The sequence below is a fragment of the Rhinoraja longicauda genome, chromosome 14, assembly GCF_053455715.1.
Source record: "Rhinoraja longicauda isolate Sanriku21f chromosome 14, sRhiLon1.1, whole genome shotgun sequence".
Classification (NCBI taxonomy): Eukaryota; Metazoa; Chordata; class Chondrichthyes; order Rajiformes; family Arhynchobatidae; genus Rhinoraja; species Rhinoraja longicauda.
The window spans coordinates 16,182,002-16,254,090 of NC_135966.1; the positions used below are offsets into that span (position 1 = coordinate 16,182,002).

The 72,089-nt window shown below is 42.2% G+C and overlaps 1 protein-coding gene across 4 annotated transcripts; it reads right to left on the reverse strand.

The window, feature by feature from the left end:
• Positions 1–12,156: 12,156 nt before the first annotated feature.
• Positions 12,157–37,180, reverse strand: LOC144600096 (CXXC-type zinc finger protein 5-like). 4 transcript variants are annotated; one of them, XR_013548079.1, is made up of 5 exons: positions 35,475–35,564; positions 35,305–35,366; positions 22,074–23,042; positions 19,340–19,470; positions 16,348–16,399 (listed from the first exon to the last, which is right to left on the reverse strand). XR_013548079.1 is itself a non-coding variant. In XM_078411511.1 (3 exons), the coding sequence occupies exons 2-3, from the start codon at positions 22,857–22,859 to the stop codon at positions 16,355–16,357; spliced, it is 831 nt and encodes a 276-aa protein (XP_078267637.1). In that variant the 5' UTR covers positions 22,860–23,042; positions 35,475–35,716; the 3' UTR covers positions 12,157–16,354. The 4 variants fall into 4 exon arrangements, 1 of the variants encoding a protein (XP_078267637.1); XR_013548080.1 differs by lacking the exons at positions 35,305–35,366; positions 35,475–35,564 and adding an exon at positions 37,081–37,180; XR_013548078.1 differs by lacking the exon at positions 35,305–35,366 and having other exon boundaries at positions 35,475–35,716.
• Positions 37,181–72,089: the final 34,909 nt, after the last annotated feature.

Consider the following 72,089-nt stretch of genomic DNA (forward strand, 5'->3'; position numbering starts at 1 on the left):
CACGCCAAACCGGAGGCGACAATGATGCGAGTTGTCTTCAGTTGTCGCATGGCTCGTCGCGGGTGGACGTAGGTTGACTTCAGTTGTCGCCTGTGTGGTCGTAGGTGTGGTCGTAGGTGGACGTCCAACTTGCGAAGGTTGGGTCGCCGGTTGTCGGTAGCTTGCCATAGGTTGACGTCGACTAGGTGGTAGGTTGGTGTAGCTTGTCGTAGACATTGTCGTAGGGGGGGGTCCAGTCGCCGGTTTTCCGGCGACCTGCTAAGACTATGACAGTCGCCGGCAGTCACCTAAACAATCGCCTAAGTGGGACAGGCCCTTTATTAGTGAGGGTGAGGGAGATAAGAATCGATGGACAGTTGGACAACCACTTTATCTAGTATTTTACTGCCACTAATCATAATTGAAAGCAGCAATGCGAAGGACAATCTAGCCTATGTCGTATAACCTCATGAAGTCTTATTTTAATAAAGCCACATTATTTTGAAGAATACCAATATTAAATGCTGAAAATTAACCTGTGTGCTTTGAGCTGAGAAAGGATATTATAAATTGCTGCATGCATTTCTAAGATAGACATAAAGTGCTGGAGTAACTCAGCGGGTTAGGCAGTATCTCTGGAGAAAAAGGATGGTTCATGTTTCGGTTCGGAACTGTTCTTCACATAGTTCTGACCTGAAACGTTACCCATCCTTTTTCTCCAGAGATGTTGCCTGACCTGTTGAGTTACTCCAGCACTTTATTTCTATCTTCAGTACAAACCAGCAAATACAGTTCAGGTCAATTTGAAATTGCTTTTGATTTCATCCTGGTTGAGTCAAGGAAACTTTAATTGTTTACTAGGTGAGGAAAAAATGTTGCTTCTCTTTCATTTCCATCTGGAGACACCAGCTAAAAATGTTTGAGATCTGTCTCTCATGGTTGCCAAACTCTATTGAATTGTACTGCAGTTCTAATAATGTTAAATGTCAACTGACCACTGGATGAAAGTATTGATCGGTTAGCACCTGCTATGTCAGTCTTGGCAATTAAATCTTGACAATCTTATGCTGTGTCCCTTTCCCTTTGTGCCAGCACCCATCTCCAAGCTCATTCCTTCTTGTTCTTACCTTCATTTTTCGAAAGCATTTTGTCATCACAAAATAGCTATTGCATGCAAGGATGCTTTGCAGTTCATCCAATCTCTACTGTCTCTACTCAAGAGTCTCCAATGCCCTGCAAATTGTTTCCTTTCACACGCTCCACCTTTCCTTTAGCAGTGCACTCTAAGCTCAAACCACTCAGTGTGTCAAAGAACACTCCACATGACACTTTAGGTCCTGGGTCTCCCAGGTCTTGACCATTAATGGGACAGTCCTTCTATGTCAGCTTCTGTGCATTCCATGACCTTTAGGTACCTTGTCTGGTCCTCCTTGCTACCTCTTCTGTTCCAAGGAGAACCAGCTTCTCCAGCCTATCCAGATAACTAAAGAAGTCCGTCATCCCATCAATCAGTTCAATAAATCTTTCCTGCACTGACATTATTCCCAACGTTCCCAAACCCAGAAATCTATAAAGGTTCTTTGCTCTGCTATTTCATTCTGATTTTGGATGATCAGCCATGATCATATTGAATGGCGGTGCTGGCTCGAGGGGCCAAATGGCCTACTCTTGCGCTTATTTTCTGTTTCAATGTTTCTGTGCCCCTGTTTATAAAACCCAGGATACTTTGTGCTTTCACCACCTTTCTGAGTCAGTTCTATCACTCTCAACAAATTCTGTTGAGAATAATGGCCATTATAGTGGGGATATTATAACCATTACAGAAACAGGTAGTTTGGGTGGTCAAGGCTTTTGCTACATTGGCCTTCATCAGTCTGGGTATCTCAATATAGAGGTTGAGACGTTATATTACAGTTGAACAGGATGTTGGCGAGGCCTTACTATAACAGCAGACACTGGTAGGTGCTACAACAGCATTTAAAAGACACTTGGGCGGGTACATGGCTAGAAAAGGTTTAGAGGATTATGGGCCAAACGCAGGCAAATGCGACGAGCTTAGATGGGGATCTTGGTTGGTATGGATGAGTTGAGCAGAAAGGCTTGTTTCTGTGCTGCATGACTCTGAATTATGCACGTTCACCCAGATCTCTTGTTCTTGCACTCCTTTTAAATTGTTCTCTACATTTTATATTACTTCTTCTCATTCTTCCTACCAAACAGTATACTTAATATTCTTCACTATTAATTTAATTTGCCATACTTCCACCCGTTTTACCATCCTGAATATATTTCCTTGAAGTCCATTACTATTTTTCTTATTGGTCACTATGCACCCAGGTTTTGCCTCACCTGCCCTCCACACACTTGTCCAATACAGTGATATTGGTTTATTATTGTCAGTAGTGACATGGAGTGAAAATCATTGTTTAGCTTGTTATCCAGGCAAATCATACCATAAATGAATGCAATCATTCCATACATGAGTACAACAGGTAGCAAGGAAAAGAAAGGGCATAGAGTGCAAAATGTGGTGTTACAGCTACTGAGAAAGTGCAGATAATAAATGTGTAAAGGCCACAACGAGATAGATTGAAAAATCGGCAATATATGTTTAGCCTTTAGTAACAGTGGTGAAGAAACTATTCTTGAATCTGGTAGTATATCAAGATTTTATATCTTCTGACCAACAAAAGGGGATTAAAAAAATGACCAGAGTGTTCTTGATTATGTTGCTGCTTTTCTGCGGCAGTGTAAAATGTAGATGAAATTGATTGTGGGGTGAAGTTGGTTTGCGTGATGTACTGGGCACGGTCAGGGCCGTCTTAACGCATGGACCTGATGGGCACTTGCCCGGGGCCCCACGAGCATAGGGCCCCCATGCTGATCTGTGTATGTTAAGTGACTTGCAATAAATAAATACTACTTTAAAAATGTAGGTTCAATAAGTGCTTTTTTCGCAACATTTTCGGTCCCTAAGTGCTTCTCACAGCGATCTGTAAGTGCTTTTCGCAACAATGTAGCACCCCAAGTCCATCGCCAAGTGCTTTTCGGTAAGTGCTTTTTGCCGGCACGACAGGGGGGGGCTGGTAGGGAAAGGGGGGTGGGGGAGAGTAACGGTAGGGGCCCCAGTACACTGCTTTGCCCGGGGGCCCATAATGCTGTAAAAACGGCCCTGGGCATGGTGGTAGAGTTGCTGCCTTACAGCGCTTTCAGCGCCAGAGACGTGGGTTGTCTGTATGGAGTTTGCACATTCTCCTCATGGCCGTGTGGGTTTTCTCCGAGATCTTCGGTTACCTCCCAGACTCCAAAGACCTACAGGTTTGTAGGTTAATTGACTTGGTGTAAATGAACATTTTCTCTAGTGTGTGTAGGGTAGTGCTGATGTGCAGGGATCGCTGGTCGGCACAGACTCGGTGGGCCGAAGGGCCTGTTTCCACGCAGTATCTCCAAACTAAAAAAACTAAACAACTCTCTGTAGTACTTACGGTCTTGGCAGCAGATGCCTTACAAAGCTGTGATGCTTTTGGATAGGATGCTCTCTCTGGTGCATCTATGGAAATTGGTTAGAGTTCTTGGAGACGTGCTGAGTTTTCCTCATTCACTGGGAAAAGCTGTAGTCATAGCAATGGCTCCTGGAAAATTCCAATGTATACTTATTTACACTCCAAATAACAACCTATCACTTAGTTCAGTTTAGTTTATTATTGTCACATGTACCAAGGTACAGCAAAAAGCTTTTGTTTATGTGCTATCCAGTCAAATAAAAGACTACATGAATACAATCAAATCTTCAGCAGTGCACAGATAAAGGTTTAAGGTGCAACATTTAATGCAAAGATGTAACTTTAATGCAAAGATGTAACACTGAAGTCCGATAAAGGTTGATTAAGGATAGTTCAAAGGTCTCTAATGAGATAGTTGGGAGGTCACGGCCACACACTTAGCGGATGAGAGGACGGTAAAGCTGCCTGATAACAGCTGGGAAAAAACTGTTCCTGAATCTGGAGGTACGTGTTTTCAAACTTCTGTACCTCTTACCCGATGGGAGAGGGGAGAAGAGGGAGTGACTGGGGTGAGTGAGACTGGTCCTTGATTATGCTGGCGTCCTTAGTGAGGCAGCGTGAAGTGTAGATGGAGTCAATGGACGTTGACTCTCCATTTACCATAATTTTGATCATTGGTTAATTCATTAATGAACACCTTTTGCAAGTTCATAAATACATTAACTGGATTTCCCTTGTTAGCCCTTTTTGTTACTTTATTGAAAAACTCTATCAAGCTAGTTACAAGCAATTGGCTTTTATGAATTCCAAGTTGGCTTTCTCTAATCATTCTGCACTTGCCCAAATAGAGTAATTGTGTCGTACCATAGGAAAACAAGACCCTTCAGCCCTACTTAACCATGCAGACCAAGATGCCCCTTCTAAGCTCGTCCCATTTGCCCGCATTTGGCTCATATCCCTCTAAAACTTTCCTATCCTTGTATCTGTCCAAGTGTCTTTAAATGTTATTGTACCGGCCTCAACTACCTCCTCTAACAGTTCATTCCATATACCCACCACTCTTTGATTGAAAAAGTTGCCTCTCATGTTTTTATTACCTCTTTCACCTGAAACCTATGGTTCCTGATTCCACTATTCTGGGTAACCAGAAACATCACCTACTCCTATTCTCCAGAGATGCTGCCTAATCTGATGAGTTACTCCAGCACCCGGTTCTGGTCGGAACCCTTCTTCAGACCCTTCTTCAGTTGTAACATGTACAGGGTAGTTGCTGAGAATTCATGCAACGTAGAAGTATTAGCAAATTGTGCTGGGGTACTGGAACATGAGCTGAACATAAGCTGGGCACATCTGTACATGTAAAACATAGTGCTGTGCAGGTAAGGGAGAGATCTATCTCCGGCATAAACTAGCATCGGCAGTTCCTTCCTACACATGTCACAACTCTGTCTGGTCAAATTTTAGCAAGACCAATGGCATTGTCTGCATTGACTCTATGCTCTTTCGACCAATTCCATCCTTGTATTGGCCACCTACTCAGGCTGAAGTTGAAAAATTATTCCCATTAACTATCCATCACAAATGCTGTCCATCTCCATGACTGTGGTATCACCTGGTTCGGCCGATTCAACCCTTATTCAAGCCTTTCTCAACTGTGGAGTGGTTGTGGTTGTAACTAGCCACAACCACTCCACAACTTTCCTGTCCACCCTTCCATTCTCAACCTTCCACATAAATATTAAATCTCATTGTTTGCAGCCATTTTCTTATCTACCCACGCATTATTCTATGCTCGCCAACCTCCACGGTTTCTAGTCTCTCAATACCCCACGTACAACATCCTCAACCCTCTCCTTATCTCTTTACAACCTTGTCCTCGTCTGCTCTGTGAGCACATCTCACCTTATAAGACCAACAAGCACAGATGTTCTATATCTCTACAATTCCAACTACTTTACCTTGTTTCCTACTAATAATTTACTTGATTCATCTTCTTCAGGACTAATTCTCACTTTGCTAACTTTTCTTTCTTAACGATCCATACAAATTTATTATCTCTTTTCATACTTTTGGCTTTCTTTACCTCATTCTAGTTTCTCCTTCCTTATTATTCTTTTCGTCATTCTTTGTGTTTAAAAAAAATATTTTGTCCAATCTTCTGACCAGCTGCTTGCCTTTGTGTCGGTTTAGGATGGGGGGTCTTTCCCTTGGAAATGTTTCTTTCCTCTTTGTAAGGTATCTGTCTGTGTTTTCTTTAACGCCTGCCACTGCATTTCGACTGACTCTTTCTACATTTTGGGTAGTTTACGCTAACGGGTCAAAGAACTACAAATGCTGGTTTATACCAAAGATATGGGAAGGGTCTCAGGAAAGGTCCCAACTCGAAACGTCACCTATCCTTTTCCTCCAGAGGTGCTGCTTGACCCGCTGAGTTACTCCAGCACTAATCGTAATCTGCCCATTGACTTTTGCCAGCTCTGCTTTCATGTCCTCATAATTGCATATGAATTAATCATCTTTGGCCCGTTCTTCTCTCCGTCAGACTAATGATGTTGAATTCATCAGCACAAACTTGCCCAAATATTCAACCACAAACCAGAGGGGCAGCCTGGAACTGTCTTGATTTGTATGGCACAGGTATTGGCACTGGAATCCTATTGTGGCCTGTGCCTGTTTCTGGGGACCTCCTTAGATAATGCAGTGTGTTTAATTAGATCTAATTCTTTACCACCATTAAACTGTGTCTTTGCTGTTTAAGATTCATTTATCCAAGTTTGTTTGTTCCGAGAGAAGTCTGTACTCATACCAAATGCACTCAGGGAAAATCCTCTACTGAGATTGCCTGCAATTAAGTAAATTAGATCAAATGTTGGAGCTAGGAGAGTTCCACCTGGCCTCATATTAAATGGCATAACCACTACATACAATGGCCCAACACACAGCTACCGTCCGCCTGAAATTTAATCTCCAATACTTACTTACTCCTAACCCAACTTGTTTTCCCAATTTCTGCTTCGTTAACCCTAACCCTGAGTCCTAACATCATCTACCTGAATCATAAGAATTCTCTTCACTGACAGCACGCGATAAGTTGCATTGGCAACAGTGACTTTGAGTTTGTGATTAAATATCTGGGCACACCTATGCTGAAGAAATCATCGTGGAACAATTTGGGAGATGGTGGACAAATTAGATTCAAAATCTATTCTAGAAATAATTAACAGATTTATTAGTTTAGTTACAGAGTGGAAACAGGCACTTCGGCCCACCGAGTCTGCACCAACTAGCGAACCCCACACACTAACATTATCCAATACACACTTGGGACAATTTACAATGTTACCAAGCCAAATTAGCCTACGTGTTTGGAGTGTGGGAGGAAACCGGAGTAGCTGGAGAAAACCCACGCAGGTCTTGGGGAGAACATCCAAACTCCGTAAAGACAGCACCCGTAGTCAGGATCAGACCCAGGTCAACTGGTGCAGTAAGGCAGCAACTCTACCACTGCGCCATATTTTCTAGAAAATCATTGAATGCGTTATATCTCAAAAGGTGAAACTTCTTGAAAGTTTTAGGCCACAGCTGCCTTTTGGAACCAATTTCAATATATTCAGTACCAACTTATACACTTCCTTCAATTTAACAACAGAAAGGCAATCAATTTAGCCTATTCTGAATGCCCATCATTAATTTAAAAAATCTCACTTCAGGTGTAACTTGAAAATATTTCGTGTTCCGTTTAAACCCCCAAGGTTCATGTGCTCGATCACTAAAACTGCTGTGTCACTTCCTCATATCTTAGCTCATCTCCCGTTAAAACCCTTATCTGTGCCTTTGTTATTTCTAAAGCTGAATATTCACTGAATGAACCTCCAATTACTGAACCCAAAAAATCTGAGCCCATCCAAGAGTGCACTGCCGGTATTCCGGAAAATACAAAATCCAATTTAGATTAGACACTCAGCTCTGGGTTTGACACTGAACCATGGATGCAAATGGGCAGATCATACTCAGACAGTAGACATAGGGGCAATGTCGACTACAAGGGCACAATGGTCGTGGAGGAGACTGAAGCTCGTTTCTTTGGTAAAGGCCATGGCTCTTTTCTTTGCAGTATTTAGTTTAGTTGAGTTTAGAGATACAACACAGGAAACAGGCCCTTCGGCCCAACGAGTGGGCATTGACCACCAATCCCCATACATCAATACTATCCTACATGCTGGCGACAATTTACCTCATTTACCAAGCCAATTAGGCTACAAACCTGTACACCTTTGGAGTGTGGGAGGAAACCGAAGATCTTGGAGAAAACCCACACAGGTCACGGGGCGAACGTACAAACTCCATTCCGACAGCACCTATAGTCAAGATCAAACCCATCTCTGGCACTGTAAAGCAGCAACTCTATCACTGCGCCACCATTTTGCTGGAGGAAATTCCTGCTTGTGCAGTGGTGAATGTCGGACAACAGCCACAAGAAATTCATAACAGTGGAGTGTACAAGAGCACTGGGAGTGAGGAGGCATTAGTATACTAGTGAAATTTACCAGGTGTTGAAATAATTAATGAGTGTTTCCAAGGATTTAGGATTTACATTAAACAATTTATACAAATTACACTGCAGGCAAGAGGGCATTCATTTTCCCTCGGTAGATTTGATAGTCAGCGATAGAGTTTGTACGATATATCCGTGACCGCATGGGTTTTCTCCGGTTTCCTCCCACACTCCAAAGGCGCACAAGTTTGTAGGTTAATTGGGTCCGGTAAAAATTGTAAATTGTTCCTCGTTTGTAGGATAGTGCTAGTGTACGGGGATCGCTGGTCGGTGCGGACTCGGTGGGCTGAAGAGCCTGTTTCCGCGATGTATCTCTAAACCAAACTAATTGATTCTATGCCAATGATGATCTTTGTCATATTATTTTCAACACTGTACCCCATTCAAACACATTTCAGATTTTACCCAAATCGAGATTTGAATTTTTGGCAGTCCATTTTTTCTCCCCAGTGTAAAGAGCTTCATAAATGTGGAAAAATTACGTTCCATAAAGAAAATCGACAAAGATTATCATGAGGTAATGGGAATCAAAGCAGTGTACACACAAATATACTAACCTGCACCATTCACCTTTATTTCCCATCAAATGGAGAGCTACAACACAGAACAAAGAGAAACACAATACATGCCAACTGTACATACTATCAAAGAAAAAAAATCTTGAAAAAAATTACATTTTCAACTTGATTATCTTTCAGGTAGGCACAGATAATGACATTGTTCATTCTAAGAAAAACAAATTGGGAAATATTTAATTAAATCTTCAGCCATAATCACACGGATTGGAAATCTTTGCATATTGGTTTAGTAAATTAGTTACATTAGATACTGTTCAGAAATAAAATGTAGTTAATGTGAATAAACATAGTGAAAATACATAAAAGATAACAGTCTTAGGAATGAACTGTTGTACACCTATTTTTAAACTCTTTGACATCCCAAAGCAGTTTATTACTTCTGAAGTGCAGTCATTGTTGCAATGTATTTATTTAGCACTTATTTATCTTGCATTTATTTAGCACTTTTAAATTAGAAATAAAAACATCCCAAGGCAAATGTGCCTCTTTTCAAGAAGGGCTGCAGGGAAATGCTGGGAACTCTAGGCCGGTGAGCTTAACATCTGTAGTTGGAAAATTACTAGAGAGTATTCTGAGGGATAGGTTACACAGGCATTTGGATGGGCGAGGTCTGATTAGGGATAGTCAGCATGGTTTTGTACATGGGAGGTCGTGTCTCACAAATCTGATTGATTTTTTTGAAGACGTGATCAAAAACGTCGATGAGGGCAGAGCTGTAAATGTTGTGTGCATAGATTTCAGTAAGGCATTCGACAAGGTTCTGCATGGTAGGCTGCTCTGGAAGGTTAGATCGCATGGGACCGAAGGAGAGAGAGCCGAATGGATAGCAAATTGGCTCCATGGAAGGAAGCAAAGGGTGATGGTGGAAGGTTGCTTCTTGGACTGGAGGCCTGTGACTAGCTGGGTGCCTCAGGATTCGATGCTGGGCCCGTTGCGATTTGTCATCTACATCAAATGATTTGGGTGAGAACATACAGGGCAAGATTAGCAAGTTTGCTCATGATAAAAAAAGGTGAGTGGTTTTGCAGATAGTGAAGATGGTTGTGAAAGATTGCTGCAGGATCTGGATCGATAAACCAGGTGGGCGGAGAAATGGTTGATGGAATTTAATACAGAGAAGTGTGAGGTGTTGCATTTTGGGACGTCGAACAAGGGCAGGACCTACACAGTAAATGGTAGGCTCTGGGTAGTGTTGTAGAGCAGAGGGATCTAGGAGTACAGGTGCATGGTTCTTTGAAGGTCGAGTCACAAATACATAAGGTGGTCAAAAAGGCTTTTAGCATTTTGGCCTTCATCAGTCAGAGTATTGAGTATAGAAGTTGGGAGGTCATGTTGCAGTTGTATAAGACATTTGTGAGACCGATTTAGAATATTGTGTTCAGTTCTGGGCACCGTGTTGTAGGAAAGATTTTAGCAAACTTGAAAGGGTTCAGAAAAGATTTGCGAGGATGTTGCGAGGACTAGAGGGAGTGAGCTATAGGGAGAGGCTGAGTAGGCTGGGTCTCTACTCCATGGAGCGCAGGAGGATGAGGGGAGTACAAAATCATGAGTGGAATAGATTGGGTAGATGCACAGAGTCTCTTGCCCAGAGTAGGGGAATCGAGGAACAGAGGACATTGGTTAAAGGTGAAGGGGAAAAGATTTAATAGGAATCTGAGGGATAACTTTTTCACACAAAGGGTGGTGGGTATATGGAACAAGCTGCCAGAGGAGGTAGTTGAGGCTGGGACTATCCCATAGTTTAAGAGACCGTTAGACAGGTACATGGATAGGACAGGTTTGGAGGGATATGGACCAAATGCAGGCAAGTGGGACTAATGTAGCTGGGACATTGTTGATCAGTGTGGGCAAAATGGACTGAAGGGCCTGTTTCCTCACTGTATCACTATGACTCTAAAGCACTTCACAAAAGCACCATCTAACGAGGTTTAGTACCAAGCAAATTAAGGAGGCACAACAGGTGATTTAGGTCAAAGTGAGCAATCTGAAGGAAGGTTGAGGAAGACAGGTTGAAAGATAGACAGCATGAGAATTGCAGTGTTGAGACCCAGACAGCTGAAGACAGCTACCAGGAGTAACACAATTATGAAGATAGACACAAAAAGCTGGAGTAACTCAGTGGGTTTGGCAGCATCTCAGGAGAAAAGGAATAGGTGACTTTTCGGGTCGAGACCCTTCTTTTTTTGAACCGATCACCTATTCCTTTTCTCCTGGGATGCTGCCTGACCTGCTGAGTTACTCCAGCTTTTTGTGTCTATCTTTGGTACAAACCAGCATCTGCAGTTCCTCGTGACACTATTCAAATTGGGGAGGAATCAGACTTTCTTGGATTGGAGGAGGTTATAACGATGGAGTGGGTCACAACCAGAAAGGATTTGCAAATCACGGAACTCTAAAATGAGGGTGTTGGCAGACCAAGTGCCAATACAGATCAGCATGCATGGGGTGATGAGTGAACAGGACTTGGTGCAAATTTAGATGTGCACAGAACCTTTTGATTGTGTTCATTTTTTGGAGATTAGAAAATGGATATCAGCCAGAAATTCATTGCAATTTACAAATGCAAGAATATAGATTTAGGTTGCTCAGACTGGAGCAGGGATGGACCTGGAGGGAAGATGTGGTTGTAACAATTTTCTCAGGCTCATGTATCACTCAAAAATTATGATCAGGTACTGATTTGGAAATCAGGCAACTTGAGTTGTTCCTGACAAAGGTGTAAGGGGTTTTCTACATTTTATCAACATTTCTTCTTTTATTGAAATTCACTAAGTTAATAAGGTGGGATAGGTAAAATTTTAATTTAAATAATAGCTGATAACATTTATCAAACAAATTGCCCCTGATAATTACTGGGAAGGACCAGGACTGCAGATGTGTGTGGTTTTGGAAGTGATCTTAGAACGTGAAAGTAATGGAAACGCAGAGATTCTGTTGGCTTTAATGAAAAGGCACGTCATTTTTTCCCTTGGAATAGTGTTTCCCTGTTTTAAATGGCAACATGTGCGACAATAACCAGCAGCCAGGACACTGCTCTAGAGGTTATTGGTAGGGCTGAACCTGAATTGGAAAGGGGAAGGGAGGTGGAAGGGGTGGTTAGGACAAGTTGCAGTTTAGTTGAGGGTCACATAGTCAACGGGGCAAGGGAAACCTGAGATACTGCAGAATTAACCAAAAATTGGGGAGGGGGCCACTAAAAGAGAAGGCGGGACAGGTGGGAGGATTGGAAGGGATAGCTGATCATGATACAAGAGAGGTTTAGGGAGATGGTTTCTGCTCCTCTTCCCTCATAAGGAGTGCTATAGCAAGCACTTGCCTTCTCTTCCCTGCTGCCACCCACTTCCCTTTAGCTGTGTTCTGCTAATGTCCTTTAACCAACACAGAACATTATTTTTGTTGCAATAAAATGACAGAGACTAATGTCAACATGCACAGCCTTCACCCGTTGAAATTAGAACAGCTTGTTACAAATTTGCAGATTTTTGTTTAATAATAAAGCTTTAATGGAAGATTCACGGAATTGCAAATAATAATGTGTGCCTTATGAAGGACAAACCCTCAATCATCATCGTCCTGCTAATGTTGTTCCCCTGAGTTCTGATAACCTTAACAAGATCACTAATAGGCAGAAATGAGAGCTTATTTTACAGACACATCAGCTCAAAGTGAACTCACCAGTCGCTTGCATTTATTGTTAGCATTGGACTTGTTATGACTCCTGATATTCCACTCAAGTATTTTGACCACTGAATTCAACCTTACAACTTTAAATGATCAGATATGAGAAGCTTACTAAATTTTACAGTACTTATTTTATTTGTATACAGAATCGCTACAGACAAGACACCATATTGCTGATGCATATATTTTGTTCCATTTTCTTTTGCTGTTTTCGCTTTGAACATACCAAATCTTAAGACCAGTTTACAACCCTGAAATGAATTACATAACGAGAAAAATGATATCCATATATTTTATGTGTTTCATGGCAAATCATATACATTGCTCTTTCACAAGATCAGGAAAGCATTAACAGAGAGAAAAAAAACATCAGTGCTCATGCTGAGAAAGAGAACCAAAAGGCTTTAAATATAATTTCAAAGTAGCATGAACCCAGTTTATAACAGAAAATTCCTATATATTATCATATGATTGACCTTGAACCAACATTTACTCAGAAGAATATTCCCCAAGAAATCATGAATTGTCACAGCCATTACTTTTCCTCTAATTTATCAAGGTCTCTAAAACGTATGCTTCAGGGGAAAGAAACAGGTTTCACCATTATTTTTATTCAAAACGCATAACTAATTAAAACACAGCAGTTATTTTGGATAAGGCAGATCAACAATAATTGTGATTATCATTGGTTAACAGTGACCACGACACCTTGGTTCTTGCCCAAACTAATTTCCACGTTCAAATTAGCAGCTATTTGGGATGACTATCAGCCAGCAATCTTTCTTTGCTTCAAACATACTGAACAATGGTGAATTCTACAGAGGTTGTAGATTTTTCCTGTGTGGTAGCACTAAACAAATGATAACAAGCAGCCAACTGGCTGCCCACCCCACCATTTTCTTTCTCATTCTATTTGCTTCTGCCTGATGTGACCTACTTCCCAAGATTTCCATTCCCATTATTCAACCCCCCATCCCCTCCACCCCAAAAACCACGTGTGTTAAACACAAGATACTGACATCAGTGCTTTCTCAAAGAAATTGGCTCTTTAAATATAGGAAATGCATGCTCTAAAAAGAGGTGCTTACATCATATATGCTGCTGTTTCATACTTCCTGTTGACATTGTTTAGCTTCATCCTGCTTGTAAATTCAACTGCTCTATCCAAACCAGAGCTCAGTGTCTGCCTGAATACATTCAGATCTGATGCTCTGTGACAATGGCTGGTAACTTAAGTGTCAGGAAAGTGGAGAGGGGAGCAGGCTTTCGTCTAAATGTTTACACTGTGGTAGAGCGTGTGTATAAAGCACCCTTCGTGGAGTTCAGTTCATGTGATATCAAGAGAAGCAGTGCGAGATTACACAATCTTTATATGGCCTCTTGTTCCATTTTCTGCTGGTGTCGGGTGGGAAGCTGACTCTGAATTTACCCCGGAAGGAGCATTGGCAACAGCAGTTTAAGTCATGCTGAATATAACACAATAATGTGGAACACAGCTTCAATCTGTTTTAAGATTCATTCTTATGCCAATTATTTAATGACCCACTTTTATGTGGATAGCATTATTAATACATTAGGACCTCAGTGCTTAATTTGGTGAGGTGCAATTAAGTTGTTGATACTCAGCGCATTAAAATGTGTATTAATTGTTTTAAAGTACTGGAAATCAAAAATTTAAATGCTGTTCTCCTCTCCAAACAGTTATATAACTATAAATGCTATTACTTGCTGTTTTAATCATCAAAATACTATTCACTTGGCTGTAAAATTACTTGTTTACTGAAGACTGCCTGCTCTTCTTTTTCCAAGTACAGGCACTCTATGGCTAGGTTAGGGTTCTGTTCCCGAAAACTCTCCGCCAACCAATTTATCTGCAAATCGGAATGGAACTAATTCTCAGTAAGGGAAAACGAGCGGGTGACAAAAATAACAGCAGAAGTTCACTCCTTTGTAGCCGGTCAAAAAGGAGCAAAAAGTGCCAGCAGAGGCTATCAAATCCCAACAATGCATTTCCCGTGAATCAAACCAGTTTAAACACTTGGACTTTTGCATTTACAGATATTTTCAGCATAAATTATTCAATGTTATTTTGAACTTTGTAGAATCTACAACCAACATCCGCGATTGAATGCAATTGGCAAGCTTGTTTTCACAGAGACATTGTTTGTCGGTAGGTATTGAAAGTTCTCTGGGGGGAATTTGGTGTAGAGTTGCATTTCTGTAAGTCAGATCTTCTATAAGATGGGGTGCACCTGCATCTCAGCTTCCTAGTCATCCTTGAGGAACGTCTGTGGTATGCATCACCAATGAAGTTACATGCTTTTTTGATTCTCATATTTTTCCTATTACACACGTTTCCTTCTGATATCGAAAGGAACCATTCAGCCCATGCCAGCCCACCGAGCAATCCCTTCAATCTAATTATCCCACTTATTACACTGTACCACAATCTCTCACTCATTAACAGGCCCAATTCCCCCAACCATTCACCTCTACTGCAAATAATGAATAATACAGGAAACCCTCACAATAACGGACCGCGATGTAGCGGATTTCGGTTACAGCAGATTGAGCCTCCCGCTGCTCCGCCCCCTACACTTCCGCCAGTTACCTAACAAGCTGGAGCCACGTGGCACGAGCTTCCAGTTGTGGGAGCGGGGAGAGCGAGCAGCATGAAGGTGGCGTGAGTACCGAGCCCATCCCTGGTGCATCAGGTGTGGGGCTGGGGTCTCCTCAACCTGCGAATTCCCACTTGTTTAAACCCCCCCACCCCGCATACCATATTTCTTCCCGTACGTCCTTGGGTTAAATTTTACCCCCTCACTTGGTTATAGCGGACAATCGGCAATAACAGACACCATCTTCCCACCCCCGTGGTCTGTTATTGCGAGGGTATACTATAACCAATTATCCAAGACATTTTTAGGGTTTGGGGGGGAAAATGGAGTACCAGGTGGAAACCTGTGCAATTAAAAATAGATTGTGCAAACTCCACACATCCAGCACCCGAGGTCAGGATCAAACCCAGGTCACTGGCGTGGTCAGACAACAGCACTGCCTGCACTACACTGCCCTAATGAGGAGATTATAGAAACAAAAGATTACTGTTATCAACCAAGGAAAGCCAATTGGGACACTGACTCTTTCTTGTGACCAACTAGAAGAACTATGTTGTGAACTTTTGTAGAAGAAGCAATGAAACATTTGCTGGAGTGTAAAAAGCTAACCTCCCTGGACACCATTTCCAGAAATCAGTCCTCTCATCATAAAGGTCAGCAAGTGCCACATGCAAGGCTATCAGCCCCAGAAAATGAAATTTAACACACAAAAGAAACACTGATTTTCTACACAAAACAGCCCAAGAACAGCCAAATCATTACAAAATGCACCATGCAATTGGTGTGAAGCTGGTGATTTTACATGAAAACTAGTGGTGGAGGACCACCACATGTTAATTCAGTGATGTTAATTCAGAAATTTACAAAAACGTTTACAAACAAAATAATAAAAATTATATTCTAGTGCCTACTTATGTATTCAATTTTCCAATGTCAAGAGGTGTCATTATTCAATGACTAACCCAATGACTATTGTGGAAATATGCATTAAAATATAGAAGAAAGGTAGATTGGAAAAAGGCATGTAATTGAACCGTTGTGCTATGTCTAGAACAGTGTGTTCAGTCAACTAGTCTTAAAAGATATCTGTAAAATTAACTTCCTAAACACTCCTAGCATCTTCCAACATACATAACAGACATCAACATCAAATACAAATAAAATCTGATTGTCCATACTCTGCCCAATTCGTCTTGGTACTGTATTTTACAGATTTGTTGTAATAGCACTGACACATTGTACAATGACTAAAGATATTTATTCTTACAACATAAAATTCACCTCCATAAAAATTGGAATGAAAGTTGCAGAAAAAGTTTTGGTTCTAAGAAAACACAGGGTGCGTCCATTTACTTCAGCCGACAATGTTTGCCTGAGACAATACAAGCAAGCAGACACATTGCACTTAATGACACAACTCTGGGAATTGTGTGCTCACATCTACTGGAACCATCGAAATGCTGCTCCTGAAGGAAGAATCACTTTCTGCAATCAGAAAAGAGGGAAATAATTATCTACCATGAGAAATAAACTGTCATAAATCTACATGCACAGTGCGAAGGTATTTATTCACAAAATGCTGGAGTAACTCAGCAGGCCAGGCAGCATCTCAGGAGAGAAGGAATGGGCGACGTTTCAGGTCGAGACGTTCAGAAGAAGGGTCTCGACCCGAAACGTCGCCCATTCCTTCTCTCCTGAAATGCTGCGTTACTCCAGCATTTTGTGAATAAATACCTTCGATTTGTACCAGCATCTGCAGTTATTTTCTTACACTACATGCACAGTGCTGCACAGCAAAGCACTGCAGTAAACCTGCAATTGATTAACTCAAATAAACTACAGGCTGCACAGCGAGACCATGCTACTTCCCCCAATAGCTACCCGATTTTATAAAATAAAAACAAATCAATACAGAAGATGCACTCACTCCAGTTTAGGCAAAAAAAACTCATTTTTCACAGAACATATTTGGTATCACTTCACTTTTCCAACTTGCATTCTAAAGTCAGACTACACAAAAAGGTTCTTTGGCCTCCATCATTAGCTGATTCAGAAAGGATTCACTTTATAATGATCATCTCTTAAATACATTCAGATGTAATGTTTGGTGATGCTAACCTTGCCTCCTTCACAATTACAGTTTAAAACTATCGTATCTACTTGGTCATCATTTGTTTAAAGTGGGCAGCTTCTATAGAGCAGCATTCCCTGTGACTTACTCTTCATTGATATGCAATCATTATTTCAAAACTCCAGAGTTTAGAGTGGATATTGACAAATACAGCTCAGTAACACTATTTCGAGTTATTACCATTCAGAAAATGTGGCTGCACATGGAAACAATCTTTATTTTGAACATTCAAGTTTATCCAGAGTCTCTTGAATTTCTCTTTTCTTCTTAGGAGGCTTTGCCTTATGTCAGAAAAGAGCACTGTTCCATAGTACCTTGTCAAAGTACTACTTCTTCACATAAGATGTCAGTAGTGTCCGTTGTTGCAGATATATATCAGCTGAGGACCCTCTCTGACCCAATAATAAAACATCAATGTATAGTTTAGTTTAGTTTAAAGATACAGTGCGGAAACAGGCCCTTCAGCCCACTGAGTCTGCACCGACCAGCGATCCCCGCACATTAACACTACTCTACACATACAAGAAACAATTTTACATTTATACCAAGGCCATTCACCTAAAAACCTGTATGTTTTTGGAGCAGGGGAGGAAACCGAAGATCTTGGAGAAAACACACACGGTCACGGTGAGAACATACCAACTCCGTACAGACAAGCGCCCGTAGTCAGGATCGAAACGTGGTCTCTGGCACGGTAAGGCAACAGTTCTACCGCTATGCCATTTACATACAAGTTTATGCATAATCTTCAAGAGTGCAGGTAAAATGAACTGTCCTGACAACAGTAGTTTGGTTACCTCAGCACAACACTGCCCACTGGGAGCAGCCATTGCAACTTGCCTTTGTTACAATCAGCATCATACTTGTATAGTAAAGATTGGATTCAACAAGTGATTTAGCTCCTTATGAAGAATACTGAATGCATTGTCCAACTATCCAACATACTTATATTCTATAAAGATGTAATTCACTCAGAAATATCGAGCAAATATTTAACAGACCTTCATTTGACATAAAGTGTGATGATAATGAGTAATCCATTCTTTTCTTCTAATGAGGTGCCCTCTGGACTTAAATTCTACATGCTAGAGAGATAGCCTAAGAAAATAATCCCTTCATAGGAGACAAATGGTACATTGATAAATGAGATTTACCTTCATGAAGGGCAATAACTCCAGAACTAAATAGTTTGCAATCGTAATATTTGCCTAAATATACCATTCGAAAAATGTAAAAGCACTGTTATAGATCACTGTGGATGATACTGATACCATTTCCTCAAGGACACAGCCAGAATCTTGGCACTCTGGCCTTAAATTGCCTTAATAAGCAGATTCGCTCAGACAACAGCAGAGAGTAATGGATATCAATAGTCATCTGTAAACTCTACGGTGAAATAGATTGGCCTGTTTCTCCCTCTTTGTCAAGGATGAATTGGACCAGAGATCTGATTCCAGATTATCGGCATGCTGCAAAATGAAATGGAGTCTAAAATCAGACACAGAGACGGATCCAGAAATGCAGTGATCTCAAAGTGATCATTTAAAAAGCTCTGGTAGATACTCAGTGAACTGTGTCCAATGTGATATGAAAAATATTCTGCAATTAATTCATTCATGCTGCAGCATCTATCTGCAAATGGATGCAGCTGACCACATTCAAGCCTGAAGGGAAAATTGTCCTTCGTTAAAGGACCAGAGAACAATTTTCAGCCCAAAATACTTCCTGGAGCAGCCTACTGTGGTGTACTAACTTCACAAAATTAGCTATGCAGAAAAGCTCTTAATGCAACTGAAGTTTACTTATTGTATCATAAACATCCTAAGTTTTCATTCCGACTGCAGCTTTAAAACGGTACGGATATAATTAACAGCCATAATCCTGTTAGATTTCTAACCGTGCCACAACACTGACGGTATTTTGGTAAGCACATCACAAGTTCCACAATATGTAATTGAATCGTTTATTTAGTATCAGCTGGTAAAGGTTTAATATAATAACAGATCCCAGGATGCTGAAGATGCCTCCAGGCAAGTACTCAAGACTGCCTATTTCTGTTACCCTGGATAATTTGTTCCCCAACCCCTCAGGCCGTCATGTGTGCAGATTGCCATTTGACCTTTACAGCCTGATCAAGAGAGACGATTATTTGTGCAGGGGCTTTAGTGGTGACTGCTAGTGAGCCATTCAATCATGACAAGTACCCACACCAACAGTGACGCTGATATCACTCACTATCGGCCCACATGAAATCCCAAAAGCAGCTTGATGCTCCCCAAGGAGGGTGGAGTTACCTGTAGCATCTTCACCAGGGTCAACCGGCTCAGCACTTAGCTAGAATTAAATTCAGAACGTTTCCCATCTCTTCACACAATCATCCACTGGTAAAGTTAGGCAATGGTGCTCTAGCACTAAAGAAGATGGCCTGAAGAACATAAAGTCACAGAGTCATAGAGCCCCACAGCACGGAAACAGGCCCTTCAGCCCACTGAGTCCACGCTATCAACCACCCATTTACAATGGTTCTAGGTTCATCCCACTTAAAAAAAAAAAAAATTCTCCCCACACTCCCATCAGCTCCCCCTAAATTCTGCCACTCACCTTTATTCACTCTCTTAAAGAATAGGTGTATTCTTTAATACACCTATTTGGGGCAATTTACATTGGCCATTTAACCTACCACTCTGTACATCTGTACGATGGGAGAGGAAACCAGAGCACCAGGAGGGAAACTACACAGTCACATGGAGAACAAGCAAACTTCACGCAGATAACACCCAAGGTCAGGAATGAACCTGGATCACTGGGACTGTAAGGCAGCAGCTCTACTAGCTGTGCCACAGGTTCCAAAATAACTACCAAGGAAAATTAGAAATGAGCATTTCCAACTTATCTAGCCTAGAATTCTGCTCATTTATAGTTTACAGGGAGGAATAATTGAAAGGAAGCTATTTTCTAAGTAGGGCTACTGAAAAATTATTTTAGACAATTTGATTGCAGAAATTCTATTTCTTTACAAATGGTGCAGACCATATTAGAAAATGCTATTAATAAGATTCATTCACTTCATCACATGCTTTATAGTATGCCTTACAACCATAGTTTTCATTGTTCTTTAATACACCTATTTGTCTGAATCCAATGGGCACAAGATTTAGAAGCCATTACCAACTTTTTATAACCATCTTACAAGTACCACAATATTTGAATACAAAATGAGAAATCAAAAATGCGGACATTGTACAATGTACCACAGAGCTAATCTATTATGAACCAGACAGCCTCGTTTCATGAAGTAGCATCAGCAAACAACTAGAAAATGTTCAAATAATGTTTATTTACTATACAATCTAATTGCTGACCTCTGCTACAAGAGTAGGTTTTCCTTATTCGCACTCTCTTAGCCTCTCAAAAACATTTAAAATGCTTAACTTTAATTTTTAAATAATCTGGATAAATATAGTCTCATTATGTAACCTCATAGCTCCCACTAAATTCCCGACAGCAGAGAGAAACATTGGACAAGCATTGGGGCAGAGCTCCTGCTTGATTTCCAGTGCAATTCATCCAAAAATCAGCCTAAAAAATGTAAAAGAATTTCAAATGCAAAATAGCATACAAAACAATTCAGGTTTCCATGATCCTGGGAGCTAGAGCTGCCCTTGACTACGCCCATGGTAGCGGCACAGTAGCGCAGCGGTAGAGTTGCTGCTTTACAGCGAATGCAGTGCCGGAGACTCAGGTTCGATCCTGACTACGGGTGCTGTACTGTAAGGAGTTTGTACGTTCTCCCCGTGACCTGCGTGGGTTTTCTCCGAGATCTTCGGTTTCCTCCCACACTCCAAAGACGTACAGGTATGTAGGTTAATTGACTGGGTAAATGTAAAAATTGTCCCTAGCGTGTGTAGGATAGTGTTAATAGTGTTAGTGTGCGGGGATCGCTGGGCGGCGCGGACTTGGTGGGCCGAAAAGGCCTGTTTCCGCGCTGTATATATATGATATGATATGATATGGCTACATTAGAGATTGAATTAATCACCATTCTGTTGACTATATCCACTGAACCTTAAAGTTAAGTTGTTCCTAATAAGAGACAGCATGTGAGAAATTCTATTATGTTTCCCAATATTTTAATGTATTAACTAATAGACTTGATTACTACACGCACTTGAGTACTTGATAAATTCAATCTCAGCTGTCCAGGCATATGACTTACATGGCAATCGAGGCGATATGACACATACAGAGTCATCATGATAGATGTTGCCTGCATGGCTTTTTACTGTATATACATGATTTATGTCACATTCAAACAAAGTACTATAAAACTAATCTGGAGTAATCCAAACATATGGGGAACAACTTGCACATAATTAAATTCCTTGAATTTCAATTTTACACTATTACTGACAAAAGCCACAATTATCAGATATCAACTGTGCCTTTCATCAAATCTTTCCATTATACAAATCTTTAAATCATAGTATTATTTTAAAAATCATAGCTAACTTAATAAAATAGATTACTTATGCAACACGAATCATCCAAGGGTAGTGTTGAAAGTAAAACAACGCATTATACTCGTATGCATTTTTAAGAATCACTTCAAAACATTCAGAAGTTTTCTTCTACATCCAGTGTAACTGTGGATCAATAATTGTTAATTAATAGACCAGATTATCAACGATATATGGCAGCTTTAAAGCAGCTGAAAAAGAATCTGAAAAAGGACTGTGTGTTTTTATGCACAAATAGATGAAGGGATTAAATTTTCTCTTCAGAAGTTTGTATTTCTTAAGAGGTGCAATATTATAACCACGTTATTGCCAGAAGTGGGGATAAAATGATAATATAATCTTGATGTGCAGAGGACTGTAAAAATCATTCAGGCATAACCATGCAAATGCACTGGTTCGTACATTAGTCATATTTAAATAATTTCTCCTCATAAATTGGTTGCATTTTTGAATCATTTCACCTTTTTGTCAACCTTAAGTCATTTGAATGAAAACCAAGAGCAATCCTTACCTCCAATGCCGCTGTGGGTTTTTTTTTAAGCTCCTCACACTTTCGCAGTTTGCAAATTTGGTGGCCAGTTTTACGATTTCTACAGCTACTGCATTCCTCACAATTTAATCTTCTTCTGCAGGGTTCACACATGCCACATCTCTTTCTCTTCTTTTTTCCAGAATGAATGGCTGAAGCAAGGTCATTCTGCAAGGGATATTCTACCAGACCAGCCATCTGAAGTGCACTGTCTGCCATGAATATCCCAGCAGGAGTCATAATAAAAACACCTGGATTCAATGGAATGCCACTCATGAAGGGCAAATCAACAGGGCCACTTATTGCTTCAGCTGCTGATACGACCTCCATGTCAGAAATACCAGCTTCTCGTTCACTGGAGAGGAAAATATGCTCAGGTTCCACCTGCTTTTGAAGATCTGTAGAAGGAATGATGTGTACTTCACTCTGTGCCTCTGATGAATTTTCCAGTGATCGGTCAGATTTGTCTAGCATGTGAGAGACTCTTTTATGCTTTGAGGTAGAACTGTTTTGAAGAACTGTTGAATCTTTTCCATTTACTAAGATACTTCCATTCTGCAGTTGCCCGTTCATTGAGCTACTACTGCCAAATGTCGAAAAGCGTGTTGATGAACGAGGTTTCTTTAAAACTTTGTTTATTGGCTCATTTATTATACCACTCCTGCTCCGCTTTTCTAAATCAGCTGTAAGTTCATCGTCCTTGTGAACATCCTTTTCTGTGTTCGGAGTGATTTGTTGCTCAGTAAGTTGGCTGGCACTGGACATCATTAAAGATTCTGCAGTGTTCTTTTTCTTCGCAAACCAAAAATTGTGAAGTTTCTACGAACGAGCTTTCTTACCAATCTGAGCTGGAAAACTATTGCAATTCCCGACCAGCTCCAAAGGTATCTGGAAATGTCTGCGTACCTCCTGTTTGGCACCTTCTGCAGATACCCCAGGGATCACCAGGCTCTTTAAACAAAGGAAACAAGGAAATAGTTAACTTTGGCCTTACCTTTATTGGAAGTCTTAAAATCACTTTTATGGTGTGTCATGCCACTGCTGGTGTGAAACAAAAGCTCACAGAAAACAGTTTTCAAACATTTCACAATTGTGTAATCAAATGTAAAGAAAAGACTTGTAACACAACTGATATGTGGCATTTTAAACTTTCACAGTGAATTCTTGAGATGTTTATGCATTAAAATTTCTCAGATTGCCACAAGCATGACGTGACACTACTTTAGAAAAATCAAGCACCTCAACTGCTAGAGTGGGAGGAATTGAATTCTTAACTCCAATAATAAACATTTAAATTAATTTCTGTGAAAGCAATCAACCATTTATTTCATACAGTTTTCTCAGAGTAACTATTGTGGCACCTCAAAATAAAATATATACTTCTTCATCCTGAATAATTATTAATATTTGTCTTCAGCTACTTGTGAATGGCATAATGATTCAGCTCTTAGATCACCTGTACTAAGAGTCATATAGGTCAAAATATCAAAAGTCAAAATGCATGGATTTTGATATCATCATAAGTCACTTAAAATCTAAAATAGTCTTCTATTGCATATACTAAATGCACAACATTGTAAAGTATATGCTTTGAACAGTTTCTCAAATTCTGAGCCAGATTTCAGAACCAAAGCTCAATTCAAAAAGCTCACTTTGCACACTGAACACTACAATTCTCACCCCAGTATTTTACCTGAAAGATCTTTAGTCCTTAACAGAAATTGATCTTGAGAGAAGAAAAGTCAGTGATCTTGAAAAAAGCCAGTTATATTGGATTAGGTTATAATCTTACCCATTCCCTCTTTCTCAATTTTGACTGTGGTAATGTGGATATTACCGGGAACTGGGTTATTCTCCGAAGACCACATGGTCTTAAAGGAAAGGTACACACATTCCTAGAAATGTCATTTTCAACATTCATGGCTTAGTAGTTGAAGATCACGAAGCAGGTCATCTGACTGCCTGGATACAGCCTAGCAACCACAGTAAAAACTGGAGGAACACACACTTTGGACAAAGATTGCTAACGTGAATGTATAATTTTTCATTTATGATACTCCTCCTCCTCCTCCTCCCCCACCCCCCCCCCCCCCCCCCTCCTCCACATCAACTCATTCTAACTGAAAAGTAAATGCCATTGCACTTTGTAAATTAAAAAGTTCCCAAATTTAAAACAGAAAATTAAAATAAACTCTGGGAGAAAAACTGGAGAGTTGGCACAACACATTCAGCAACAGTAACGCTCACTGCCTGCTCAGTATTTCCAGATTTCTTTAATTTCAGGTTTCCAGTATCTGCTGCTTTTTAGCTTTTGATGGGTGATAGCAGACTGACAGCTCTCATGCACCAATTAACGTCAATGGAAAACATAATTGGGCAAGGCGTGCATAGGTCTTCTGATCAAATGTTACCTATTTTGTGGCCACGCTAACTTCAATTGTCCCCCCATTATTTTTTAAACAGTTGACTTTCCAAGCAATGAGAGAATATAATAACCTAAAAACAGGAGTAGGAGTGAGCCAGTGAAGAAGGATCTTGACCTGAAACATCACCCATTCCTTCTCTCCAGAGATGTTGCCTGTCCCGCTGAATTACTCCAGCCTTTTTTGTCTACCTTTGATTTAAACCAACATCTGCAGTTATTTCTTACATGTAGGAGTGAGTCATGCTGTTTCATGAACCTATTCCACATTCCATAAGATCACGGCAAATATTTGGTTTCAACCTCCCTTTTCTGCTCAATGCCACTGACCTCAATTCCAATGCGGTCCAAAAAGGCTCCTACCTCAGCCTTGAGAATATAGTTGTGTAGGAAAATAACTGCAGATGCTGGTACAAATCGAAGGTATCACAAAATGCTGGAGTAACTCAGCGGGTCAGGATATAGCTCGAGGATATAGTTAATGACTCAGCATCTACTTCTCTCAGTACAGACTCTCAAAGTAGGGAATTCCTGCTCATCTCATTTATAAGGGATTCATCCCTTATCCTAAGCCCACGATGTCTAGAGTTCCCCCACTTGTCCGACTTAATCAACAAACCTCTATTTTGAAAAGAAAATTAAAGAACCGCAGATGCTAGAAATCCGAAATAAAAATAACTAGAAATGCTGGAAATGCTCAGTAGATCAGACGGCATCTGTGGAAAAGAAAAAGGCATTAACACTTGATCAAAAATAGGAAGGAGCAAAAATAAGTTACCATTCAAGGTTTATTTTTAATATCAACATCAAATGATTCAAGTACCAAAATAAGGATCATAATCCCTTGAACAACGTCTCAAGAAATATAGTTAATATAGTCAAGAAATATAGTCAAGAGTTAGATAGAGCTCTAGGGACTAGTGGAATCAAGGGATATGGGGAGAAGGTAGGCACGGGTTATTGATTGGGGACGATCGGCCATGATCACAATGAATGGCGGTGCTGGCTCGAAAAAATCATTCTTGCACACTCATCCAATGTCGAGTCACAGTATGAAACCAAATGCACTACCGAGCTCTCCCCTCCCCTTACATTCATTCCTTCCCTCAGCTACACAATCGTCAATCTGCTAATTTGACAATTCACAACTCTCTAATCCTTTTGTCTCCCACCCTGTGTGCGTTCATTTCCAGCCCTTGTCCAACCATCTGTCCATCAAAATCACCCTTCGCTTGTATTCACCTATTACAGCTTTCTTTCTCACCCCTGCAATCAGTCTGAAGAAGGGCCCTGAGCTAAAACGTCACCTATCCATGTTCTTCAGGGATGCTACTTGACCCTCTGAGTTACTTCAGCATTTTGTGTCTTTCCCCTCGGTAAACCAGCATCCGCAGGTCCTTATTTCTGCAGTACGCTAAATTGGAAGAAGTGTAAAAAGAATTGCTGCTTCAGGTGGAAAGTATTTGAGTTGCTGGATGGTGGAGAAGGAACAGCATCACATGGGGGAATGGGGGAGGGGGAGTGGGGTAGGGGGGGGATGGAGTGGGTGAATATGGGGGAGGAGAGTGGGTAAGGGGGATTGAGTGGGGGGGGGGATGAGGGTGCTAGACCAATACAGGAGAGGCTTTGGGTCCATGGCTCGCTCTGACTGCAGCGCTGGCACCCCAGGGCCGAGGTGAGTGGCACCCTCTCCCCATCCCTGTCCCCCACTCGGCCGTCCATGGCCCCGGGAGACTCTCGCCCATTTTTGGAAAAGACCTCGGATCCATCTCGGCCTCTTTATTTTACATAAGATCTTTATTTTGTTGAGATTCATTTTATTTTTTTTAAATAAGCTATTTATTTTTGATTTTCACAATGGAAACCCTAGGCGGAATGGGCCCAACTATTCTAGTAGATAATAAAAATGAAGGACAATTCTGAAACATTGGTGAGGCAAATGCTCTCATCGCCATAGACTTGACAGAGGCTGCAACAGTGGAAGAATGGAATCCTTAAAGAAAGTAGGGGAGGGGGTTGGGTGATGATGTAATCAGGATAGTTGTGAAAGCCTGGGGCTTGTAATAAATATTTGCTTGCTAAGCTACCCACTAAGGTGTCATAAAAAGGCTAGCGTCAGGTTTAGACCAGGTGAAAGAGCAAGCAGGGTGGAAACTGGGAGCAAAACTATTTCACTGCATGGCTGAGATAAGGCTGACCTGATCTCAGAATAAAAACTCAGGTCTGTGATTATTTTTATCAACATTTCCTCACCATTAATTGCAGCAAGGTTAAATTCTACAATGAAGCAGTAAGGAGCAGCAATATTGCGTTCAGTCCTCATGATGTGTTGTCCTCTACATTCGATGAGCGCTTTGAAAGAACGCCTCCATTAAGTCAAGGAGGATGATGCCAAACATTCAGTTGCTTGTCTCTTTAATTTTGCAGCCCAATCTCACTCTGACCTTTTGGTCTTTAGTCTCTTAAGCTCTTCCAAAGAAGTGCATGGTACAGCTAATTCTGATGAAGGGTTAACATAACTTGTAATGTTAACTTACTTTTTACTCTCTCCACCCTGACTCAGCCAGCACTGTTACCACTGTTTCCCTTGACTGTCACCAGACCACACTGTTTCTTTCCAACCCCCCCACCCCTGCCCCCGCCCCCCCAACCACCGCTTTGCAACTTAAAGCACGGTTTACAATGTTCATTGACCTGAAATACAAGCTCCATCTCCCACTCCACGTGTCCTGCCTTACCTGCTGTATAAATTGTGTTTTATTAAACATGAGCATGGATAAAACTTCTAAAGGATATATCTATACTTCCCTGTGTCTACTGCATAATCATAGCCCGACTTTGAGACAACGTGTGATGTGTAGGAAAGAACTGCAGATGCTGGTTTAAATTGAAGGTAGACACAAAATGCTGGAGTAACTCAGCGGGACGGGCAGCATCTCTGGAGAGAAGGAATGGGTGACGTTTCGGGTCGAGACCCTTCTTCAGACTGGTGAATGATATTGAGAAGATCTGAAAGAGTGATATTGAGAAGTTCCCCACTGATCACAATTTATTATATTAACGACATGTAGGATTGTTGAAAACCTTGCCACAATTAATTGTGAGGAGATGTTAATAAAAATTATCACAGGCCAGAGTCGGCTTTATCTCATCCGTGCAGTGAAATAGTTTCATCAAAGTCTCTTCTTAGAATCCCATCTGTCCTATAGAAAATCCTCCTTGAAATTACTTAACTCTTCATCATTCAAATCCTTTCTTTGAGAATTTAGAGATCTACGATATTTAAGTAACATTAATTGAATAAAAACTCAGGTGTACTTTCTTTCCCACATGAACATATTTCTGTGAAAATTGCCTTGGAGTTGCAGATGTTTCTGACAGCTATCTTAGATTTTATTTTCAAATTGCTAAATCAGGGTTAAAAGACTAAGATTAAAAGAGTTGCAGAGGAATATTTATAAAATCAGGCATCTTCCAGTCAAACTACAGGATTGCCATGCCTATAGTACTGCAATCGTTAAGCAGTTGATGGTCAAAAGGTTTTAACATAGTTAACAAACTAATCATGTGCAAAATGATGCTTCATGTACTTTAGTCGGTTCATATACAATGTGATAGACCCAGAATAAAGCCAATAATAAATATATGTTCACAGTCTGTTTTTTGAGAACTATGCCTAATTTTCAATCCATCTTACCTGGAAAAACAGTTGTGTCAAGCAAGCTAAATCGCATTACTTGGCTAGAACTTGGAATACTTTGAAAAGTTTTCTCCTTCACAGATTTTAACAAATGCATCTTGCCTATTGAGATGCACTCTAATAAGAATGGTTTTCTAACTAATTTGTATTTTGATTTAACTTTTGTGTTCCTGAATTTGCCACTTCACATCACGGTTGGTTTAATATTTTCTTAATTATTAATATAAAGACTGCTCTAATATCTGTAGGAAGGAACTGCAGATGCTGATTTGAACCAAAGATGGACACAAAAAGCTGGACTAACTCAGGAGAAGGGTCTTGAACGGAAACATCACACATTTCTTCTCTCCAGGGATGCTGCCTGTCCTGCTGAGTTACTCCAGCTTTTTGTGTCTATCTTCCACTCTAATATTTTCCACAATGAACAAAAAAATCAGCATGAACATTCTAGAGCTTTGTGTAGGAAGGAACAGGAGATGCTGGTTTACTCCAAAGATAGACACAAAATCCTGGAGTAACTCAGCAGAACAGGCAATATCTCTGGAGAGAAGGAATGGATGACGTTTCGGGTTAAGACCCTTCTTCCGGTCTTGACCCAAAATGTCACCTATCCCTTCTAACCAGAGATGCTGTCTGTCCTGCTGAGTTACTCCACAATGTGTCTATATACTAGAAGTTTGATAATTCCACCGTAACATATTCATATCATGCTGTTCTATATATTTTTTAAAGAATCATAATTTTATTGTGCAGGCATGGTTCAATACCGATTTAAAATATTGTTTCTTTTCTAGATGCTTAACGGAAATGCCTCAGTTGTATCATTTGGCAGCTGAGTAAAAAATTGGCACAAAAACTTTGGATCTGAGCCTGCATAATCATATATTCTTCTATGATAAAGAGAAGATCAAGCAAAAGTTCAACTCCTGATTTCATGCAATTTGTCGGAAGTATTGGTTGAAGACAGGTCTGGGTGGCCACATATATGCTGCAAAAGTCTACATTCCAGAAACATACATAAGAAATTGTACAAAACCAATCGATCCACTTTCAGCTTGGGTGCCGGGTTTTTTCTACATTTTAACAAATTCAAATGATTGAAAAAAAATAAACTAAAGGAATATCAGCGAAAATCCTACAATTGGCAAACTTTGAATATTTTAAATGCGGAATATCTGTAAGTAAAATAGCTCCGCAAAAGCTTAGAGTTATTATCAAGGTGGTAAAAACTGAATTCATGCAAATTCAGTGGCATTCGAAAAATGATGCTGGAATCATAATAAACACCAGCTTTGTAAATTAGCCTGCATCTCTTAATGAGATATGAATTATAGGTTAAGCAGGTGCCAGCAGTCATTTTATCACTAAACTCTCATCGTCAAGATGTGGTAGAGTTTAGCAACATGCTCTCTCACTGCTCCCCCTCTGTGATTTTATCACTAAATGTGGGCTGAGAATTGTTGAATCATTGGGCAACACCGTAAACTCCACGCTTTTCTGGTGTTGTACTGGAGGCCTTCATAGAAACGGTGGAACAGAGGAGAAACAAACAGAATGGATTGAGAGTTTAGTTTATTATGTATTGTGTTTACCAAGGTACAGTGAAAGCTTTTGTTGCGTGCTAGAAAAGAGAACAGAATATTACACTAATGAAGAAAGGGTTGAAAGAGATTCAATTGGAGCATAAACTCCAGAATGGACAGGTTGGGTTGAATGGTCCGTTTCTGCACTGTGTTTCATACATATGACCATAGAATCCTATGAATGAAGTCTCATATTTCACAATCATGGCAGCCACATCATCTGGATATATTGTGTGACACTCAACAATACTAGATTAGCTGGAGACATTAGCTAACTAGAGGTGAATAAGCTTGTCTGCAATTCCTTACTATCATGGAAGAGATGGTGCCAGCTATCACTGGAATGACTCCTACTGACTCCTAATCATGACATCCTCTTGCCAAATCCTCCTCCTTCTCTGCTACCTGAATGTCTAATCATGTTTGTAATTTGTAAACTGGTTGGTGCAGGCTTGCCTCCCTCAACTTCCCCACTCCCCCATGTTCCTTTCCTTTCAGATGCCCAACATCGCCACTTGGCCAGGGACATGAGGAAAAGGTCACTGATGACCAAGATGAACCATCGTCTGCTTCCAGCACAAATGCTGACATGTATAATTTTGAGACCAGCAGAGGCAAATCTGCACATGGTGAGTCATTGGACATGATAGCTCATAGTCAATATAGGGTTCAAGAACAGCACGGGTGCCAGAACACTGGAGTTTAGAGATACAGCATGGAAGCAGGTCCTTTGACCCTCTGAGCCCATGCTAACCCTCGATCACCCTTTTACATTGGTTCCATGTTATCCCACTTTCATATCCACTCCCTATACACCAGTGGCAATTTACACAGGTTAATCAACCTAAAAACACAGACGAATGAGGGAGGAAACCCACCCAGTCACAGTGAGAACGTGCAAACTCCACATAGACAACACCCAAGGTCAGGATTGAACCCGGGACTCTGGCGCTGTGAGGAAATAGCTCTACAGCTCTGCCATTGTGGAGGGTGAAGTTACACATAGTTACAGTGGATTCAGTTGATGGGTTTAATAAGGCAGCCTGTGGAAGGAGGCCAACAGGGAATGTACAATGGAATGCTTGGTACTCTGGCAAAACTGCCACAACATCCGTCTTCAATGTCAGGAAGCTGGAAGGGGCTGGATACCAAGCTGACCCAGGGTTCAGAGTGAGCTTACAGCTTTCTCATTAAACTGCGTGGAAGAGCTGGCCAACTCCATTTGCAATCTCATGAGCCCAACCAGGAAGTAGTGCCTCACGGCTGACATTACAACTTTTATTTCAGTCTTCACCTAACGTCTGAGTGGTGCAGAGAGGGCTGCCAAGTAAGATCATGCTACTGCCATCAAAGCTGTGGTGTAAAGGGATTGTAGGGTCTCCAGGCAGTCTAGTGATCTGTATTGTAATAGATTATAGGACTGAAGAGGCACTGCCCAAGGTAGCGGCACTGGCTCCCTGAGCAACTATTTTGTCTTAGAAAGACATCATTCATACTTACATCCTTTGCTGCTCACCCACTGCCTATGCCGCTATTTGTTAGGCCAGATTCCAAGAAGAGGCAATGCAAAGCCGGGCCTTTAAGGTCCAGAGTTGCTCACTGTATTCTTCCATTGCCCTTGCATTCCCCTCCACTGAAGTCTATACATTGTACAGTAGCCCCTGGTATGACATGGCAGAAAAGCAAAAGAACAGACAAAGCTTCTGAGGGTTGGTAAGTTGACATTTCTAAATTTGGTTTGCCAAATTCATTGAGTGGAGAACTTTTTAGTTTTCCACTGCAACCAAGCAATGTTCATGTTCACAAGTGATAGGAGCAGAATGAGGCCATTTGGCCCACAAAGTCTACTCTGCCATTCAATCGTGGCTGATCTATCTTTTTCTCTCAATTCCATTCTCTTGCCTTCTCCCCATAACCCTTGACACCCATACTAATCAAGAATCTATCAATCTAGCAAATTGTTTGAGCAAAAAGCACCGAGTTAAACATTATAACAAAATAATTACTTTGGTCAACACTTTAAAATAAAAACAGGGCATATTTTAACAATATGTAATCAAATTTAAATTCAAATTGAATGTGAACATCAAGGGGTACAAATGAAGTTTCTGCAACAAATGGATAATGGTTCAACTAAGGTCAAGGTTTAAAAAAAAGCCAACTTCCACAGCTTCTTTTGGCACTGTGCAGGGTTTCTTGCTGAAACGGTTGCAGAAGGCAGGAGGTATCTCAAGCTGAAGACATTTGGGGAAAGATATGCATATTCTATCATTTATAAACTGAACATATCTTCCATTAAATATGTTGTTTCCTTTCATTCATGTACTCTTAGTCACAGACTTATCAAAAATACTTCACAATACTGGTTTAACCACAATATAATCTCTAATACAAGTCTGCCTACACAGCTTTTTTGATTTCTTACTTCCCTAAAAATACTGATCTTAAGAAGGGCATAAAAGTCATCTCCTGTCATACAAGGCTTCAGGTAGTTAGGAACGTGTAAAACCTTATTCAGATTTAACAATAAAAGGTGGAGAAACAGAAGCCGTGAATCTTGCAAAAGCATAAGAGGTAGGAACCTCTCTTTTATTTCTAATGCATTATTTAGCTGCATGCAGGACAAACCAGGTAGTGGAGGTCAATGCAAGATGAATAACAGCTACTGGAAAAGATGTCTGTGTGGCCACAGCAACCCTAACAGTATACAAAGGCAGATACCCTGCAAAATCAAAACATAAATAAGGGATCACTGCAAAGTGCAGATTTACAGTTTAATTACTTATATACAGAATGCATTAACATAGTTGCATTATATATATATATATATATATACACACACATACACACACACAACATGCATATGTACATACATATATTAATCATTCATCTCCTGATATTACAATACATTTTCAGCTGATTCCAATTTAACTTTTGCTCCTAAAATTTGATTTGGAGCACAGTAGCCCACCAAATGTCTCACTTCAGTTGGCCATTATTTGAGCATAGCTCTCTAAATCTTAAACTCCCACATTTCCAAAGCACATTCCATGGATCGCACTCCCACAGTCATTTAACACGCACTGGACTACAGCAGCTACAGTACAATGCAGCTCTCCACAGCTTATTCAGCATCCAAAGATTACTCATGGATGCAGACATTTAAAAAAAAAAAAGTTTGAAAGAGCTTTTCATCATTATGTCCAACATAATAAACCTAATATTAAAAAGGCAAGGCATGATTTCTCTTGCCTGTACTAAAAGTGTGCTCATTTGAGTACAATGGGAAACATTCACACTTTGTAGCCAGAAGTTATAGCCAGGAGATTGAACTCTCTTGAGCAACCCAACCTAATTTTCCTTTTTGTTGCAAACAATGGAAAGGAAAAATAGATGGGATGTTCAAGAGACAGCTAACCTTTGAGATATATTTTCCCTCAATGTTACATACCTTTTACACTCCTGTACATTAGATGATAGCCAATGCGAGGCAGAACTATTTGAAGGTGTGGAAATTTGAGGTGTAATCACTTTTCACAGATAACAAAATTCATGAAATGCTATCTTCAATTTGTTCTCCTCTTAAGGCAGTTACTCATTTTGAGCTCAGATCACATGAAATTCAGCTGCCCTCCAAAACCTCATTCAAATATGCCTCCTTCATTTGTCACCTAAATACTGACAGGTCACCCAGCTGATAGGAAGTGGGAGGGGAGTGACCAAAAGGGTAAAATTCACATCCAATATTAGCAGTGGTCCAGCAGAATCATGAACCGCGAATCTTGCAATAAGCAGGAAAAGTAACAGCTTTCCTTTCATTCCCTCTGCTACACACACACTACTAATCAGTAGTGGAGGTCAATGCAAGATGAATCACACCACTGGGAGAAATGCCTGTGCAGTCACAGCAACCGAGCAATATTCAAGGACAGAAATCCTGCAAAAATCACTCACCTGGCATCCACACACATGCCCTTTGCAAAAGATGTTAAAGTTTTATTATTAGGAATGCAAATGCTATCTTTTTGTTTCCAAAAAACGAAGGCTAGTGATATTACCCTTGTTATTACTGCAGTTAGTAACAGCCAAGTAAGCACAAAGCAGCCCTTCAATGGGTTCCATCATAATCAACCGATAATCAAACCAACCACCTCTCATTCATTGCAGGTTTCCAAAATGCTGTACTTTTCAAAAAGTTTATTTATGAGATCTAACACTGTGGACCATCAGTGATAAATTTTCGGCATGCTTTGTCACAAATATAATATACCTTGATGTGATTAAAATAATCAGTTAAATCTGATGCCCTGATTAATTATCAAGTAACCTATTTAATCATATTACAGACCAAAGTATGCATTTATATCATGGTGACACTGGATATCAGTTTTGGACAATATTATTTTGTGGAATATTTCTGTATCCTTTGCCATGTAAAAATAATGGGGAAAAATAAATGAATTAATGCACACCTGTATTTTCTACTCCGTTACCTGGCAGCTATCAGTATTTTGCCAATCGCTTCCCGAACGACTGTTCTGAGACATAGGTGATGTCATTCGGGGACTTTAAAAGCCACAGACAGAATCCTCCCCCTTCCTACCCATGGAATACAATCAAGAACTCTGTGGTACAGCACAAATACCCACAATATCTCTATACTCTACTTCCACTTATTCCATAAATGTTGTTTTGGTCTTTCATACTGCTTAACTTCCCATAATCACCACGACTGTAATTTCGGGAATACCTTGAATCACACCAAATGATTGTGCATTAAAAGGTGCATTAACGTTTTCTACAGTCACTAAACAAAACGCTGCTTTGATCCAACGCGCTAGTCCCATTTAGTAAACTGTCCGTTAATGTAAGGATTCTGTGGCATTGAACCATAACTGCAAGTCCAACAATTAAGAAATACTAGTTTTATGGGGAAGGGTGGGGGGGGGGGGGGGGGTTCCCCTGGTGAACATGGCTTAGAAAATAAAACACAGATACATAATGTGATAGATAACAACCATAACTTCTTGATTAATGCACGCGGTTCGTTTGCATGGAAACCCTGGAACTCGCAAACACAGCTCCCCATAAACTGTTAGGGGTAAAATTGATTTTTTTTAAAGGAAGTGCAAAAGAAGCAAATGCACGCGTTTTGCTTAAAATTTGTAAACATGCTTTGGCCAATTTACGAACTGCACGAGTTACACGGTTGGCAGCATGGACTTATTTCCGTGATACAAATTCACAGCAAATACTTTTGTGTGTTTTTCTTTTTTTTTTAAAATTTGCACCAATGAGCTGAAGCCCGTATGTTAACAGCGACCAACATTGGCAATAATTCACTATCGGCACAAAACCAACTACTTTCCATCCCCATCGGCCATCCAAAAAATTGCAATATTTTGTCTTTGCCTCGTCCCCACTACACACAGCACGCTAAAGATTTCGGTATAACATCTGCATATTTGCAAACACAGGCCCTTTTTTTCCTTTCCCCCCCGCACCTACCAAAGGCAGATCCAACGGAGGGAGGGATGTGCCTGTCCAGCCAGTATCTGAGAGCTGCAGCACTGAGGATCAAACAAACCCAGAGACACAGATCACAATCACACTTCAAAGCGGCCACGACAATCCCGTGCGAAACTGTGCCGCGCGGCAACTGTGTTGCAAAAACTCACTGAATAACACAAAGTGAGAGGGCTACAACCTTCCGATTCCTGCAAGCCTTCCTCTACATCCCAGATCGCTCTGGAAGTACATGCAAACACATTTCATAGATTTTTGGAGCGCGCTACAAAAACCGAACTGGATCTGACTAGGTGAAACGATGGCTCAACCTTTTTCAACTGAGAAAAAAAAAGACATATAACCCCGTGCATCTCCTAACTGCATTTTGCACCGTTCGTTCCGGGTTCGCATTTAAACGCGACACTCCAATTTGTAGCAATGTGGAGATGTACAGAAACGACTGCGAGAAGTTTCACAATAAAAGACCAGATTTTGTTTTAATACACACACAGCCCCATAGGGGTGTCTCGGCGGAGAAGCAGCCTGCATTTCTCCAGAAGCGCTTGCAGTATTTGGAACACGTTAAAACGTGCGAGTTCACGCTCTGGGTAAAAAAAAAAAAAAGCATTGGGACACTATATCAGATCCCCCCCTTTCAGACTACAGTCCATCTTTTCGGTGTGCTTCTTGGTCTGGCAGACTGCCAAGTGAAGTGTGTGGAAACGACACCGCCAGGGCGGCAGAGATTTTCCTTAATTTCATTTTTTCCCCCATCCTGGCTAGCCGGAGACAGGCTGACATTGGTTGGAAAGTGGAGCAGCTCGTCAGGGACAATCAATGAGTATCGATCGGGCTGGAGCTTCTGCAAACAACACATCAACCAACACACAGCCACTGGCTGCTTTAATCTCGCGCCTCGCAGCCGGACTGTCGAAACCTTTCTTTTCTCCTCTCCCCCCACCACACACACAGAGACACGCTCTGCATTCTCGCTTCGGTCTCCATACTACCCCCCACCCCCACCCCCCGGGCTAACTCCAGTTGCACACAATGTGTGCGTGGTTTATTTTAAAAATAAAACCTCAAGCTCTGTTATATTGTTAGCTCTGAAATAACCGCACGTTTGGATTTAAGCGAGGAATTAAGCACACATTTAAAGTCTTAGGTCCCGCACAAATGTGGAAAAAAATTATTCAAGCATCATGTTTAACGTTAGCACTGCTGACTGTAAAGCGACAACTAAAGTTTTTTTTTTACTGACTTCCATTGTAGTTTAATTTTTTTTAAAAAGTATTACAACATCGGATTTCTTTTTTGAATTTTGAATTATTTTATTGAATTTTGATAGGTTCAGACTTCGGTATAATATATTGTTTCGCCCTGACTTGATAACTCTCTCAAATGTTGCTTTCTTGAAGCTAATGTGTCAAAAAAAAAGAAAAAAAAGGCAGTTTTCGGCAGCATAACGCTGATTGAATGATTTCAATCAATTCAATGATTTGATCCACACAAGGTCTTTTATCATTGACTTAAAATATTACACCCGTGCCTTTCGAAATCTATTCTTACCAGTGGATGTACTCCTAGGACTTTGAGGGGAAACGTTCAAGTGGTTCTTTTCATTCCCATAATAATCATTTTAGCAATTGAGTACTTGGGTGGGGGCGCGGGACTAATTGTTCTCACATGGACGTCTGAGCGGTAGTTTTGGAGAAGCAGGTTAACAATATTCACTTTTAGTTGCACTTGATATGGATACATATGATCAAGTATTACCTTGATATGCGGGAATTCAACACTTCACAAAGCTGCTACTTTACTAACTCTTCAGATAAGTATGGCGCTGATAATATAATAATTGCCAGTAGCAACGCTGTTACCGCTGCTGTGGATTACAGGGCACTTAGTTGTATTCTGTGTTCCAACAGATGTACGAAAATTCATCATCAAACTATTCTCTGAAAATCTTGTACATACACTGAGGATTTAGCTTTGTTAAGCCCATGAGAAATGTTCATCAGAGTTGCAGATGCTCTCCAGCCATACAAATGAACAATTAGGTTTAGTTTTATTATTGTCGTGTGTACTGAGGTACAGTGAAAAGCTTTGCTTTGCATGCCATCCAAACAGATCTGATATACTATACGTACAGTAAATACAATCAATGTGTTGGAAAGAACTGCAGATGCTGGTTTAAATCGAAGGTAGACACAAAATGCTGGAGTAACTCAGTGGGACAGGCAGCATCTCTGGAGAGTAGGAATGGGTAACGTTTCGGGTCGAGATCCTTCTTCAGACTGCAAATACAATCAAGTCAAACTTAAATATAATAAATAGAACAAAGGGGTTGATACAGAGTGCAGAATATAGTTCTCAGCACTGTAGCATATCAGTTCCATAGACAAAGTCCTATGTCCACAATGAGGTTGAGGTGAATAGGACAGTACGCGTGCTTATGGAAGAATTTAACCAACCAAGCCTGATAACAGGAAGGGAGAGCAGAGCAGAAGATGGAGGCCGCAGGCAAGTCCCAAGAAAGCAGATGTGGCTGTGGTAGCGAGTCTGGGTCAAAATGTGGTCGTAGAGCAGGAGGGCAGGAGAAATCACAGAGGGGGAGCAGTTGGCAAGTGAAGGGAGCAGTTGACAGAGTGAAAGAAGATGTTCCTGAGTATGGTGGTGTGTGCTTTCAAGCTTCTGCTGTACAGGAGCAGGGAGCAGAAGGAACGATCAAGGTGGGACAACTCTGATTATGGATAATCATCATCTGTGAAAAGTACGACTTCATTAAACTTAAACACCATTGGAACGTTCTAAGCAACATCAGAAGTTCCAAGCTGTAGTGCAAAGTTGTGCCATTCAGGGAAAGCCAATTTCAATGTGCAGGAGTGTTTATGATTTGGGTTGTAGATTTTTCAGCTGATGATTTGTCCTGGACATTATTTTTTAGACATGACTCGTCTTTTGCACAGTTCATTAACAGCCTCTGTGGAAGATTATTTTCATACAATTGTAAATATTTTTGAACATAAATGAGTGTCATGTTTTAGCCCAAAGCACCTGTGAAAATACAGGTGAGTCTTAAGATCAAATTGCGAATATATACCTGATCATACCCAGAGTTTTAGCTATTTGTGGAGTACACAATGACATACCCTATTCAAAATGGGCAGAGCTAGTAGAGAGAATCCAATTTTTAGAAATTTTACATTTGTTTCTGTAACAAAATCCCTTCTCGGGATTGCTTAAATTTACAACTGAAGTCAAGGTGACAACACAGAAGTGATTAAAGGGATCAATCAGTTTTAGAGAAAATTGATACTACATACTCAGCACCCACAGCTGCCTTGCTTCCTGCAAGTGAGAAAAGGTTTAGATGATTAAAGAATTTCATTTGAAAACTATCTTAACTGTTAAAGAAACAAGTTTCTACCAGAATCTTGATGAAACTGACCATCGCCATCCTGATGCAGATTTCTACAATAATCCAGGAATGTCCCAGTGTAGGTGAATGAAAATATCCAAAATTACATTATTTTCTACTGAGGGATTCAGCAAAGGAAGTGGTGGTTGACTTTAGAATCTTAGCCATGTTGCAGGAGGAGTGCATGTACTCCCTTTGGCCCAGGAGTGTCTATACACTCCATAATCTCCTGTAAGCTTTGTCAGACAATACAGAATATAGTTGTGTGCTCCTCCACAATCATCCTTAAATACGTATCTGTTGCTTGGAAACTCCAAAGTGGCTGGATGAATTGCTGCTGCTGGCGATGACCTATCAATTCACGGGCAGGTCTGGTGACCCAAGCAGCTCTGGGGTCAACATCTGCTGAGGCCCTTAAGCTAATCCTCCGGCCAAAGGATTTCATCTTTTAATTCCAGACATACTTGCACCATGTGCTCCCATCTGCAATACACTTCTCCATTTCCTTCTCCGCGTGCTTTAGCTCTCCGCTGAGACAGTGTGCGATCAAACAGTGTGATGAAGCACTTCATTGATTCTGCACACTTGGGTCATCAACTCGTGTTTGGTGCATGGAGAAGCAGTGAACAAACTTCAGAAAGCTAGTTGTAATCAATCGTTGCAAAATAAACTTTACGTGGCTAAATACAACCAGGGCTAAATAAGATACCACAACAATTCCAAAATAGGTGTGGGCATTATGATGAACGGCTAACCTAAGACCATTGCTTGCAAAACAGGTGGCACAGCAACTTTATGTGGAGTGCTGACTTCCTAAGAGCTTTGATTACCACCAACACAAACCATACTCTTTAGGGGTAGGCCGTTTAGAACAGAGATGAGGAAGAACTTTTTCACTCAGAGAGTTGTGAAGCTGTGGAATTCTCTGCCTCAGAAGGCTGTGGAGGCCAATTCTCTGGATGCTTTCAAGAGAGAGTTAGATAGACCTCTTAATGATAGCGGAGTCATGGAGTATGGGGAGAAGGCAGGAACGGGATACTGATTGTGAATGATCAGCCATGATCAGGGTGAATGGCGGTGCTGGCTCGAAGGGCCGAATGGCCTACTCCTACACCTATTGTCTATTGTCTTTATTGGCTGCACATTTCAGCAAGGGACCAAGAATCATAACTTTTAGCAGCAGATAGGGCTAGACTGCAACACTTAAAGCTAGCTTGCACGCATAAAGGGAAGTTGTCTGTGTTTGGAGCAGGTGTTGACTATGGCAAAGTAAATCTAACTGGAGAAACAGCGAAGTATAGCAGCCTGAGTAGGGGAGGTAAGAAGGTTTGTAGGCAATACAGTGACGGCTTTGGTGGTGGAAATCCAAACGATGGTGGTGGTGGTGGTGGTGGTAGTGGAGTGGGGTGGGATGGTTGATGGGTGACTGCCCTTTCCTGCAGTTATACTCTTATTCAGCAATACAAGATTATGAAACATTTTCAGTGTATTATTGAGTTTAAATTAAATATCAAATTAGCATTGCATACTGAATCATGCTGGCAGTGCATGTACGAATATCTCCACTGATGTGATATCTGGTGCAAATATGTCCACCAGTATGTCCTTTGATGTTGGCTGTCCCATGATTTCAAAGGGACACTTATGGTACACAAACAATGGCTCCCACTGAGTCCAACAGCTTCAGCCGGAGGTCAGGAGACCCTCTGTGCATGAGCTCATGACCCCCGTGTAAGTTTGTCTTAGAAGATCTGCTGACGGAATCTGAGGACCTGCATAGAGTGCCACAAGAGAGGTAATGACTTCATACTGATGGTCTGGGCGAACAATATCATCGTCAAATGCAATATCCCACCATTCACACCATTAGCCTCAGGCACAACTCATTTCACCGCATCTCATCACTCTCCTGCCAATAAGCTCCATAAATCAGAATTCATAGCTAATACTCACACACATCACAAGCTCACTTACCTCGTCCTGCTGCGAGTCGCACACCACATCTCACATCTTGCACATACAACAAGCTATTCAACCACAAAGAGCTACCTGAGCTAAGTACGTTGCATTACACTCATCGCCAGAGTGAACTCCATCTTGCAGAACTAAGTAGTACACAACTGGTGTATCAGTGTGCAGGAGGCAATGGATAATGGAAGGCAGCCACTCAGCCAATGCAAAAACAAATGTGAAGTTGCAGGAAACCTAAAATAAAAGTAGAAAATGCTATGCAGCAAGTCAGCTGGCATTTCTGGAGAGAGAAACAGAGTTCATGTTTCAGGTTAGTGACCTTTCATTAGTACAAAAGATCATTGTTTGTATCCCTTCTTTGTAGTTTCACTGTTCTTATCCCTTCATTATAGTTTCACTGTCCGTATGCCTTTGTTATAGTATCACTGTTTGTATCCTTTCAGTATCACCTCTTCCACAGCCAACAATGGACCATTGTGGGCTCCATTGTTGCTTGCGGAGTTCACTCTGATTTGTACTGTACATTTGTATACCTGTAGTACCTTTTCATACCTCTAGTTTATCACCTATTCCTTTTCTCCAGAGATGCTGCCTGACCCGCTGAGTTACTCCAGCATTTTGTGTCTATCTTCTATGAATGCCATTGACACGTTCACCTCAACAGACACCAGGAACTGATCCCGTACCTTGCTGCAGCTCTATTCTCTCTCCTTCCATTTTCATTACAAATCTACCCGAGGCTGCTGCCCTCAAAACAATTAAAATTTAAATTCGTTTAAAATTTTAAAAAATGGGCACGATGGTGAAGCTGGTGGAGCTGCTGTGTCACCACAACAGAAACCTGAGTTCAAACTGAACTCGGGTGCTGCCTGTGTGAAGTTTTAACATTCTCCCTGTGACTGCTTGGGTTTTCTCCAGGTGCCCTGGTTTCCTCACACATCTCAAAATTATGTGGGTTTTTAGGTTAATCAGTTTCTATAAATTGCTCCTCGTATGTAGGGAGTGGCTGAATAAGTGGGATAGCATCGAACCAGTGTGAACAGGAAATCAATGCTCAGTGGGCTGAAGGACCTATTTCCATGCCGTATTTCTAAACTAAACTAAACCAAACTAAACCATACAGGCACGGCTACCTTCTGTTTCTTTCTGGTAGCAGGTGCAAGGAATGTGACTCCTTTGCTGATTGCTTTCATATTTCACAGTTAAACCTTCTCTGTACACACCACTAACAGTTCTAACCAGCTGCTCAGCAACGCAGGAGATCTGGATGCATGAAAAGGGAGAACATGCCTTGCAAAAAGAAAACGGCATCGCTCTGAAAAAATGCTCATGATTTGAGAAAGGGTGGCCTTACTGAAATGAAGATGTCCCGGATAGTTAAGTTGGGGAACTGCAGCCTGAGTACTCTTGGCCAATGTGGCCTGCTGGTGACAATATTTATCTTTTACCTCATCTTCCTAGTAATTTGTCCTGCTCTGTACGTCTCACTCAATCATGCTGTACTACAAGGGGACCTTGCACCAATATCCGGTCGCAACAGGATGGTGCAGAAAGTAGGCAATCAGGTGAAACATCCTTCAAGAGTGGCGCGGTGGCACAGCGGTAGAGTTGCTGCCTTACAATGCCAGAGACCCTGGTTCGATCCTGACCATGGGTACTGTCTGTATGGAGTTTGTACGTTTTCCCCGTAACCGCGTGGGTTCTCCCTGGGTTCTCTGGTTTTCACACACTCCAAAGACGTACAGGTTTGTAGGTTAATTGGCTTCGGCAAAATTGTAAATTGTCCCTAGTATGTAGGATTGTGCTAGTGTGTGGGGATCACTGGTCAGCGTGGACTTGGTGGGCAGACGGGCCTGTTTCCACGCTGTATCTCTAAGCTTTTGCTATTGAGGGCGTGCAGCGTAGGTTTACTAGGTTAATTGCCGGAATGGCAGGACTGTCATATGTTGAAAGACTGGAGTGACTAGGCTTGTATACACTGGAATTTAGAAGGATGAGAGGGGATCTTATCGAAACGTATAAGATTATTAAGGGGTTGGGCACGTTAGAGGCAGGAAACATGTTCCCAATGTTGGGGGAGTCCAGAACCAGGGGCCACAGTTTAAGAATAAGGGGTAGGCCATTTAGAACAGAGATAAGGAAAAACTTTTTCAGTCAGAGAGTTGTGAATCTGTGGAATTCTCTGCCTCAGAAGGCAGTGGAGGCCAATTCTCTGAATGCATTCAAGAGAGAGCTAGATAGAGCTCTTAAGGATAGCGGAGTCAGGGGGTATGGGGAGAAGGCAGGAACGGGGTACTGATTGAGAATGATCAGCCATGATCACATTGAATGGCAGTGCTGGCTCAAAGGGCCGAATGGCCTACTCCTGCACCTATTGTCTATTGTCTAAACTAAACTAAACTAAACTAAACTAAACCTGCTATACAATTTAGCAACTTGAAATTATAATTATATGAAGGCCCAGATAGAGTGGAGTGGGGAGGATGTTTCCAATAGTGGAAGAGTCTAGGACCCAAGGGCACAGCATGAGAATAAAAGGACGTACCTTTAAAATGGAGATGAGGAGAAATTTATTTAGCCATGGAGTGGTGAATCTGTGGAATTCATTGCCACAGGTGGCAGTGGAGGCCAAGTCATTGGGTATATTTTAAAGTGGAGATTGATAGGTCTTGATTAGTAAGGGGTATTAAAGGTTACAGAGTGAAGGCAGAAGAATAGGGTTGAGAGGGAAAATAGATCAGCCATGATGGAATGGCGGAGCAGACTCGATGGGCTGAATAGCCAAATTCTGCTACTAAGTTATGAACTTATGAACCAAACAACAGTAAAACCATATTAACAGCCAGAAAAAAAATCACCCAGCAACTAAACCGTCTGCTCCATAAATTGATAAACGATCCATAAATATTTCTGGAGGTGATGGAGTGGAGTGGGGTGGGATGGCTGATGGGTGACAGCCCTTTCTGCTGTTATACACTTGTTCAGCATTACAAGATTAAGAAACATTTTCACTTCATTACTGAGTTTAAATAAAACATCAAATCAACATTGCACACTGAATCAGGTTAACAGTGCATGTACGAACATCTTCACCAAAGTGATATCTGGAGCAACTATGTCCAGCAGTATGTCCCTAGACATTGGCTGTTCTTTTGATTACAAAGAGACACTTATGGTACCAAAACAATGACTCTGACTGAGGCTAATTTCATGTCCTGTGATCTTGTGCTGCAATAGTTCAATTTATATTTCTATATGAGTTAAAGAGAATGAAGACCAAAGATTGGTAACACCTATGTTGGGATTAAACGTCCAATCTCTTCACCCACATTCCTATTGTCTACACACCCAGAATATCTAGAGGTCCCCTCAAGGAAACAGGAGCTATGAGCTGCCTCACATTGTCTTCAGTAGGCATAGACTGAATCTGGTTTTGATCACTTGGCAGCAGATAAAATGTCAGTGTAATTAAGTGGCTACAATATAAACTAACCTCAGTGTCCACTCCCAGGCCATCTTCCCCACTCCCAGGCAATGAATACACTCAATTGGTCACTTTTGGTAAGCAACATTATATACATCCCTGACACCAGACTGCCCAAACATCCATTCCATGTTGAGTTTGTCATGGAAGAGTTTATCAGATAGACTGATGATTAGATTCGAGAATGTGCTCAAAGCCTCCTTGACGAAATGCAACATCTGTAATGACTCCTGGGCACATGGCCACTCAGGACAGCTAGTTTATTTTAGTTTATTATCATGTGTACTGAGGTACAGTGAAAAGCTTTTGTTGTGTGCTAACCAGTCAGCGGAAAGACAATACGTGATTATAATCGAGCCATCCGCAGTGAGCAGATACACGATAAACGGAATAATGTAAATAACATTCAGTGCAAGATAAAGACAGTAAAGTCTGATCAAAGATAGTCTGAGGGCCTCCACTGAGATATGTAGTAGTTCGGATCTACTCTCTCGTTGTGATAGGATGGACCTTGCCGAAGCAACGTGAGGTATAAATGGAGTCAATGAAAGGGAGGTTGGTTTGTGTGATGGTCAGGGGGGAGAAGAGGCATTCAGGAAGGTATTAAGAACCATCACACCACGTAGCCCTCGGTGAATGGCAGATGGAGTGCACCACCTCACAAACCACTCACCTGCCCTCTCTGTCAGGCATCTTGTGTCCCACGTGGGGAAGAGTTAGTGGTTTCCACGTTGGCCTCATTGCAATCTCAGAACCCAAAGAACAGAGAGGAAGTAAGTCACCTTCAATCCCAAGAGATGTCTAAGAAGAGTAAAAGGTTAGTATATAATGGAAGTGTGGATATGTAGTATTCAGTAACTGTGCTTGGGTATCATTATTTCAAGGACCCCACACGTAATCAGAGGCTGTTGATTGGAAGTTTACAGGTGTGATTTTTAATTTATACTGACTAAAGAGTGGTGTAGATTGGTAAGAGCTTTGTCAACTCTGCTCATTCCATTGCAAGACAAGTATGGTATCATTTGCATGAACATATACATAAGCATTCACCACTGACAACCTTTCTTTAGGTAATGAATAGAGTCATTAAGCACAAAAACAGGCCCTTTCGCCCAAGTCATCCATGTTGGGCAAGGGGGGAGGAGAGGGTGCTGCACCAATGCAGGAGAGGTTTGGGCCCAATGGGTCCACTTAGTCTAGTATCCTTTTAAACCTCCCTAATCCATATACCTGTCCAAATTTCTTTTAAATGTTGTTATTATCCCTGCTCAACTACTTTGGCAGCTCGTCCAAATATACCCAATATGGAAAAGTTGCCCCTCAAGTTCCTATTAAATCTTTCCCCTCTTGGCACAGTGGTGCAGTGGTAAAGTTGCTGCCTGACAGTGCCAGAGACCCGGGTTCTATCCTGACTACGGATGCTGTCTGTATGGAGTTTGTACGTTCTCCCTGTGACCACATGGGTTTTCTTCAGGTACTCCGATTTCATTCCAAAGACGTACAGGTTTATTGGCCTTTGTAAATTGTAAATTGTTCCTAGTGTGTAGGATAGTGTTAGTGTACGGGGTGATCGCTGGTCGGCATGGACTCGATAGGCCAAAGAGCCAGTTTCCACGCTGTGTCTTTAAAGTCCAAAGTCTAAAGTCTTTCAGCCTCTCACGTTAAAGCAAACCGTCTTGTTTTTGATTCCCTTATCCTACCTTGGCATTCACCCAATCTATACCCCTCGTAATTTTATACACCCCTATAAAATCACCATTCAGCCTCCTCTTCCTTCCAGGTCCTAGTTTTCCAAAACTCACTCCAAAGTTCAGACCCTCGAATCCTGGTAACATCTTCATAAATCATCTCTGCACTCTTTCCAACTTAATGGCATCTTTCCTATAGCACGATGGCCAAAACTGAACTCAATGCTCCAGGTGCGGCCTCACCAATGTCTTGTACAACGGCGACACACGTCCTAACTTCGAAACTTGATCTCCTGACAGATGAGGACAAAATGGCCAAAAAACTGTTCACCGCCCTATCTCTCTGCGATGCCATTTTCAGGGAATTATGTATTTGTACTCTGAGATCCCTCTGCTCCATAACACTTTCTAGGACCCTACTGTCCGCTGTGAAGGTCCTGTGAAGGTCCTATCTGAATTAAACTCAGTTCGCTATTCTTTGGCTCACTTGCCCAACTGACCAAGGTCCTGCTGCAATTCTTGACAACCGTCGTCACTGTCTAACGATACCACCTATTTTAATGCCTTCAGTGAAAGGTGACTTAATCGCATAATGAGAATGTGAACAGAATGGTTAATTCCTACTGTTCCATTTCTCTTACTGGAGGTTGAATTAGAACTGCACTTCTCTGAAGCCCTACAGGGCAAAGTCAGGCCTTGCAGGGTAATGGTACAGCCAGGTGTGGCAAGACAGATTAGGACGTCTCATATTTCACCCTTTGGTCTCAATCAAGGCAGTAACTGGAGCGTTACAACTGACCTCGGTGAACCTTGACTAAGAAGGGATAAATCAGGCTGTGATAGAAAGTGATAGAAAATGCATGTGTGACAAGACCCGATGAGAATCGAAGCATTCTTCTAAGGAACATGTTCCATCAGCTAATCAGCTGCTGACCCTTATTATCTGCTACTTATTGAACGGCCATTATAAAAAGTTCTCGATAGCTTCCAGACACCAATTAAATATGGTCCAGGAAGACTAAATGCCTTCTGGGGAAAACACGAGGGACAGAACATTCTTCTTGAGTTTGATTCTTAATGGAACTATTCAACTCAATTTCTTCAAGGGACACATTATTTTTTTGCAAGGCATGTTTCCAAACGCCTATATTTCTGGCTTTTATTGTGCAACTTGTTAGAGCTGCCAGTGACATGCACAAAAGTGGCCCAACTGTAAACACGTAAGCAACCGGTAAAAGGAATGCCGTTCTTTGCTGCTGCTGCTGCTGCTGCTGCTGCCATAGGGAAAGGCAGTTGTATCTGGTGTGAAGGCAGCAACTACAGGTGACTGTGTAATTGAAGTGGAAGGGGATAGTACAGAGCATTTCTTTAAGGTTCTGCAGTGCTCCAGCATTATATACCTTCTGGTTTCGCCTGACCTGACAGGTCTAGGGAAGGTGTAAGAAAATAACTGCAGATGCTGCTACAAATCGAAGGTATTTATTCACAAAATGCTGGAGTAACTCAGCAGGTCAGGCAGCATCTCAGGAGAGAAGGAATGGGTGACATTTCGGGTCGAGACCCTTCTTCAGACTGATGTCAGGGGGGTGGGACAAATAAAGGATATAGGTGGGGACAGGAAGTTAGAGGAGAACTGGGAAGGAAGAGTTGGGGGGGGAGAAGAGAGGGACAGAGGAACTAGCTAAAGTTGGAGAAGTCAATGTTCATACCGCTGGGCTGCAAGCTGCCCAAGTGAAATATGAGGTGCTGTTCCTCCAATTTTTGGTGGGCCTCACTATGGCACTGGAGGAGACCCATGACAGAAAGGTCAGACTGGGAGTGGGAGGGGGAGTTGAAGTGCTCAGCCACCGGGAGATCAGGTTGGTTAAGGCGGACTGAGCGAAGGTGTTGAGCGAAACAATCGCCAAGCCTGTGTTTGGTTTCGCCGATGTAAAGAAGTTGACATCTAGAGCAGCAAATACAATATATGAGGTTGGAGGACGTGCAGGTGAACCTCTGTCTCACCTGGAAAGACTGTTTGGGTCCTTGGATGGAGTTGAGGGGGGAGGTAAAGGGACAGGTGTTGCATCTCCTGCGGTTGCAGGGGAAAGTGCCCGGGGATGGGGTGGTTTGGGTAGGAAGGGACGAGTGGACCAGGGAGTTACGGAGGGAACGGTCTCTGCAGAATGCAGAAAGGGGAGGGGATGGGAAGATGTGGCCAGTAGTGGGGTCCCGTTGTAGGTGACGGAAATGTTGGAGGATGATTTGTTGGATACGCTGGTGGAAGGTGAGAATGAGGGGGATTCTGTTCTTGTTACGAATGGGGGGAGGGGGAGCAAGAGCGGAGCTGCGGGATGTAGAAGAGACCCTAGTGAGAGCCTCATCTATAATGGAGGAGGGGAAGCCCCGTTTCCTGAAGAATGAGGACATCTCTAATGCCCTAGTGTGAAACACTTCATCCCGGGCGCAGATGCGGTGTAGACGGAGGAATTGGGAGTAGGGGATAGACTTTTAGCAGGAGACAGGGTGGGAAGAAGTGTAGTCCAGATAGCTGTGCGAGTCAGTGGGTTTATAATAGATGTCAGTCACTAGTCTGTCTCCTGTGTTGGAGATGGTGAGGTCCAGAAACGGGAGGGAGATGTCGGAGATAGTCCAAGTATATTTAAGGGCAGGATGGAAATGGGAAGTGAAGTGTATGAAGTCAGTGAGTTCTGCATGGGTGCAAGAGGTAGCACCAATGCAGTCATTGATGTAGCGGAGGTAGAGTTCGGGGATGGGGCCAGTGTATGTCTGGAACAGGGATTGTTCGACGTACCCGACAAAGAGGCAGGCATAGCTAGGGCCCATGCGAGTGCCCATAGCTAGATTTAATCCATGTGTGTTTTGGAGATCTGAAGGTAATTATTTGCATTTCACTACATTGGTTCATCTGAATTTTAACAATGGATGACGAATGGGAGAAATGATCATTTGTGAGGTTTGTTACCAATTGTGAGGTTACTATATAATATAGTTGGACTATAAGAGCGGCATGGTGGCGCAGTGGTAGAGTTGCTGCGTTAAATTTTGAAAAGTTTGAGTGTTTAGCTATGGAGTATCTAGTCCCAATATAATGGCTTCATCCTCAATTTGTAGGAAGGAACTGCAGATACTTGTTTAAACCTAAAATAGACACAAAAAGCTGAAGTAACTCAGCAGGACAGGCAGCCTCTCTGGAGAGAAGGAATAGGAGACATTTTGGGTCGAGGCCCTCGACCTGAAGCGTCACCTATTCCTTTTCTCCAGAGATGCTCTCTGACCCGCTGAGTTACTCCAGCTTTTTGTATCTATCTTCAGTTTCATCCTCATCCTGCTTTTCTCTCCTGAGGAACAACTCATTGAATTGATATATTTCCAAGGATGTGTTAGTTTAAGTGCTTTGCTTAAGATGTTATTTATATGGGAGATTAAATGGTGCAGTGAGTGACAGCAGGATGATTGCTGAATCCAATATTTTCCTTAGCTGATATCCACGTGTAAATATTTTAAGCAAAAGTCATTTGAAAGCAAAGAAGAATGGGAGCACCAGTTGATTTTCTGCTCCCCGACTCAAAGTTATTGAGACCAATTGTACCAATGTTTTTGAAATTGATAGACGATATAAAAATTCACAGACATCATAAATAACACTGAAGGCGTTATTATGGGGTTAAGATTATTAAGGGGTTGGACATGTTAGAGGCAGGAAACATGTTCCCAATGTTGGGGGAGTCCAGAACCAGGGGCCACAGTTTAAGAATAAGGGGTAGGCCATTTAGAACAGAGATGAGGAAAAACTTTTTTAGTCAGAGAGTTGTGAATCTGTGGAATTCTCTGCCTCAGAGGGCAGTGGAGGCCAATTCTCTGAATACATTCAAGAGAGAGCTAGATAGAGCTCTTAAGGATAGCGGAGTCAGGGGGTATGGGGAGAAAGCAGGAACGGGGTACTGATTGAGAATGATCAGCCATGATCACATTGAATGGCGGTGCTGGCTCGAAGGGCCGAATGGCCTCCTCCTGCACCTATTGTCTATTGTCTAAGGCTGATCTGAAAGTTTTTTTGCTGAATGCTTTGGTATGGGGGAGTATTCGTCAAATCTGGAGATCAAAGAAGTGAATTCAGTGTTATATGGATCTATTGCAATGTAATGATAGTTATATGTAATGTAGACTCTTTATGTTTTGAATCATTTGAATCCAAACTGTTTTATTGGTAACCAGTAGAATGAACAATTATAAATTTGTAAGTCTTTTGAAAATTGTATCTCGGATCACGTTCAGATTTCCTCAACACCAAAAAGTATCCTTCAGAAGTAATATGTGCAGAAACAAGTTTTGATGATGATTTTGACTTCAGGTTGATTGCATGATTGAACAAATCATTCTTTGGGAAGCCTGATCGATTTTGGTGATCAGTTCCCTGTAATAAAATTGGTGATTTGCTGATATTAAGCTTGCAGATTAGATCTTTGTAGAAAATCTGTTAGTTACTTGCAGAGCTGAGACACCAGAGACAAGGTCGTATGTAGGTGCTGGGTGTGGGAGTATGGTTGGGGAGAGAACTCAATAGTGGGTTAAAGCTGCAGCAGTAAAGGCACTTCAGTGGGCATTTATTGTCATTAAACTGAACCATGAATACTTTTCAAAATCTCCTCTTTAGGACTGTTAGTTTGCTGCTCTAAATTCAATTCAACTGGGATATGTATGCAGAACTAAAGAATTTAAAAATTTAATATTGAATATATTCAGAAGGGTTTAGTTTAGTTTAGTTTAATTTAGTTTAGAGATACAGCGCAGAAACAGGCCCTTCAGCCCACCGAGTCCACACTGACCAGCGATTCTCGCACATTATCGCTACACTAGAGACAATTTTTAGACAAAAAACCCAAGCCAATTAACCTACAAACTTGTGCATCTTTGGAGTGTGGGAGAGAACCGAAGATCTCGGCGAAAACTCACGCGGTTACGGGGAGGGAACGTACAAACTCCGTACAGACTGCACCCCGTAGTCGGGATAAAATCCGGATCTCTGATGCCGTGAGGCAGCAACTCTACCGCCGCGCCACCGTGCCATTTTGTTGGGTCTATATTGTTTTGGAGATGATGCTGGGTGCTTAGAATGAGGGCCACTGGAAAATCATTTCAGTGTAGGCCTTTAAAAAGGTCTCAACAGGAACATCTATTTTTAAACTTTCATTTCACTACCATGAAATTCACTGAACAAAGGGCAGAACGAGAAGGAAATTGTCTGTTTCCAAATAATATATTATATGATATATTCAGTTTAAAAATCTCTATGAATTGAAAACAGCATACTAACTGCTTCAAGTTACACTTGCCAACTTCTCCAAAATATTATTATATAACTAATGTATTAAGGGGCATATATTAAAATAGTTACATATGCTCTGGGAATCTTATTGTAAATCAGAACTTTGCAGAATCCTTAATTTAGAGTCAGAAAACAGTTTCTGCCAATTTTATGCCATTAGTTCTGGAGAACAAACAGGAGATTCTCCAAAGGAACAACCATGCAATTGTATGACTTCTGATGAGGTGCAAGTGATGGTAATACATGGAAGGCACACAAATATCTGCAGTCAGATCTGCCTCTGCAATATTCTGCTGTGCTTAAGGTTGTCGTGGGCTGCAGAAAATTCCGTAAATAGTCGTCTTTTCCTCTGCTCGCCGAAACACTGTTGCACATTTTTCATTGGAAAACCAACAAAGCCCCAACCAAGAGCATTGTAGGAAAGACACACGAGGCCTGTATGAGAGGTTGGGGCTTCAGGTGGGGGGGGGCAAACAGGTCAGTTGTTGGGGGTGTTTGTGTGGTGACGGAAGAACCAGAGATCGGTCAGCCTGAAGTTCCTTGGGAAAGGGGATTTGGTCCAAAGGTCAAAAGATGACAGTGGTTGTTCCAGAGATTGGGGCATGAAATGGACGAGCAATCATGGGGGAGAGGGTGATGAGATGCAGAAGGAGAAGTGGGGGCAGTGAACTCAGAGGAGTGCCGTCAATAAAGGCATGGGTTTGTGAGTGTGCATGGATTTAGCAAAGACACAGACCCCAGAGACAGACCTCGTAGCCTGAGACCTTATTTAGCAATTCTAAAAGAAAGATTAAACAGATCTCATGTTCTTTTTTCACCTATGTGGTCCACGCTTTCTGTGGGTATGGATTTAGTGACCCAAACAACTCAAGTGACACCCAGGCATGTCATCCCACCCAACCAAGCTGCTTTTTTAGTTATCATGTCTTGTGCTAAAAACCCGGAGGGAAAATCACAACTACCCCACAGGAAGTCTATGATTTTCTTTTACAGTTGGCTTTTTATTGAAATTGAATCATGTGTTGAAAAAAAAACTTGTGCAGTCCAGACTCTTGGCACTGGGGCATGTGTTTATCATTAGCTCAGGAAAACAAAACTGTCAATTCATGCCAGTCCTGCTTCAGACCCAACTTTAAGCCACAATCTGAGTGGATTCAATTTAACAATTTGTTTGTCGAGGATTTTTTTTTAACTTCGCTGTAACATACTTTGTTTACAATATCTTGTTCTTTCTTTAAAAATCAATGCAAACTGCCAGTGGTTTGTTAATAGCAATCTTGGCAGCATGGTGGCGCAGCGGTAGAGTTGCTGCCTCACAGCGCCAGAGACCCGTCTCGACCCTGACCATGGGTTCTCTCTGTACGGAGTTTGCATGTTCTCCCCATGACCGCGTGGGTTTTCCTCAGGTGCTCCGGTTTCCTCCCACACTCCCAAAACATACTTTGTTTATCACATCTTGTTCTTTCTTTAAAAATCAATGCAAACTGCCAGTGGTTTATTAATAGCAATCTTGCTATTAACAAACCGGCACGGTTTTAGTAACAGGGCGGCACGGTGGCGCAGCGGTAAAGTTGCTGCCTTACAGCGAATGCAGCACCGGAGACCCGGGTTTGATCCTGACTACGGGTGCTGTCTGTACGGAGTTTGTGCGTTCTCCCCGTGATCTGCGTGGGTTTTCTCTGAGCGGTTCCCTCCCACACTCCAAAGACATACAGGTTTGTAGGTTAATTGGCTTGGTAAATGTAAAAATGTAAAATGTAAAAATTGTCCCTGGTCGGTGTAGGATAATGTTCCTAGTCGGTGTAGGACCAGCAGGGAGCGCTGGTCGGCGCGGACCCGGTGGGCCGAAGGGCCTGTTTCCGCGCTGTATCTCTAAACTAAACTAAATATACAGGTTTGTAGATTAATTGGCATCGGTAACGATTGTAAATTGTCCCTAGTGTGTCGGGTAGTGCTAGTGTATGAGGATCGCTGGTCCGTGTGGTCTTGATGGGCCGAAGGGCCTGTTTCCACGCTGTATCTCTAAACTAAACTAAACTCAAACTAAAATAAGCTTCTCATATGTTGCTATCAAGACTAGATTCACAATTTCTTGAATAGATATTTATATCGAATAAATTCCTGTACAGTACAGCATATCTTTTGTTATGAGGATGTGCGCACTGTTCTTCTGCTGAGCAGGTGATCGGGTCAACCGGCTCTGATTCTGCATGAATGCTTCACAGTACTAATGAGCAAGGGCTGCTCAAGAGCAATCTGACTTAACTTTCTCATTTTTCTGTGTTTTTCAGAGAAAATACCTGACGTCGCCCTCAGCAACTCTTCCTCACAGACTAATTGAGATCAGGCATCCGCTATGAGGAAGATCAGGGTTCAAAGTGAAATCTTACCTCTTTGTGAAAGAGCTTATCTTCACACTAACATACAGCATCCCTCCGACCAGTATTTATTGCGCAGTCTCTTTACTGGAATTATTTGTTTAAGGAAAATAACACTTTGTTCAAACCATTCATTTTATAGTAACTTTTCCTCTTTCTATACAGCCTGTTGGACAGACCCTAACTAACGTTATCAGTGATTTCACAGCTACATTGGCAAAATCAGTCTTTATATATCAAAATCAATAGGCTTTCAGTATCCCATCTATGTATAATTCAGTCCCAAATATGAGAGCTCAGTATACACAGTGGTGTTCATTCACCATGCAGAAATAGATTCTAATCAGTGTGCCTGAGTTTAGAGATAACCTCTATCCCATCAGATCCACTGCACAGCCTCCACGCCAGCACTCCCACTTTCCTGATAATGGTTTTGTGCAACAGACACTTACAGTATGTTTGTATTCTTGATGCTTCGGTACATTTTGAATTTCACTAGACTTTGCCACACCATTTTTAAACCAGTAATTCTTGTAATTCTCTGTGATATAGCAGTAGATGTTATACTTTCCCCATCCTGGCGTTTATTCTCTTAGCTGCCTGCGTCCTTACGCAGATCAATACTATTTTCTTTATCACAATACAGCCTGCCAACTGTAATGAGCATATACTTAAGTTACCCCGGTTTTATCTGCCTCTTTCACATCTGTTAACCATCACCTCAGACCATTTAATAAAATGCTTGCGATCCTGTTCTCCACTGTCAAACCTATAATGCTCCATGGATCAAGCATGTTACTGGTTTCAGGCAGTCTGTTGAAATACTGGCGTGGAGCTAACAATGCGGGAAATATATTAAAGGACCATTGGCATTAAAATGCTATGGGATATCAACGCTCACATTTTGACCTGAGTAAATAGACTATGAATTTAAATTGTCACCACCAGCAGCCTGATCTAATGGGTCTGGGGTGTGAATATGGTGGGAGTTGTGCAGTATTGTGCAGAAAACCGAGAATTACCTGGAGGATGTTGCCAGGACTTGAAGGGCTGAGCTAAAGGGAGAGATAATGCAGACTAGGAGTTTATTGTGTGCAATAGGCTGAGGGGTGATTTTATAATGGTACTAGACCAAATGGACCTGTTGGGTCCAAACCTGCATTGGTGCAGCACCCTCTCCCCCCTCCCCCTCCCCCCCCCCCTCCCCCCTCCCCTTCCTTCCCCCCTAGCACCCTCACCTCTCCCCCTCCCCTCCCTTCCCCCCTCCCCCTTCCCCCTCCCCTCCCTCCTCCCCTACCCCCCTCCCCCCCCACTCCATCCCCCTCAACACCCCTGTCCCGCCCTCCACCCCCTCTCTCCCTTCGCCCTCCCTCCCTAGGAGATAGATTTAAACTTAAAAATGTGAATAACTTTAAATATATAACACCGATTTCAATGAAACTTCTTCCATTAGCACCAAAGGTGAATAAGGTGGGCCTAAAATTGTCGCGCTATCATGTACCGTTTTGGCTGTAGTTCAGGAACAAACAAACAAACAATCAAGAGTTTTAGTATATAGATATAAAATTATGAGGACAATAGATAGGGTAAGTGCACACAGCCTCGTACCCAGGGTAGGGGAATCTAAAACTAGAGGACAGAGGTTTAAGTTGAGAGGGGCAAGGTTTATTAGGAATCTGAGGGGCAACTGTTTCAGTCAGAGTGTGGTGGGTATATGGAACGAGCTGCTAGAGGAGGTAGTTGAGGCAGGTCCTATAACACTATTGAAAAGACACTTGGAGAGGTAAATGGATAGGAAAGGTTTAGAAGAATAAGGGCCACACGTGGGCAGGCGGGACTAGTGTAGATGGGTATCTTGGGCGGCATGGACGAGTGGGCCGAAGGGCCTGCGTCTGTGCTGTACGATTCTATGACTCTATTAAATGCAGCAGCTCAGCTGGTGTGTTCTTAACCCAACCACTGTTTTAACAATTTGCCTGAGTGAGTGCGAATTGATTTCAACTCCAGTATTTAAAGGACTCTCCAAATATTTAAATTGAAGCAATTGGAGTTGTCATGGAGAGATAGCACCCGAGTGGAATTGAATATAAATAGGTAAAGGCAGCACCTCATGTGGTGGCTCCACTATAGAACAGCACAGCACAGGAACAGGGCCGTGACCCACAATGTCTGTGCCGAACACTAATCTCACCTGCCTGCATGTAATCCATATCCTTCCATTCCCTGTCTATTCATGTGCTTATTTAAAAAACACTATTTTATCTGCTTGTGCACTATTTTATTACTATTTTTCTGCCTCCACCACTTCCATGACTGGAAGCCTGTTCCAGGCACCCACTACTCTCTGTGTAAAATATTTGCCGCGCACATCTTCATTAAGCCACTTGTATATATCGCACATACCAGAGGTCCCAGAACAGATCCCTACAAAACACTATCGGTCAACCTCCAAACAGAAAAATGCCCTTTCAACGTTATCTTCTGTCTTCCATGGATAAGCTAGTTCTGAATCCAGACAACTAAGTCACCATTGATCCCATTTTTCTTAATCTTCTGGATCAAAAGGGACAGAGTTAATATTTCAAACAGTGACCTGTTTGTCAAATGTTTATCAAATCTATATACTAAAACTCTCGTTTGTTTGTTTGTTTGTTCCTGAACTACACCCAAAACGGTACACGACAGCGCGACAATTTTAGACCCATCTTACTCACAATTGTCCCTTTGGTGCTAATGGAAGGTTTCATTGAAATCAGTTATATATTTACAGTTATTCACATTTTAAAGTTTAAATCTATCTCCTAGGGAGGGAGGGGGGAGGGAGGGGGGAGGGAGGGAGGGAGGGGGGGAGAGGGAGGGAGGGAGGGAGGGGGGAGAGGGAAGGGGGGAGGATAAGATGGGGTTGAGAGGGATGGAGTGGGGGGGAGGGAAGGGGGGAGGAGGAGGGTGGTGGGAGAGGGGAGGGATGAGGGGGGAGGGGGAGGAGGAGGGGGGAGGGGGAGTGGGGAAGGGGGGAGGAGAGGGTGCTGCACCAATGCAGGAGAGGTTTGGGCCCAACGGGTCCACTTGGTCTAGTGACTTACGAAAATCTAAGTAACATTCTCTGCCTTACCCTTATCAATCATCTTCGTCTCAAGAACTCAATTAACTTTGTATTTTAGTTTAGTTTAGTTTAGTTTAGTTTAGTTTAGAGATTCAGCGTGGAAACAGGCCGACCAGCGATTCCCGACCAGCACTACACACTAGGGACAATTTACAATTTTTACCAAAGCCAATTAACCTACAAACCTGAACGTCTTTGGAATGTGGGAGGAAACTGGAGGATCCGGAGAAAACCCACGCGGTCAAAGGGAGAAGGTACAAACTCCGTACTGACAGCTCTCCGTTGCTGCACGGTGCCACTCAATTTATATTACGACAAAGCCAGGCTGACTGCCCTAATCAGCCCATTTTCTTCCAAATGCGACTAGATCCTATTCCCAACACCCCTCTCCCTAGAATTTAAGCTGGGACCTGTTAGAGCCCACTGGGAGATCCTAGCCTAGAAATTGTCCTGGATCATTTGCAGTAAACATATTGTAGTTGTGTAAATTAAAAGAGAAAAGAAACTGTAGATGATAGGCATTTGAAATGAAAGAACACGCTGGAGGAACTCTGCTAGTCTGGCTGCACCTCTTGGAAATGAAACAAAGTTCAGTTAAAAAGAAAAAAACAACTGCTTATGTTTTCTAATAACAGGTCACTGTTTGAAATATTAGCTCTATTCCTTTCCCCACTGATACTGCCTGAACTGCTGAAGATCTCCAGAATTTTCTGCTTTTATTACATAGTGGTTTAGTTGAACTCCACTTTTGAAATTTGGTTCCAGTAACGACGTTCAAGGAGACCAAATGACTGAGCTCCAGGATGCTGCAGGCTTTTGCAATGACACCTTCATGAAAAGAACTGCATGGAGCAACAAATGACTAGTTTCAGCCCTTCATCAATCACATATGCCATGAATGCTCCTTAAACAGGATACATGATATCCTAGTTTAGACCATTCCACTGACCCAGTCATCTGCAGCCAAATGGTCATCAGCTTCTTGCCGGCTTGGGAATGTAGATGAGTCACAAAAAGGATAAGGGTGAAAGGTGACATAGAAATGGGGACTCAGCTCAAACTGCATCCACTTGTCTACTGTTGCTCCTCGTCTACTCCGTTGGTGGTTAACATACTTGGCGCATTGACTTCAGATGCACAGAGGTGTAGGAGGAGAAATCCACGTTTGAAGCACAAGGGCCTAAAAACTTGGAGGATATTAACAAACAACGTCTCAACTTTCGGTTCATGCTGCTGCTGCTGTCCCACCTGGTGCTGTCCCTGCTGATGCTGCTCCTGTTGGTAACATCCCTGCTGGTGCTGTCCTGCTGGTGTTGTTCCTACAATGCTGCTTCATCTGGTGCTGTTCCTGCTGGTGCTGTCTCTGCTGGTGCTGTCCCTCCTGGTCCTGTCCCTCCTGGTCCTGCCCCTGCTGGTCCTGTCTCTGCTGGTCCTGCCTCTGCTGGTCCTGCCTCTGCTGGTCCTGCCTCTGCTGGTCCTGTCTCTGCTGGTCCTGTCTCTGCTGGTCCTTTCTCTGCTGGTCCTGTCTCTGCTGGTCCTGTCTCTGCTGGTGCTGTCCCTGCTGGTGCTGTCCCTGCTGGTGCTGTCCCTGCTGGTACTGTCCCTCCTGGTACTGTCCCTCCTGGTCCTGTCTCTGCTGGTCCTGTCTCTGCTGGTGCTGTCCCTGCTGGTGCTGTCCCTGCTGGTGCTGTCCTGGTCCTGTCCCTCCTGGTCCTGTTTCTGCTGGTCCTGTCCCTGCTGGTGCTGTCCCCGCTGGTGCTGTCCCCGCTGGTGCTGTCTCTGCTGGTGCTGTCCCTGCTGGTCCTGTCTCTGCTGGTGCTGTCCCTGCTGGTGCTGTCTCTGCTGGTGCTGTCTCTGCTGGTCCTGTCTCTGCTGGTCCTGTCTCTGCTGGTGCTGTCTCTGCTGGTACTGTCCCTCCTGGTCCTGTCTCTGCTGGTCCTGTCCCTGCTGGTGCTGTCTCTGCTGGTCCTGTCCCTGCTGGTGCTATCTCTGCTGGTGCTGTCCCTGTTGGTGCTGCTCTTCTTTGTGCTATTCTACTCATCCAAAGTTGTCAGTATTCTCTCACATTTGTGTCACTGCATCCTGAGCACACACCCTGGTCCACTCTCGATATGAGAAATATCTTCTACAGTTTTCTTTGCTGTTGATCGGAGTATGCTGCTGCTGTGTGAAACTCTAACCCTAATGCAAACTTATTCCCCATTTTACTCTCTTCATATCTGTGTCAGGTGCACAAACGTAAGGTGTTTATGCAGGCCCTGCAAACAAAGCCCTCGTGTGTGTAGTCAACAAAGCAGCTGGGAGACGTCATAACTTGTTTATACATTTCTCTATCAAGACTCCAACCTCTCAATTGCTGTTGTGTCCTCACTTGAGTTCGTTGGTGACTTCCAGCATGCCAGTGGGGGAAAAACCCAATATTAATCTCAATCTAAGTGAGTTGTTTTCATATTGGGATTGACAATTCACCTATATAGCCAACGCCAAGGCTCTGTGGGGGAGGACCACAGTCTAGGGTCCTTCCGCTGCTGGACATGGGGGGCAGGGTGTGGTGGAGAGAGACGCCCCTCCAAATAAGGGATACTGGGTTAATGTCTGTAAATGTAAGTAAATGTCTGTAAATTTGGAAGTGAATGCCTGTATCGAATGTATAACCTCCGGAAATGTTGGATGGGTTTGTTAAAAAAAGATGTTTTGTAAGCAATTATTTATCACTTGAATAAAGTATTTTTTGATATAAAAAACTTTTTTTTTTTTAAATTCACCTATATATTAAAAAAAATTTTTTTTAAAGGTTCTCCCAAGACGAGGCTATCCCATTGCACTTCGGGATTTTAGTACGTTAAAAAAAAAAAAACTTTTTAAATTCACCTCTCTTGAGGGGGTTGTTTGCGTGTAACCTAATCCCTGGAATTAAACATGGAAGTCAATGATTTGGAACTGCTTCAAATTGGCTTCCCCTCATCAGTAAGTATAAAGTAACACAACTGCATTCTGGACTATGCACGTAAGCAGCTTTGTTCACAAGCCATGCTCAAAGTGCACCTTACACAAATATGAGTTTACTTTAGAGGAGAGGACAGCAGCATCAACTATGACAGTTTTCTAACGACAGTCATTTCATTATTAAGGCCTGGGTGCAGAGCTTAGCTTAGAAAATCTCAAGAAGTAGCAGAGAAATAAATAAACATTAAAAAAGTCTGAAGAAGGGTCTCGTTCCGAAACATCACCCATTCCTTCTCCACAGAGATGCTGCCTGTCCTGCTGAGTTACTCCAACATTTTGTATCCAGCTTCGGTGTAAACCAGCATCTGCAATTCCTTCCTACACATTAAAACATATATGTTGGAAGGAACTGCAGATTCTGGTTTACACACCAAAGGTAGACACAAAATGCTGGAGTAACTCAGTGGGGTCAGGCAGCATCTCTGGAGAAAAGGAATAGGTGACGTTTCGTGTCAGGTCAGGTCTGAAGAAGAGTCTCGACCTGAAATGTCAATTTAATAACATTAATAATAATTTGACACAAAGAAATTGCATAGAATCAATTCCAAAATATTACAGGTTAAAAAAAAACTTCAACATGAGAAATATCTTCAACAGCTTTCTTTGCAGTTGTTCAGGGTAGGCTAATGCTCTGTGAAACTCTAACCCTAATGCAAACCTATCCCTATTTTATTCTCAAGTATAGAATATTACATGCTCTAATATATAATATATTTTTATGCAATTTCATTTAGTAATTCTTATGACAAAGCAGTAACAAATAAATGTACAGAGATTTAAGCTCTTAATCACAAAATGCTGGAGTAACTCAGCAGTGTAAGAAAATAACTGCAGATGCTGGCACAAATCGAAGGTATTTATTTCACAAAATGCTGGAGTAATTCAGCAAGTCAGGCAGCATCTCAGGAGAGAAGGAATGGGTGACGTTTCGGGTCGAGACCCTTTGAAGGGTCTCGACCCGAAACGTCACCCATTCCTTCTCTCCTGAGATGCTGCCTGACCTGCTGAGTTACTCCAGCATTTTGTGAAATAAGTAACTCAGCAGGGTCAGGCAACATCTCTGGAAAAAAGTAATAGGTGACGCTTCGGGTCACGACCTTCTTAATGCTTGCTGTAATTGGAATGGAATGGAATACTTTATTGTCACATGTGACTAGGCACAGTGAAATTCTTTGCTTGCATACCCAATGTATATAAATAGCAGCCACCCACGGCGCTGACAAAGTTACAAAGCACGCCGGCTCCTCCTTTTGTTCCCACCCCCTCCCAGCGGTCCCCCCATTGTCCTTTGTTCCACCCCACCTTCCCCCATATTGCCACCTCCCCCCCCCCCTAATGACGGTTTCTGAACATGTGTAGTTGTCATTTCAGGTCGTACAGGTCAAAGTATATTAATTGTTTGAATGGAAATAACATCCCAACCATCTTACTATTGATCAAGAACACCATCGACATTTAGTATGCAGTATCAGCTTAATATATATATTTTTTATCTACACCAATAAGAGACAAACAAATGCATAATAGTTGAAAGCCTGATGATATCATATTACTCATAAGGTCATACGGAATAGTAGAATTAGGCCATTCGGCCCATCAAGTCTACTCCACCATTCAATCTATCTCTCCCTCCTAACCCCATTCTCCTGCCTTCTCCCCATAACCTGTACTAATCAAGAACCTATCTCTGCCTTAAAAATATCCACTGACGGCCTCCACAGCCTTCTGTGGCAAATAATGTGGCACAGATTCACCACCCTCTGACTAAAGACATTTCTCCTCATCTCCTTCCTCAAAGAACGTCCTTTCATTCTGAGGCTATGACTTCTAGTCGTAGAGTCTCCCACTAGTGGAAACATCCTCTCCACATCCACTCTCTCCAAGTTACAATGAAATGAGAAAACTTAATGAGGGCTATTTTTCACGAAAGGAAATATTGGAAAAGATTTTAGAAATGATATCTCCATTAGAAAGTTCCCAAAACTCCCACATCCCCACAGTAGAAATGAAAGCATTGGGGCAGGAAATGTGAAAATAATAACATGAAAATTCAGAATGACCCTGGGCATTGGGAATGCTGCATTTCTGATCCCATCCATTTGGAGCAAAATGTTCCAGACACCTGGAATTGTGTTTACTGTGGCAATTATCATCTTGTAATTTGAGCTCAGGCTTTGTTTAGTTTAGGGATACAGCGTGGAAACAGGCCCTTCGGCCCAACAAGACCGTGCCAACCAGCGATCCCCGCACACTAATGCTATCCCACACAAATTAGGGACAATTTACAATTTTAACAAGCCAATTAGCCTACAAACCTGCACGTCTTTGGGGTGTGGGAAGAAATCAGAGATCCTGGAGAAAACCCACGCAGGTCTCGTGGAGAACATACAAACTCCTTACGGACAAGCACCCAAACCTGGCGCTGTACGGCAGAAACTACCGCAGCACCACCGCGCTGCTCTCTTGTCCCGGTTATGAGATTATTGTTCCAGTAATTTCACCACACCATCAACATCGTACCCATTCCTCATTCAGCAAAGATTAGGCTGCCAAAGTTACAAACTAAACAATTTTCCACACATAACTTGGAGTGAGACAAACCTCCTTTCATAGACATAGACGTAGATATAGACATAGAAAATAGGTGCAGGAGTAGGCCATTCGGCCCTTCGAGCCTGCACCGCCATTCAATATGATCATGGCTGATCATCCAGCTCAGTAGCCTGTACCTGCCTTCTCTCCATACCCCCTGATCCCTTTAGCAAAAAGGGCCACATCTAACTCCCTCTTAAATATAGCCAATGAACTGGCCTCAACTACCTTCTGTGGCAGAGAATTCCACAGACTCACCACTCTCTGTGTGAAGAAATGTTTTCTCATCTCGGTCCTAAAAGACTTCCCCCTTATCCTTAAGCTGTGACCCCTGGTTCTGGACTCCCCCAACATCGGGAACAATCTTCCCGCATCTAGCCTCTCCAACCCCTTAAGAATTTTATATGTTTCTATAAGATCCCCCCTCAGTCTTCTAAATTCCAGCGAGTACAAGCCCAGTCTATCCAGTCTTTCCTCATATGCAAGTCCCGCCATCCCAGGGATTCATCTGGTGAACCTTCTCTGTACTCCCTCTAAGGCAAGAACGTCTTTCCTCAGGTTAGGAGACCAAAACTGCACACAATACTCCAGGTGCGGTCTCACCAAGGCCCTGTACAACTGCAGCAGAACCTCCCTGCTCCTAAACTCAAATCCTCTTGCTATGAATGCCAACATACCATTCGCTTTCTTCACTGCCTGCTGCACCTGCATGCTTGCTTTCAATGACTGGTGCACCATGACACCCAGGTCACGTTGCATCTCCCCTTCTCCCAATCGGTCACCATTCAGGTAATACTCTGCTTTCCTGTTCTTGCCGCCAAAGTGGATAAACTCACATTTATCCACATTATATTGCATCTGCCATGCATTTGCCCACTCGCCTAATCTATCCAAGTCACTCTGCAGCCTCCTAGCATCCTCCTCGCAGCTAACACTGCCACCCAGCTTCGTGTCATCCGCAAACTTAGAGATGTTGCATTCAATTCCCTCGTCCAAATCATTAATATACACTGTAAATAACTGGGGTCCCAGCACTGAGCCTTGCGGTACCCCACTAGTCACTGCCTGCCATTCCGAAAAGGACCCGTTTATTCCTACTCTTTGCTTCCTGTCCGCCAACCAATTTTCTATCCACCTCAAAACTGAACCCTCAATACCGTGTGCTTTAAGTTTGTACACCAATCTCCTATGTGGGACCTTGTTGAAGGCCTTCTGAAAGTCCAGATATAACACATCGACTGGTTCGCCCTTATCCACTCTACTAGTTACATCCTCAAAAAATTCTATAAGATTCGTCAGACATGATTTGCCTTTGATAAATCCATACTGACTTTGTCCGATGATTTCACCACTTTCCAAATGTGATGCTATCACATCTTTAATAACTGACTCTAGCATTTTCCCCACTACCGATGTTAGGCTAACTGGTCTATAATTCCCCATTTTCTCTCTCCCTCCCTTTTTAAAAAGTGGGGTTACATTAGCTACCCTCCAGTCCTCAGGAACTACTCCAGAATCTAAAGAGTTTTGAAAAATTATCACTAATGCATCCACTATTTCTGAGGCTACTTCCTTAAGCACTCTGGGATGCAGCCTATCTGGCCCTGGGGATTTATCTGCCTTTAATCCATTTAATTTACCTAACACCACTTCCCGACTAACCTGGATTTCCCTCAGTTCCTCCATCTCATTAGACCACCGGTCCCCCGCTATTTCCGGCAGACGGTTTATGTCTTCCTTAGTGAAGACAGAACCAAAGTATTTGTTCAATTGGTCTGCCATCTCCTTGTTCCCTATGATGAATTCACCTGTTTCCGACTGCAAGGGACCTACATTTGCCTTAACTAATCTTTTTCTCTTGACATATCTATAAAAGCTTTTGCAGTCTGTTTTTATGTTCCTTGCCAGTTTTCCCTCAAAATCTATTTTCCCTTTCCTAATGAAGCCCTTTGTCCTCCTCTGCTGGACTCTGAATTTCTCCCAGTCCTCTGGTATGCTACTTTTTCTGGCTAATCTGTATGCTTCATCTTTTGTTTTAATACTATCCTTGATTTCCCTTGTTAGCCACGGATGCACTACCTTTCCTGGTTTGTTCTTTTGCAAAACTGGGATGAACACTTGTTGTAGTTCATCCATGCGACCTTTAAATGCCTTCCATTGCATGTCCACCGTCAACCCTTTCAGCATCAATCGCCAGTCTATCTTGGACAATTCACGCCTCATACCCTCAAAGTTACCTTTCTTTAAGTTCAGAACACTTGTTTCTGTATTGACTTTGTCACTCTCCATCCTAATGAAGAACTCTACCATATTATGATCACTCTTGCCCAAGGGGCCTCGCACAACAAGACTGCTAACTAACCCTTCCTCATTACTCAATACCCAGTCTAGAATGGCCTGTTCTCTCGTTGGTTCCTCGACATGTTGTTTTAGAAAACCATCTCTCAAACATTCCAAGAAATCCTCTTCCTCAGCACCCCTGCCAGTTTGGTTCACCCATTCTATATGTAGATTGAAGTCACCCATTATAACTGCTGCACCTTTAGTGCATGCATTTCTAATTTCCTGCTTGATGCCATCCCCAACCTCACTACTGCTGTTAGGTGGCCTGTACACAACTCCCACTAGCGTTTTCTGCCCCTTAGTGTTTCGTAGCTCTACCCATATCGATTCCACTTCCTCCAAGCTAATGTCCATCCTTTCCACTGCTTTAATCTCCTCTCTAACCAGTAACGCTACCCCACCTCCTTTTCCTTTCTGTCTATCCCGCCTGAATATAGAATATCCCTGGATGTTGAGCTCCCAGCCTTGGTCACCCTGGAGCCATGTCTCCGTAATCCCAACTATATCATAATCATTAATAACTATCTCCACATTTAATTCATCCACCTTATTACGTATACTCCTTGCATTGAGACACAAAGCCTTCAGGCTTGTTTTTACAACTCTCTTACCCCTTATACAATTATGTTGAAAAGTGGCCCTTTTTGATTTTTGCCCTGGATTTGTCTGCCTACCACTTTTACTTTTCACCTTGCTACCTGTTGCTTCTACCCTCATTTTACACCCCTCTGTCTCTCTGCTCCTGCTCCCATCCCCCTGCCACATTAGTTTAAATCCTCCCCGACAGCACTAGCAAACACTCCCCCTAGGACATTGGTTCCATTCCAGCTCAGGTGCAGACCGTCCTGTTTGTACTGGTCCCACCTCTCCCAGAACTGGTTCCAATGTCCTAAAAATTACCATACGGTAACATGTGATGTAGCCATGCCTATCTCAAAGCATCAGTTCTCATTTTGTTGTAAAATAGACCTTTGGAAACATTTACACCAATTGAAGAATTCTATTCCCAAGTTACTATTGTAAAGAATATAATCAGACTTTTACAAGATATGTCCCTTTGTCCCGCCCCCCTGACATCAGTCTGAAGAAGGGTCTCGACCGAAAACGTCACCCATTCCTTCTCTCCTGAGATGCTGCCTGACCTGCTGAGTTACTCCAGCATTTTGTGAATAAATACCTTCGTTTTGTACCAGCATCTGCAGTTATTTTCTTATATTTACAAGATGTGTTCATCATTGCTGATAATATTAGCATTTACTGTCCATTTCAAATTGCTTTCAAAGAGAAGAGATATCATATATATATACAGCGCGGAAACAGGCCTTTTCGGCCCACCAAGTCCGCACCGCCCAGTGATCCCCGCACACTAACACTATCCTACACACACTAGGGACAATTTTTTACATTTACCCAGTCAATTAACCTACATACCTGCACGTCTTTGGAGTGTGGGAGGAAACCGAAGATCTCGGAGAAAACCCACGCAGGTCACGGGGAGAACGTACAAACTCCTTACAGTACAGCACCCGTAGTCAGGATCGAACCTGAGTCTCCGGCACTGCATTCGCTGTAAAGCAGCAACTCTACCGCTGCGCTACCGTGCCGCCCTATTTAAGAGTCAAAAACATTGGTGGGTTTAGAGTCACTGATCATCCAGATCAAGTAAGGATGGCAGATTTCAACCCCACGGGGCACCAATGAAGCAAGGAAGTCTTATGACCAACCAGCATTTTTATCAATTCCAAATTTATTTAATTATTTGAATTTAAATTCCACAGTTCGATGATGGAATTTGAATTGAAATTATACATATGCTCTTAAAAGAACTATATTTATCAGTTTCACATTTTGGATGCCAGTATTTAATAATATCATCAAATTTTAATAAAACTTTAATTTTATTAATATCTGCCATATTTATTTATTTACTTAAATGTTATTTATTTTATTTTAAAACAGCTGTCAAATTTTTGACAGGCCAAGTTCAAGAATTAAAATTTTGAAACTTAATATATGTTGCAACATGTCACATTTGAGTGAATGTGAAGATATATCGACAAATTCTTTGGCTAGTTCTCACTTAAAAGATTTATTATTTTCACGTATTCACCCTTGAGTATAGAAAATTTTATTTAATGCCGATTGTAATCATATTTATTATGTGAACAAAGGTTAATTATGCATTATGTGGCCAAACCATGGCTGCTGGTTAGATGCGATTATGATGGCAATTAAAAAGACAGATTCTCTTAGAAATGAGGATATAGAGATGTATTAGTGGGACATAATGGATGGATTAAATGTTTGCTACAGATTTTAACCTCCAGAGACAGATGGATCATGCAGTTCAGGCTAGAGTGGGTAATGGGTGGGTACTAAAAGTTATCAAAATTCCAAGCCAGACTATATATCACCTTCATCCTGGTTGTTTCATGGGTTTAACTGTGTGCTTGACTTCGTGCACTTATCCAGATCATCAGAGGCGAGTTGATCATTAGCTCAGCCACGTCAATTATTAGCACATTGTAATGGTTTCAACAGGGTCTTTAAATTGTTTTGTATTACTTGAGAAAGAAGCTTATGAAATAAAAATGAGATGGTGATGCTCTGGCCTGGAGATGCTTGAAATTCAGGTTGTCCATTATCGATAAAGACTCAAATACATAAAGTTGCTTTCTCAGTTTCTTCAGTAAAGTTTCGAAAGGGGTTCTTGTGAATATTGTGGTTTTCAAGAAAACTTGGAGAATTTCAACAAATAAAGGAACAATCAAAGGGGGTCCCTTTGTCTTCCTTGGGTTGTAGGTGTTCTGCACAGGCTGGCATTTATTGGCGATCCTTCATTACCTTGGAACTCAGTAGCTTGTTAGGCTATTTCATAAGGTAGTTCAGCGTCACATTTAGGTCAGTTAGGGTAAGGGAAACAGTTTACCTTCCTGCGTCAGTGAAACCAGCTAGTTTTTTAGTGACAACCTGCCAGTTCATGATCACTTTTACTAGTTTAGTATTCCAGAGCTACTTATTTAACTGAACTTACATTTCCTGTTTGTCATTCAACCATCAAGCTCTGGAACACCACATTGCACTAACCTCAACTGTGAACTTCTATGGACTGTCTCTGGTTGCACTAAGGACTACAGGTTTTTTGCACGAGTAATGTGGTTGTTGTTTTATTAATTTATTTTTGTTTATTATGTAATATCTGTGTGCATTGCGTTTACAGGCTTCTTGTGCTGCTGCAAGTAAGGATCCCATTGTTCTGTTGTGGGTACATACGACAATGAAACACTCTTGACTCTTGCCGTGTGAGTTTTAAACTCCGGTGTTCTGCCAAGATGCCAGCACTAATGCCAAGATTCAGCTTGTTCTTCCCATAGAGGTCTGGGTAACTGTCACTGGCATCAGCTTAAGTCCTGCGCTAGTGTTTTATATCCCACTACTGCTTGTTGGAATTGGCCCTCTGGTGTTCCAGTGGATCTTTCATGGGGCCCAGTGAGATAGTATGATTTTCTGCGGGCATTAAGGCTGGGAACACTGCCACTAAACCTGTACTGGATTAAACCAAGAGCAAACACTGCAGTCATCATTCAAATGAATGGGAGAAATCTGCTGCTGGTAGGTAGAAAGTAAATTGATTTTTACAATTATTTAATTAAATTAGTTTCTATATCTTAAGTTGAGCTTTAGTGTGTGTGCTCTCACAACACTTGTATGTGTATTTGTATTTTACAGTCTTAATGCCTATAAAATATTTTAAAGTAAAAATTTGCTAAACAATATTTTTATTTTTTGATTGTCCCAAGTGTTGCAAAATGCTTGTGAATCTAGAGACTTTCATAAACATTCAATTGTGCCAGGCACCCTGACAGATTTCCCAGGCTTGAAGTCTATGGACAAAGCTGTTAGAGCCATTGAGTCATGTTGCATGGAAACATGCCCTTCGGCCCAACTTGTCTATGCTGACCAAAATGCCCCACCTACGCTAGGCCCACCTGTCCAAGTTTGGCATATATCCCTCTAAACCTTTCCTATCAATGTACCTGTCCAAATTTCTTTTAAATGTTGTTATGGTACCTGCCTCAACTACCTGCTCTGGGAGATCGTTCCATATACCCTATGTGAAAAAGTTGACTTTAGGCTCTTATTAAATCTTTCCCCTCTCACAAGCCTATGTCCTCTGGCTTCTTGGTTCCCATATTCTAGGTAAAAGACTCCGTGCATTCACACGAAGATGGAGTAAATCAGCGGGACAGGCAGCATCTCTGGAGAGAAGGAATGGATGACGTTTCGGGTTGAGACAATAGACAATAGACAATAGACAATAGGTGCAGGAGTAGGCCATTCAGCCCTTCGAGCCAGCACCGCCATTCAGTGCGATCATGGCTGATCACTCTCAATCAGTACCCCGTTCCTGCCTTCTCCCCATACCCCCTCACTCCGCTATCCTTAAGAGCTCTATCCAGCTCTCTCTTGAAAGCATCCAACGAACTGGCCTCCACTGCCTTCTGAGGCAAAGAATTCCACACCTTCACCACTCTCTGACTGAAAAAGTTCTTCCTCATCTCCGTTCTAAATGGCCTACCCCTTATTCTTAAACTGTGGCCCCTTGTTCTGGACACCCCCAACATTGGGAACATGTTTCCTGCCTCTAATGTGTCCAATCCCCTAATTATCTTATATGTTTCAATAAGATCCCCCCTCATCCTTCTAAATTCCAGTGTATACAAGCCCAATCGCTCCAGCCTTTCAACATACGACAGTCCCGCCATTCCGGGAATTAACCTAGTGAACCTACGCTGCATGCCCTCCATAGCAAGAATATCCTTCCTCAAATTTGGAGACCAAAACTGCACGCAGTACTCCAGGTGCGGTCTCACCAGGGCCCGGTACAACTGTAGAAGGACCTCTTTGCTCCTATACTCAACTCCTCTTGTTACGAAGGCCAACATTCCATTGGCTTTCTTCACTGCCTGCTGTACCTGCATGCTTCCTTTCATTGACTGATGCACTAGGACACCCAGATCTCGTTGAACTCCCCCTCCTCCTAACTTGACACCATTCAGATAATAATCTGCCTTTCTATTCTTACTTCCAAAGTGAATAACCTCACACTTATCTACATTAAACTGCATCTGCCATGTATCCGCCCACTCACACAACCTGTCCAAGTCACCCTGCAGCCTTATTGCATCTTCCTCACAATTCACACTACCCCCCAGCTTAGTATCATCTTCATACACCCTTCTTCATACACAACTGTGCATACACACGATCTATTCTCCTCATGATTTTATACACCTCTATAAGATCACCCTTCAGCCTTCTGTTCTCCAAGGAATAAATTCCTAGTCTGCACAACCTCTCCCTGTAGCTCAGTCCCTCGAGTCATGGCAACATCCTCGTAAATCTTCTCTGCATTCTTTCTAGCTTAACAACATCCTTCCTGTAGCAGGATGGCCAGAATTGAATACAGTATACCAAATGCGGTCTCATCAACATCTTATACAACTGTAACATAACATCTGAACTTCTATACTCAATACCCTGACTGATGAAGGCTACTGTACCAAAAGCCTTCTTGACAACCCTATCTACCTGTGACACCACTTTCAGGGAACTATGTACCTGCACTCCTAGATCCCTCTGCTCTACAAAACACCCCAGAGTTTTGCCATTCACTGTGATGGTGCTGCCCTGGTTTGACTTCCCAAACTGCAACACCTATCTGGATAAAACTCCATCAGCCATTCATTAGCTTTAAACCTACAGCAGGTCCTCTGGTTCTTGATTCCCCTATTCTGGGTAAAAGACTCTGTGCATTCACCCTTTAGGGTGGCACAGTGGTGCAGCGGTAGAGTTGTTGACACAGCGCCAGAGATCCAGGTTCGATCCTGACTATGGGTACTGTTTATACAGAGTTTGTACATTCTACCTGTCTACTCTGTCTACTCTGCCATTCAATCATGGCTGATCTATCTTTCCCTCCTAACCACATTCTCCTGCCTTCTCCCCATAACCCCTGACACCCATTTTCTCTGGGTGCTCTGGTTTCCTCCCACATCCCAAAAGATGTGCAGGTTTGTAGGTTAATTGGCTTCTGTAAATTGTTCCTAGTGTGTAGGATAGAACTAGTGTACGGGTGATCATTGGTAGGCACAGACTCGGTGAGCCAAAGGGCCTGTTTCCACATTGTATCTCTAAAAAACATTTTAAAAATCAGCCTACTTGCCCAGCTGATCAAGAACCTCCTGTAATTTAGGATAACTACCTTCACTATCTACGATACCACCCACTGAAGTGTCATCTGCAGACTTACTAATCATGCCTTGTACATTCTCATCCAAATTGTTGATATAAACCACAAACAGCAATGGGTCCACCACTGATCCTAGGGCAAACCACTAGTCATAGGCCTGTCCCGAGAATCTGGTGGGATCTCAGTGGGAGATTGCAAAGGCCTAGGTTACAACAAACAGCATTACACAGGAGCAGGCAGAGGTAGATGTTGGAGCAACAGCAGTTAATTTCCATTAATCTCAGATTTTTTATCACAAGATAAGTAATCAAACCACAATGCAAAAAAGGATCAATGTTGAGATCAATCATTGTCCATAATAATAGCAGTGTGCTGTGATGAGATCTTGTGAGTGGTAAAGGGAAAGGTTGAGTGGAGGGAGATGCACAAGGGATCTGAGGAATGCAGGTCTGAATGAGCGAGTGGAAAACAATACCAAGAGTAGCAGCTGTTGAGTCAAGATCACTGGAGGGATACCACCTACACACAAGGAAGAAAAAATCACTTCCTTGACATGCCATTCCCAAGACAGACACAGCAGCTGATGAGGGACATCTGCAGCATTCTTCAAGAAGATGCACAGGGTCTCTAGCCCAGAGTAGGTGAACCGAGAACCAGAGGACAGGTTTTATGGTAAAGGGGGAAAGATTTAATAAGAATCTGAAGGGTAACTTTTTCACACAAAGGGTAGTGGGTGTATGGAACGAGCTGCCAGAGGAGGCAGTTGAGACAGGGACTATCGTAACATTTAAGAAACAATTAGACAGGTACATGGATAGGACAGGTTTGGAGGGATATGGGCCAATCGCAGGCAGGTGGGACGAGTGTAGATGGGATTTGTTGGTCATGTGGGCAAGTTGGGCTGAAGGGCCTGTTTCCACGCTGCATGACTATCACTATGAATCTATGACTCGATCACTATCACTCTATGACTGTCACTCTATCATTCTGTGACTCTAAGATTTCCTCCCTGCTGGACCATTAGCAACATCTTGCCACTTGTCATGAAAGCCGTCATTCTCGTTGTTTCTTTGCTTCTGGCTCCTTCCGATTTGCCACGAGAGGCGTATCAGGATTCTCTCAGCTGGGTGCATGTAACCGTGCAAAGAAGTTTGGAAATAGAATGTTACCACGGCAACAACTTAAGTCAGAAGGAGTACTTGAAGTCACTTCTCTGG

Excerpts from the sequence above, each read along its gene's own strand:
- LOC144600096 (XM_078411511.1), bottom strand. The coding sequence starts at position 22,859 with ATGATGTCCAGTGCCAGCCAACTTACTGAGCAACAAATCACTCCGAAC. Across the intron at positions 16,400-22,073 it reads AACCCACAGCGGCATTGGAG|AAAGTGATTCTTCCTTCAGG; the intron begins GTAAGGATTGCT and ends TTCTGATTGCAG.